Source organism: Lolium rigidum, chromosome 2 (assembly GCF_022539505.1).
Source record: "Lolium rigidum isolate FL_2022 chromosome 2, APGP_CSIRO_Lrig_0.1, whole genome shotgun sequence".
Classification (NCBI taxonomy): Eukaryota; Viridiplantae; Streptophyta; class Magnoliopsida; order Poales; family Poaceae; genus Lolium; species Lolium rigidum.
The window spans coordinates 198,464,493-198,535,977 of NC_061509.1; the positions used below are offsets into that span (position 1 = coordinate 198,464,493).

General features: G+C 47.1%; 4 protein-coding genes and 1 long non-coding RNA gene across 6 annotated transcripts in view; 4 read left to right on the top strand and 1 right to left on the bottom strand.

Moving 5' to 3' along the window:
* Positions 1–7,698: 7,698 nt before the first annotated feature.
* On the top strand, positions 7,699–9,270 carry LOC124690456 (extracellular matrix-binding protein ebh-like). The gene is made up of 2 exons (XM_047223843.1): positions 7,699–7,718; positions 7,839–9,270. The coding sequence occupies exons 1-2, from the start codon at positions 7,699–7,701 to the stop codon at positions 9,268–9,270; spliced, it is 1,452 nt and encodes a 483-aa protein (XP_047079799.1).
* A 16,659-nt stretch (positions 9,271–25,929) lies between these two features.
* LOC124690457 lies at positions 25,930–53,661 on the bottom strand. Its single transcript, XM_047223844.1, has 9 exons — positions 53,502–53,661; positions 40,824–40,923; positions 33,038–33,253; positions 32,844–32,934; positions 32,567–32,733; positions 29,132–29,201; positions 26,365–26,417; positions 26,214–26,304; positions 25,930–26,100 (listed from the first exon to the last, which is right to left on the bottom strand). Exons 1-9 carry the CDS (start codon positions 53,659–53,661, stop codon positions 25,930–25,932), a joined length of 1,119 nt encoding a protein of 372 aa, XP_047079800.1.
* Positions 53,662–57,678: 4,017 nt separating this feature from the next.
* LOC124687948 lies at positions 57,679–58,968 on the top strand. Its single transcript, XR_006998369.1, has 2 exons — positions 57,679–58,030; positions 58,111–58,968. It is a non-coding gene; the product is annotated as an uncharacterized LOC124687948 (long non-coding RNA).
* Positions 58,969–65,831: 6,863 nt separating this feature from the next.
* Positions 65,832–70,217, top strand: LOC124692810 (probable bifunctional riboflavin biosynthesis protein RIBA 2, chloroplastic). Of its 2 annotated transcripts, none has more exons than XM_047226245.1 (8): positions 65,832–65,971; positions 66,159–66,246; positions 66,743–67,139; positions 67,242–67,463; positions 68,047–68,369; positions 68,774–68,903; positions 69,015–69,311; positions 69,716–70,217. In XM_047226245.1, the coding sequence occupies exons 2-8, from the start codon at positions 66,194–66,196 to the stop codon at positions 69,938–69,940; spliced, it is 1,647 nt and encodes a 548-aa protein (XP_047082201.1). In that variant the 5' UTR covers positions 65,832–65,971; positions 66,159–66,193; the 3' UTR covers positions 69,941–70,217. The 2 variants fall into 2 exon arrangements, with proteins under 2 accessions (XP_047082201.1, XP_047082200.1); XM_047226244.1 differs by having other exon boundaries at positions 66,162–66,246.
* A 718-nt stretch (positions 70,218–70,935) lies between these two features.
* Positions 70,936–71,485, top strand: part of LOC124687949 (E3 ubiquitin-protein ligase RING1-like) — a 1,110-nt gene continuing 560 nt past the window's right edge. Inside the window, exon 1 of the mRNA XM_047221673.1 lies at positions 70,936–71,485. This exon is cut by the window's right edge and continues 560 nt beyond it. Within this exon, the coding sequence (XP_047077629.1) occupies positions 70,996–71,485 (490 nt within the window). The 5' untranslated portion in view covers positions 70,936–70,995.

A 71,485-nucleotide genomic window follows, 5' to 3' on the forward strand; every position in this document is an offset into this window, starting at 1 on the left:
TACCTGTTGTTTTTGCCTAAGCGGTACTACCGCTTCTGGAAGCGGTACTACCGCTCTGAGTTCGAATCCCCACTGAACTTGTCCACGTGGACACATTGCGGTACTACCGCTTGCGGTACCGCTCGAGGTACCGCAACAGGGTCCAGAGCTTACTGGACTCGAAGCGGTACCGAAGCGGTACCACAGCGGTACGACCGTAACGCGTTACGGTACTTGAGCGGTACCGTGGGCGGTACTACCGCTCTCAAGCGGTACTACCGCTCATGGTACCGTAAAGGTACCGCAACGTGTTCTGTGGGGCATTTCCGTGTGCAATCCTCAGAGCGGTATCTCGGGCGGTACCAGTAGGGGTAGCGGTACTACCGCTCCTGGTACCGGTAGTACCGCTATGGCTAAAACAGCTTTTTCCTCTTTTCCTCTCCTACCATGTTACCTCACGACACACACACAAAACCAGAAAGCCTAAGAACTACGCTTCGGTCTTCTGATCATAATGTGTTCGGCGAGGGTACCGTGCAACCTGCAAACCTATCAATGACAAACTTTGTGCACGGTTAGAATTGTTCGAGTGTTGTTATCAAACACACAAAACAAGGGTCATAGATCTTGCTCTTACAGATGGTGTGGTGCCTAACAATGGCTTCATTGCTGCAATAATCATTGAAAACAGTAGAAAAAAACTCCATGCCATTGTCAGTACGAAGCAATTTAACTTTTTTTCCGTTTGCTTCTCTACCATAACTTTCCACTTTCTAAAAACATCAAACACATCAGATTTATGTTTCAGAAAGAAAGGCCACACTTTTCTGGAGTAATCATCTATGATAGTAAGCATGTAATTTTCACCACCAAGAGAAGTCTTGCGGGAAGGTCCCCACACATCAGCATGCACATAATCTAGAATCCCTTTAGTGGTATGAACAGAAGCATTGAATTTAACTCTTTTATGCTTACCAAAAATGCAGTGCTCACAGAACTCAAACTTACTCAAATTGCAGCCATCTAGCAGGTCTCTCCTGTGCAATTCTGCCATGCCATGTTCACTCATATGTCCAAGACGCATATGCCACAGATTAGTTTTACCAGGTTCATCAGGAATAACAACAGCAGCAATACCAGACAAAGTGCTACCTCTAAGAACATATAATTTTGCAGAATTCATATCACCAATCATGTGAACGAGAGAACCTTTTGATACCTTCAGAACTCCGCGGGAACCGGAGTGTTTGTACCCATCAACATCAAGGGTACTGAGAGAGATCAGATTTTTGGCCATGCCAGGTATGTGCCTTACATCTGTCAGAGTGTGTGTCATGCCATCATGCATCTTGATCTGAACGAAGCCAATGCCCATGATCTCACGTGGGTTGTTATCTCCCATACGCACAACATCTCCACTCTGCACAAACTCATAAGAACTGAACCAGTCTTTGTTACAGCAAATATGAAACGAACATGCAGAATCAAGGATCCACTCATCATTACCAGAAACACAACCAGCAAAAACAACTAGGCAATCGCCATCAGAATTATCAGTGGAAACAACAACAGCCTTACCATCACCCTCAGATTTGTTTTTCGGTTGGTAAGTACCGTTTCTTTTCTCTTTGTTCTGCAACTTCCAGCAATCATCAATATTGTGGCTAGATTTCTTACAATACTTGCAGAACTTACCATCTCGTCCCTTGGATTTTGAGCGACCTCTGTCGGTCTTGCTCTTGTCTATGTTGTAGTTGTTGTAGTTGTTGTTTCTGTTCTCGGTCCTGCCTCGGACCTGCAGTGCTTCTGCCTTAGATGATGAACCCTCTGCCTGCACCATAGATTTCATCTTTTCCCTCTGCTGGAGGGGACTCATAAACTTCGGCAAGGGTTAGTTCATCACGACTGTATATAATAAGGTGTCTCGAAAATTCGCAAAAGAAATAGGCAACGAGACTAACAGTATAAGAGTGAGATCCTCATCATCATATTTTACCTCCATGGACAGCAAATCAGAAACGATCTCTTTAAAGATCGATAGGTGATTCATCATTGAAGCACCTTCTTGCAGCTTGTGCGAGAACAACTTCATCTTCACGTGCATCTTACTGGTTAGATCTTTAGACATGCAGATCGATTCCAGTTTCAACTACAGCGCCGCTGCGGATTTCTCAGACAACACTTCCTGCAAGATATTATTGGATAGATGAAGATGAATTAAAGAAAACGCCTTACGGTCTTTCCTCTTTTCATCGTAGGTCCAGGTCTTGGCATCTTTCTTGCCAAATCCATCAAGAGCTTCATCCAGATCAGAAGATTGAGTAAGTATCGCCCTCATCTTCACTTGCCACAGAGAAAATCTCGTGGTGTAATCCAGCTGCGGTAGATCGAACTTCAAGGCACACACGGGCTCTGATACCACTTGTTATAAAAGCGACAAGCAAATAACGAAGAACGAAACAAGAACACACGCAGGGGACACAAGATTTAACGTGGAAAACCCCTTCCAACACAGAAGGGAAAAAAACCACGGGCGCCAGCCAGCAAAACTTCACTATATCGAGGATGTTTACAAACGCCGTGGGTTATCTTATATTCTGATAAATCCTAGCCAGCGGCTTACAAGATATATACGGGCCTCGCTCCGCTCGTCAGAAGTTAGCCTCCCTTTAGTATATGAATTTGGATCACAATACAACAGTTACCTACGACGTTTTTGGTTGCTGGCCTGGCGTGTGTTTCTCCTTTCATACCACTTAGATCCAGTGTGCGTGAGGCTAAGGGCTTAGATGACTTCTACATTGAGTTCGGTTGCATGAAAGCCATTTTCCGCACTGGGAAAAAAAGATGAAATCATGTTGTTTAGTCAGCTGTTTTAGGCTCCACAGTGTAAAACGCGCGGTGTAAAAACATTTTCCCGAATCTGTGAAGTTACAAGAACATTTATGCATAAATAAGGAGGAATAACAAGACTACAATAGAAGCTGTCATATTAAATCACCAATAGAAACTTAATTACTTTAGTTTAGGCGAGGCATAATAGCAAACTTTAGTTTAGAACATAGTCTACATATCTAACAACACATCGTTCATGCAGTAGTCGAAGATGGTGACCTTGTAGACATCACCCTGGAGAACCTTGAAGGTCATGAAGTGCCCGATCTTGATGTCGCGAGCAATGGAAATCCAGCCCAACCTTGACCTCCTACCATTGGCATCCTTCATCTTTTCCATCGTGTAGCAGCCGGTGTTGGTCTTCGATGATGATCCTTGAGACGGGGCCAAGGTAGCGTTGGAAGGAGTCAGCAATTGGAAGCAAGTCCAACCTGGGTGCCATGATAACCAGTGGTGGAGCTTGGGCCATACATTTGGGGGGGGGGGGGGGGCAAATGGGCTGGGAGGAGAGAAATAGCAAGGTTTTGGGTTAAATTGGTGGGGGGGGGTCGTAGTGGACCCTTCAGAGATTTTCAATGGGCTGGGGGGCGGCACCCCCCCCCTGGAGCAACATAGCTACGCCACTGATGATAACCTTGGCAAAATGGATTGGACCAACATCGTCATGGAAGTGGCCCACCCTCATCGGCCTTCCTCTCGGCCTCTTGGAGGTGTTCCTTCTCCAACAGGTCATGGGTCATCCTTTCAAATTAGATGGTGCCACACTTTAATCCTCCGCCGATTCAAGAAAATAGCAAACATAATTCAGAACAGAGAGCCTCATACTTGAGGCACACGGAAATTAAAGAGAGGACCATTCACTAGAAATATATTATTGCATGATACAAGGTATTGCAATATCATCACTAGAGCACATAGTACCACATATTATAATCATCCGCACAAATAGCCAAGATTGGCTTATGCAAGCACATCATAATTACATGCCTCATCATAATCATATCTAAATGTTCTAACATATGTCCCTACGATATCGGGGAGAATGCACATCTCAACGAGTGTGCACTACCGGGTATTGCGGAGGCATCGGATGGACAAACTAGTCATTGAGATAATCAAATATTTACCAAGTACCTTGGACAAGTAATGTTGTTGTACAGAATACATGTTAAATGGTCGCCGAAACATTGCAAACAACAAGCCTAACATGAAACAATTATAAGTGGCTACATGGTGATCATCGGCTTTGCATGCATCATCGGCCTTACATGAAACCCTAACGTGAAAAATCCCCAAATGTTGCAACATTGAGGCCGTAAGAACACATCTAGCCTAATCGGGCTTAATCTAACCATAAAGCAAAGCAACATAAATGTAGATTTGCACATTTTGACGTCCGCGCGAATAGACCCCATGAACAAGTACGAGGATAATCGCTCATAGAAACAGAAATTAACCCATCAGTTAAGATCTACCGTGCATGTTGGTTAAGCACAAAATTAGCATCCTACATACAAATCTGCAACCATACAATTGTCTGAGAGTGGGTTGTGGGCTTACTGCCATTGATGGAGATCGAGAAGTAGAGCTTGTGGCGGGGAAGAAGGTGTCGATATCGATGAAGGCTTGTCGACACTCCCGCCCTCGCTGGTTGGAGTGGTGCTCTTTGATCTACCGGCGGGAGTGCAACCGCCGGTGCCAATATGAGGGGAGAGGAGAGGGTGGGTGTCAAAGGGAAGTGAGAGGGAAGAGTGAGGGTGACGGGATTTATTGCGAGCCTTCTCGATGCATCACGTCGTCTCAAGATATTCCCCACAAGTGCAGCCACGTACCCCTCTTGTGCTCGCCACAACGTGTCCCGCCGTGAGCTGCCGATTCAGACGCCCGCTAGCCAACTTTTAGGCTATTTTGAGAAGCGTGCGATGCATGAACGCTAAAACACAGTGGGCTAAGAGCATGTCTAACAGGCCCCGTATATTTCTGCCCCTTAAAACGCGAGTAGAGGGCCCTGTATTCACTTTTCGCCGGCCGAAAACTCGTCCGAGCTAGCAGACCCCTTATGGCCGTATCCCCACATCCCGTAAAACAGAATATTAGAACCAACACAACACAGAATATTAGAACCAACACAGTTTGCAACCCCTCAAAACAGTGTTTTTGACAAACTGGATATTAGAACCAATACAACATTCACATAAAATAAAAGTTTTACATCACACAATAATCGCCATAATTATTACAATAATATTTTTCGGAAATGTTAACAAATGTTCTAATGGAAGAATTAAACAAATAACAAATGTTCCCACAATCAAACAATCAAGATAAATATTTCACACATACAACAATAGGAAATGAATGTAATAACTCATTGGCCATGCAACTGCCAGTGGTGATCAATCAGATCTTGGGTGAGCTGGTGATGAGTCTCGGCATTTTCAATGCCTCGATGAGCTGCAAGAAAAGCTTCAATCCGATCAGGATTCCTCTCGGCCTGCACTCGGGTGCCAACATTGTCATAGAAACATGGCAAGTTCAACCCTCTTTCATCTTCAATGATCATGTTGTGAAGAATCACACAACATGTCATGATATCTACAAGAGTTTCCTTGTCCCAAAACCTTGCAGGACCCCGGACAATGGCAAACTTTGCTTGCAAGACACCAAAAGCTCTCTCAATATCCTTGCGGCATGCCTCTTGATTTTTGGTGAGGCAAGCTTCCTTTCTTGTCAAAGCCTTGTCATTTTTCTCTTTTATGGACTTGACAAGAGTTGCATAGTTAGGGTAAATACCATCTGTGAGATAGTACCCCATGGTGTACTCATTATTCGTAACCTTGTAGTTACAAGTTGGTGCTTCACCCCTAACTAGTCTTGCAAACAAAGGGGATCTATTCAAGATGTTGATGTCGTTGAGTGTCCCCGGCAGTCCAAAAAAAGCATGCCAAATCCATAAGTCTTGGGAGGCCACAACTTCAAGAACAATGGTAGCATCACGGCTTTTGCCACAATACATTCCATGCCATGCTTTCGGACAATTTTTCCATGTCCAATGCATGCAATCCAAACTACCAAGCATCCCCGGCCACCCCCTCTTTTCATTGATCTCCATGAGCCTTTTTGTATCTTCCTCATTTGGAGCTCGGAGATACGTCTCTCCATACAACTTGATCACCATCTTGGCAAACATATGCACGCAATCCTTAGTTGTTTGCACACCAATACGAAGGTACTCATCGGTATAATCTGCTGGTATACCGTATGCAATAACCCTCATGGCGGCAGATATTTTTTTATATGGGCTAAATCCCATGACTTGTGCCGTGTTTCTTCTTTGCTTGAAATAATCACAATTTGCCTCGCAATCTTTGACGATTCTCTCGAACAAAGTCCTACGCATTTGGTACCGTCTATGAAAGAGGCGGGGAGGATAGGTCGGTACCTCGGCAAAATAATCTTGCATCAGCTGCTCGTGGCCGAGTGCGCGGTTCCGCGGAATGCACATACGCCTCATCACGGAACCTTTCCTCTGATCTAGCAGCTTGGCACGGTCCTCCATGTGCTTCTCGTCGTCGTTGAGCACCTCGTCGAGGTCCGAATCGCCGGAATCCGACGAGGACCAATCGGTCGACGAATCCTCCAAATCCACCATATGCACATCCTCCGAAGCCATCTACCACGGTGAAGCATACATCAGCCCCCAAATACGTCCATTTTAACGGCTAGAACGAAGAAGAACGCGGCGGAATATTCACCAACGAAAATGGTGGAGAAGACCGCGGCGGGGGTGCGGCGGCACAGGCGGAGGGACACGGATCTTCGGCGGGAGGTGCGGTGGGCGTGGACGCAGCGCGGCGCGGCTCGGCGGGCGGCGGAGGGGGCAGATCTGACGGATTCCGGCGGCAACGGCGTGCGGGTGGCTGTGGTGGCGGCGCGAGGGAAAACGGGTGGGAAAACTGAAATGTCCGCGCGCGTTTTCTGAAATGTGATACTGGTTTGGCTCTCTATCCCCGCTCCCACCCCGCACAAGTAGGGGCAAAGACCCGCCCCATACTCGAAACTAGCAAAAATCGGAGCGGGGGGTGTTTTTACGGGATCTGCTAGACGGCCGGGTGGACCTCAAACCCGTATTCCGACGGTTATTATACGGGTTTGGCCCTTGTAAGGGATCTGTTAGACATGCTCTAACAAACACGTAAAATTCAGCCTAGGGGACGCAAGAAATGACTTCGCGAGTAACCAAGCACGTCCCTAGCAATGTATTCTAAGCACTTCACTAATTCAGTGAAGTATATATCAGTGACGCGGAATTCTTGTTCTGATTGGACCTCATTTTCAGCACCCTGTAGCTTCATCGGATTTAGTCCATGTTTTAACAAGAACAAACCATACACTTACTTTGGAACGGAGTAGTTAACATGATGATAATCAGTAACGGTTTAAGAAACGATCTAGAGTGCAGTAAAATATTACAGGTAGACATGCCGGCCCTGACACCGACACGTAGGGCGGAGTAAGTATAAACATCCGTCATCCGCTTCGTTGGATCACGCGCAAGCGGCATTGAAAAGTTGGCGTGGGATCGCGCGCGACGGTCCTGATCAAGCCCGCCGTCTCCTTCATCGATCAACCTGCTCCATCGGAACTTGTCAACTGTGTGACGTACTGCTACTCGCCTTCCTCCGCTCTTTTTGTTCAGCGTGGTCGAGTATAAATCTGGTGCGCTCTCGACCGGTTTCTGACACGCCGGCGACGACAGAGAAAAGGCTCCAAGGAACACCGGTCCCTCTCTCCTGGGTGCGCCGCGCGCGCGCGCGCGACCTGATGCTGCCATCCAGGCCGAGGTGACCAGGATCCTTACAGAATTTCATTCTTGACGAAACTTGGCTCATCCTAGGAGTAAGTTTCTAATTGTGGTGAGCATTCCGATCAATCTGACGAGCAGGTAGATATTCTCCGTGCAGATCGGGGTCGTGGGGAGGTGGGACTCTGACTCCGACTCCTCCGGCTTCCATTTCCCAGGCGACTCCTCGGCACGAGCGCAGCAGGTCCGCCACCACGTACTCCACACTATCCTCCCAGGTGCGCACGCACGTAGCTGCACATGCTGCATGGACGTCCAGTTTGGTCGACGGCAGTCCTAACTTATATATGGGCTCACTGCAGCGTGGCAGCGGCGGTGGCGACATGACCATGACGACGGAGCAGACGGAGACGACGATGCTGGAGTCGCTGATCCGCCAGACCAGGGAGCTGGAGCAGGCCAAGGTCGCGCTCGAGGAGGCCAGGCTCGAACTCGCCACGCTGCGAGGGCAGCAGGGCGCGCCGGCCCCCGCCAACGGGCCCGCGTGGAGCGTCATGGACCTCATGTTCGGCGGCGTCGACGAGGAGATCAACGGTCTGCGGGGCAGGCTCCGGGCAGCGATGCTCGCCGAGGACAAGAACAGAAAGGCCGCGGACGACCTCGCGGCCGCGCTGTCCGCCGTCACCATGGAGGCCAAGCAGGTCAAGGCGTGGCTCTCCGACGCGCAGACCGACCTGGAGCGCGCCGACGCCGAGGCCGGCCGGCTCGAGTCGCTGCTGCGCGCCACCGAGGCGGAGCTGCGGTCGGCCACCGACCAGCTCGACGCCGTCACGTCCGAGTGGAAGGAGGCCGCGGACGCCTGGCGCGGGCGGGAGAAGGCGCTGCTCGCGCGCGCCCGCGCGGCGGAGGACGACGCGGACGGGGTCCGGCGGGAGAGCGCCGAGCTCGCCGGGCTGCACCGGGCGGTCGACGGCGAGAACGGCGCCCTGCGGCGCGCGCTGGAGCGGGCCGTGGAGGAGGCCAACGCGGCCAGCGAGTCACTCGAGTTCGCCACCGGCGAGAACTCCGGGTTGCGCCACGCCCTCGCGGAGAAGGATAACACCGTGGAGTCCCTCAGGCAGGAGAACGAGGCGCTAAAGGCTAGCGAGGCCGCGGCGCAGGGGCGCGCCAAGGACCTCGACGACCAGCTCGCGGCGGCAACCAAAAAAGCCACCACCGCCGATCGTGCCGCGGAGCTGCCGCTGGACAAGTGGAGAAATGAAGCTCAGGGCAAGCTCAGCGCGGCGTTCCTGGCGGACTCCGGCAGGGTGCTGGCCACGAGCCGGAAGGACCGCATGTTCGCGTCCATCAGCAACATCGCCGAGCTCAGGTCCGCGGCGGCTGCGGCGGCCATGGACGACTACGACTACGAGTTCGATCACTTCGACGACGGGCGGCAGTACGGCGGCCTGGAGCACGCCATGAAGCACAAGAAGAGGAGGTCCGTTCTGAGGAAGTTCGGGGACTTCTTCAGGAGGAGAAGCTTCCACAGGTCTGAATTTGTGCCGGTGCCGCACTACACTACAGTAGCTACCAAGGATCTTACTAGATAGATTTGCGTGATGCTTTGCGTTGTGTGCTTGCTTGATACTACGAAATGCACACATAATAAAAATGACTTGTATGTAGTAGTATATTATTGTTCTCTCTTCAGTTATTTACCTGCTGCTGGAAACTCAATGGCAAGGCCGAATGCTTGTCTGCCTGGCCGAGTCTCCGAGAGTGATGTGACAAGAGTTGGAGGAGAAGATATTGTTTTATATGATTAGGGTGTGGTTAGTTTTAAGTAGACTAAAAATTAATTTACTTCTTAGTTAGACAGTGTTATTAAATCCTACTAGTTGCAACACATGTTGCAACTTATAACTTGCACGAAACACGAAGCAAATCTAAGATTCGGTGTTTTCTTTTTGTTACATCCTCACTTCAACTGAAAAACTCATTCGTAATCAAACTTTTAACTCATATGCACGATTAACTGTGCAATCAGATAATGTAGAATTTAACTGAGCAATAACTTTACCTTTGATATGTTGCACAATTTGTTGAGCTTTGTGGAGTTCTAGATCATGTGCAACTTGATGACAATGTTGACGCTGAGTCGATGACATATCGTGGAGGTTGAAGGCATCTCCAGCGGCCTAACTCATTTTAGACCTAAAATGTGTATATTTTAGTTTGTTTGGATTAGACCGCGGACAGCAACCTAATGCATTTTGGTTTGCGGCTGGCCTTTTCCTTGTACTTTTCCTGAGTGACTCATATAAAAATGGAAAAACAATAAAGTTTCCTAACCAAATTAATTTGAACGACATACATCCAACTAAACAACATAGTTCAAAAGAAATACAGTCCACTAAATAAACAACATAGTTCACATAAAACATATAAAATGAGATGACTACTGGTTTCATGGCAATAGCCACTGATGGTCAATCAAATCTTCTTGAACTCGATCATGAGTGTGGCGATCACGGATCCCATGATGCACGTGTAGAAACTTCTCAAACGTTGATGCCCCAGGCTGCTGCGCAACCAATTCACTCTGAAATTGCACCCTTCATCATGGAGGCCTTTGCATGATCACACAAGCGGTCATCACCTCCCACATGGTCTTAATGCTCCATGTTCTAGTAGGGTGCCGGTCAATAGCCAGGAGATTGCAGTATACCAAATATCCGCTCCACATCTTTCCTACAAGCGTCTTGTTGTTTGAAAAACCTCTTCATTTTCTTCTTTAGGGGCCAGGGTAGATGCCATCAACAAGATAATAGAGTTTGCCTAAGAGACATGCCTTCCGCAAGCCTAGAGAATACCTAAGAGCGTTGGAGCATGTTGATATCATTGTGCGAACCTGCCATGTCAAAGAAAGAATGTCAAACCCATAGATCATGTGATGCAACAGCCTTAGGAATGGCAATGCATCCCTCTGCGTGCCCGTTATACTACCCCTGCCATGTAAAAGGACATTTCTTCCACTCTCAGTACATGAAATTTATGCTTTCAGTCATCCCGGAAAAATCCTTGCCACGTTGATCGATAATAGGTTGTTGGTGTAGTCAATGTTTAGCCCTCTCAGGTAAACACCGTCGAACACCGCAATTACAGATTTGCAAAATTTGTACATCGACTCAAGGCATGTGATCTCGCTAATTCTCAAGTACTGATCAATAAGATCACCGGCTACTCCATATGCAAGTATGAGAATAGGCACGGAACTTTTTTGGTAAGTGGTGAAGCCTAGTTACCGGCGACATTGGACTTGCATCTGAAGAACAAGTCGTAGTTAAAAGTGCATGGAGCCCCATGTGTGGTTTTGGTCATTAATGATAATCCCTATTGACTAATGTTTGCATTGAGTCATATTTTGTAGGGTTTGTCCATAGGCAATGCTTGAAGCATATGTTGGCTTCAAGGTTGCAATAAGAAAAGAAGTGAGCCTAGCTCACTTGGTTACGGAAGTGGCTGTATGTCGGTACCCCGGAGGTCGGGGCTAGACAAACCCAGATATCACATCTGGCATAAGCCTAACCTAGATCTCTAGGGCCTACAGGGTGAGAATCGGTAACACAACAGTGACTCTACGACTGAAAGGAAATATATTACAACTCTTAGCAGAGTTAAGATCCAAATTTATTACACGCAGAGGTCACTGACCACAATTCAACAAGCAACGGAAAGCAAAATATGTTATCTAGATAACAAGACTGCAAAGGGCCTAAGAGGCCATAACATAAGGCGACGTCCCAGCCCATAAGTCTCGAGCTGCCGCCTGAGGAACTCCGAACTACTCGTCGACGTCAAGGTAGAAGCCACCATCTGTTGGAAGGACTTCGTCTGAAACAAAGCATGCAAGGCTGAGTACAGGGACTCAGCAAGACTTAGTGCAACCTGTTAGCAAAGCGAGTATGCGAGGCTTTATGTGGAGCTTATTTTGCGGAAAGCCAGTTTTCCTTTGTAAACAGGAGGGAGCAGAAGCTCGTCTATTCAGATCATTTTAAAAAGAGGAAAGAGAGCGATATCAACTCTAGCTCTAAGATCATCAGGTTGAATCCACCGAATCTTCATCATTACCTGAACCTATCACCTAGGATCACCCCCTCGACACCCTGAGAGGGGATCCTTATCACACATTGACATCAAGTTTTACGATTAAGTTCAAGTTGTCTATGATCACAGAATCCATCACCAAGTCGTCCTTAACCGTGGACACGGCTTTTCGAAAAGATTTACCCTGCAGGGGTGTACAACTTTACCCACACGCGCCGACCGACTCTTAATGCCACTAGATTAACACACTTCCTTGGTGTGCCGGCAGAGGGTGGTCGACCAAAACCTTTCCCTTACTTCGCCTATTCCATGAGTCAAACTAACTGGGGGCTCCGTCATCGTAGGTAGCCATGCTCCGAGGCGGTCCCGGTCATTGTGTGCAGGGGATCCGAGTTCAATGCCTACAGCATCCTTCACCCCGGCCACACCCTGTATGATGCACTTTGAAAACCTTTTCCACCTTTCCCCCATGCGTATGGCAAATGGAACTCGCAAACTAATTGACTCATGGGTAAGCTAGGTAAGTTCGGGCCAAGGGGTTCCCATGGGCCCCGTGTGGCTGTACGCTCAGTCTTGGTTCCGAAGGCGAGAACTCGAGGTCCTAGTATCGGCGAGAACGAGTCAAATCACCACATCCCCATGTGGCGGCCCATCCAAGCCTTTAGCATGTTTATTAACATCATCAACGATCTTACCACGTCATCCTGTCAAACTAGGTTCATTCGTAGCTCGATTCATCAACCGGATGGATCGGACTTCAATGACTAAGCATGGCTAAGCATAACACATATACGGCTGTAGCGATGCAAACCAGCTCGGACCTAGTTTTGCTTGGGAGCGGTGGATCGGTAACTCGGGCTACAAGGATGGAATTATGCACACATAGGATATCTACAATCGCCGATAAAACATATTTGAAGCGGATGCAATATGTAAGAACCAGAAGTAAAGCATTTCGAAACCATATATGAACCAGGTTAGGGCTTGCCTTGTCCCTCGTTGTTCGGTGTCGCTCTTCGGGGCGTTGATCTCGAGCTCGCGTTCGGTCCCTATCGTGAAGAACCAAACAAGGTACAATCAAGACAAGGTACAATTCAATGCACATACAATATGATGACATGTCATATTAAGGGGTTTGGGTAACCCTAGGTGCATCGATGGAAATTAAAGGGGTTCGGCTTCGAACCCCGACATATGAGAGGGGTCAAATTAGGGTTTCTACTAAGGCTCATATTTAATTGGTTCAAAGATGTATGAAACATGGATAAACAACTAGGATTTGTTTTTCTGATCATTTTGATATATAATTTTATATTTTTCTGATTTAAAATGAATTATTTATGAATTTCCCAACTTTAATTCATTTTAAATCAATTCCAGAAAATTATATAAATAATAATAAAAGTTTAATAATTTGGACCCACTTGTCATAATTTTATTCTTTTCTAAAATATTTCCTAATTATTAAAATCCTGACAGATGGGGTCCACATGTCATTATTTTTCTATTTACAGAAATTACAGAAATTATTTACTGAAAATACAGAAAAAATGGAAAAGGTATTTATGGCGTCAGCATGACGTCATGCTGACGTCATCATGGCCATGAGCTCACAGAGGAGCTCGGCCCGAGCTCAATCGAGCGATTTGGGCGCGATTGAGGGCGCGCGTGAGGGGGAATCGGCGCGGGGCGACGCGCTGAGGCGATTGGTGGTGGCGCCGCCCATTATTGGCCGCCGGAGCACGGCCGGCGGCGAGCCTCTGCGGCGGCCGGGGCAGGTGCCTCGTGGCGGCGGCGCTAGGGAGGGAGAGGGGCCAAGGCGAGGGCATGGGGAGGAGCAGCAGCTCACCGCGGTTCCGGTGGAGTGGTCGGCGACGGCCGGGGAGCCTCGCCGGCGGCGAATCGATGGTGGCCGGCCGGCTACTGCAAGGTTAGGGTTAGGGTTTCTTGGGCGCGGGAGAGCACGGGGAAGAGAAATAGGGGGAGCTAGGGTTAGGGGCGGCGGCCGGCGGGGCTTTATAGCCGCCGGGGGGCGGCGGGGACGATCGTGGCCGCCGGCGCCATCGGGCGGACGCGCTGCGGCCACCTCCTGCTTGGAGGCGCGGGGAAGAAAGGGGGGTTTTGCAAATAACCCCACGGAAAGATGGTTGGGCTGGTGAAGGGGTTCGGCTGGGCCACTTGGGCCATGTTTGGGCTGCGGCTAGTGAGGGAAAAGAGAGAGAGGGGGTGGGCTGAGCCCGAGATTAGAGAGAGAGAGGGTTTTCTCCTTTTTTTCTTCTTTCTCTTTTTCTGATTTTTGTTTCTCTTTTCTAATTTCTATTTTCAAATCTGTTTGAATTTTGTTTGAAACTCAATTTTGCCAGAGAAGTAAATAGCATACATGGATTTGTTACATACAACAAAACCATGTTGTATATTTTGAAAACTTGCAAGATTTGAATGTAGGAAGAAGTAGAAATTGATTGCTTAATTGGAAAATGGAGATGCAAATTTTGCTCAAATGCAAACTACATGCATGAGATGCACATGATCACTCATTTATTTATAAACACAAGGTTGGGATGTTACAACTCTACCCCCCTTACAAGAATCTCGTCCTCGAGATTCCTAGATTTTAGAAAAGAAGGAAGGGTACTCGGATCGTAAACGATCTTCTCGTTCCCGGGTTGCTTCTTGCTCGGAATGATTAGACCACTGAACTTTCGGGAACTTGATGCTCCGACGTCGAGTTTTACGCTCGGCTTGATCAAGGATACGAACGAGGATGTTCTCGATAAGTTAGATCCTCTTGAAGGTCAAGAGTCTCGTGATCAACACCACGGATAGGATCTTTGAAGCAACGCTTGAGTTGAGACACATGGAAGACATCATGAACTTCAGGAAAATTGGAAGGTAACTCCAACTTGTAGGAAACATTACCACGCTTGGCAAGAACGCGGAAAGGACCAACATAGCGAGGTGCTAGTTTGCCTTTGATACCGAAACGACGGACACCCTTGAGAGGAGTGACTCGAAGATAAGCTTGATCACCAATTTCATACTTCACTTCTTGATGATGGCGATCATAGTAGCTCTTTTGACGTGGTCGAGCAGTTTTCGGACGCTCGCGAATGATGCGAACTTGATCTTCTCGCTTCATTGATTATATCTCGGTCCAAAGAATTTTCTTTCTCCGAGTTTCGGACCAGTTCAAAGGAGTTCTACACCTTCGCCATACAAAGCTTCAAAAGGTGCCATGCCCGAGCTGGATTGGAAGCTGTTGTTATAGGTGAACTCGGCAAATGGAAGGCACTTTTCCCAATCTTTACCGAAGGATATAACACAGGCCCTGAGCATGTCTTCAAGAATTTGATTGACTCTTTCGGTTTGACCACCGGTTTGAGGATGATAGGCGGTCTTTGAAGGAAAGACGAGTTCCCATAGCTTGTTGAAAGCTAGACCAGAACTTTGAGGTAAACAGACTCCCACGATCAGAAATGATCTTCTTAGGAACACCATGAAGACTGACTATCCGTGAGATATACAGATCTGCTAGTTGACTAGCTTTTATGTCTTCTCGGATAGGAAGGAAATGAGCAACCTTGGATAGACGGTCAACCACTACCCATATAGCATCTTTTCCATTTTTGGTCTTGGGGAGACCGGTAATGAAATCCATGCCAATTTCATCCCATTTCCACTCAGGAATTGATAGAGGTTGGAGAGTGCCAGCAGGTCTTTGATGTTCAGCTTTTACGCGACGACAAACGTCGCATTCAGCAACAAACTTAGCGATATCTTGTTTCATCCCAGACCACCAGAATCTTTGGCGGAGATCCCGATACATCTTGGTACTACCAGGATGGATGGAGAGGGGTGATTCATGGGCTTCTTTAAGGATTAGCTCTTTGAGATCCGATTTATCCGACACGACTAGACGCTTACCGAAATAAACGGTACCTTGATCATCGATGGAGAAACATTTAGCAACTCCGCTAGCAATGTTCTTCTTGATCTCGGTAATGCCGAATCTTGCTTCTGAGCCTTATTGATCTGGTCTTCAAGAGAGGGCTTCACCTCTAGATTAGCAAGGAATCCACTAGGAACAATCTCAAGGTTGAGTTTTGCAAGTTCCTCATAAAGAGAAGGTTGCGCTTGCTTAACCATCAGATTGTTGCAATAGGACTTCCGACTTAGCGCATCAGCAACAACATTGGCTTTGCCGGGTTTATAGTTGAGACCCAAGTCATAATCTTTTATGACTTCCAACCATCTTCTCTGTCTGTTATTCAGATCCGGTTGGGTGAAAAGATACTTCAGACTTTGATGATCCGAGTACAACTCGCAACGATTACCATAAAGGTAAGGTCGCCATTGCTTAAGAGCATGGATCACAGCTGCAAGCTCGAGATCATGAATAGGGTAATTGAGCTCATGTGGTTTCAACTGTCGAGAGGCATAGGCCACCACATGGCCATCTTGCATCAACACACATCCGAGCCCTTGGAGAGAGGCATCGCAATAGACAACGAAGTCTTTGCTTGTGTCCCGGAAGGACGAGCACGAGAGCAGTAGTCAGCTTGGTTTTCAAAACCTGGAAACTTTCTTCAGCCTTTTCTGACCATTCGAACTTCTTATCTTTCTTGAGAAGATCGGTCATTGGCTTGGCAATCTTGGAGAAATTTTCAATGAATCGGCGGTAATAACCCGCCAGACCGAGAAAACTTCGAATCTCCTTAGCTGACTTAGGTGTCTTCCAGTCAAGAACGGCTTGAACTTTATCTGGAATGACTGCAACACCTTTTTCGGAGATAACATGACCAAGGAAGATGAGCTCTTTTAACCAGAACTCACATTTGGAAAACTTGGCGTAGAGACGATGTTCACGAAGTTTGGTTAGCACCAGACGTAGATGTTCATCATGTTCATCTTCGGTTTTGGAGTAGATCAGAATATCGTCGATGTAGACCACGACGAACTTGTCAAGATACTCCATGAAAACAGAGTTCATGAGCCGCATAAAAGTGGCTGGAGCATTTGTGAGGCCAAAGGACATGACGAGTGTACTCGTAAAGACCATAACGAGTTGTGAACGCTTGTCTTTGGAATGTCCTCTTTTCGGATTTTGATTTGATGGTACCCCGATCTCAAATCCATCTTGGAGAAGACTCGTGGCACCGGACAACCGATCAAAAAGATCATTGATTATAGGAAGAGGGTATTTGTTTTTGATAGTCATCTGCGTTGAGCGGACGGTAATCAATAACCAGCCGCGGAACGTTGGTATCTCTCTTCTTGACAAAGAGGGCGGGGCAACCCCAGGGAAGAAGTACTGGGTTGTATGAACTTCTTCTCTTCCAACTCCTCTAATCGCTTCTTCGAGTTCAACCAGCTCTTCCGGAGGCATACGATATGGTCTCCGGGAAACGAGGCGGTTCCGGGAACCAGCTCAATGACGAAGTCCACACTTCGATCGAGGTGGCATGCCGGGTAACTCTTCAGGGAAGACATGCGGAAAGTCACGGACCACCCGGACATCGAGAGATTTCTGGTTTAGGAAGGGCTTCAACGGCATACAACTCGGCTTCGGGGGTAAACCTTGCTGACGGAGGTATTGCGAGATGGAGCCCAGTATAGAATGCTTTTGCCGGAAAGATCGGTCGGGACAATAGACCTGGCTGAACAATCAATGACAGCCTTATGCTTTACTAGCCAATCCATGCCCAAGATGACATCAATGTCGGTTGACTTGAGGGCAATGAGAGAGGTGGGGAACAACGAGATGCCCTATACCGATTATGACCTCACGGGTAATCCAAATGGTTTGCCAACGAGAACCAGGAGTTGTGATCTCTAGAGGGGAGGGCATTGTCTCGAAGGGTATATCATGCTTTTGTGCAAACTCTTGAGATATGAATGTATGCGATGCTCCGGAATCAAACAGAAGCTGTAGCTAGGATTGAGTTTATATAGAGCGTACCCATTAGGACGCTTGGATCCTCTTCGACCTCATCGAGCAGAGACATGGGTCGGACGAGCACGACCGGAGGCGGGATATTTGTCATCCTTCTTGGGCTGAGAATATCCACGACCAGCGGACTTCGGGGGCACTCCTTTGAGTAGTGGCCGGGCTGACCACAAGAGTAGCAAGCACCACTAGGCACGAGTACCCATGGCAGGACGATAGCTTGAACCACCAGAGGGTGGCTTAGAGTTATTGCCAGAAGACTTTGGTGCATAGGGAGCACGAGGTACAGCACTGTAAGGGATCCAGACTCGGCGCTTCTTGTTGTGAGAGGAAGACGCACGAGAATCACCTTCTTCACGCTTCTTGGATTTTTCCATTTCCTTTCTTCCGTTCTCCATCAGAAGAGCACGGTTATGCAGGTCTTGGAATGACTCGAAGGTGAAAGGAAGCATCTCATAGCGAAGCTCAGGATTAAGTCCCTTGCGGAACAGATCTTGCTTGTCAGCATCATCAACCACATCACGGGGTGCATAGCGAGACAACTGAGTGAACTCACGTCCATATGTCTCCACATCCAGCTTCCCCTGACTGAAATCCAGGAATTCCCTCCTTTTGATGTCCATGACAGTCTTGGGGATATAGGCTGCACGGAAAGCTGTGACAAACTCCTCCCAGGTAACATCATGTCCTGGCGCTTGAAGAGCCAGAAAACCTTCCCACCAAGAACCAGCGGCACCTTCTAACTGGTAGGTGGCGAAGTTCACGCGTTCACCTGGTGGAACATGAAGAGCATTGAACTTCCGTTCGATGGTGCGAAGCCAATCATCAGCATCAAGAGGCTCCTTGGGGTGGGTGAAGACAGGAGGTAGTGCACGGATGAAGTCCCCAAGTGTGACACAGTTGTCGGGACGACGCTCTGTGTTTTGAGCTACACGCTCCGGGAGTTGTTCATTCCTCGGGCGGTTGGTCTCAATGTTGTTAAGAACCTGCGCCATTGTGGGAGGTGGCGGCAGTTCCGGTTCAGCATTGTTTTGTCCACGTCGGTTACGACCACGACCACGACCAGCCATCCTGAAGAGAAAGACAAAGATCATGAGTAACGGATTCCTGGGAAAGAATTCAACGGAATGATAACATTCACTGAATGGAAGGAACAAGATTCAGATCAACTGATGTAACTTCAGGAACACTGAGTTAAGCAACCAAGTACGGAGTACTTTTTAGAGAAAACAACCCAAACCCGTAGATCCTATATGTTTGGAAATAACAGGGTAGAGGTAAAACCTTTTTCAATCAAAACAAGGTAAGATGACTCAGCATTAGAATGACACCAGATAAGGAGTAAAAGAATCCTATTCGGATGTTTTTGCAAATACTTTTAACTTTCAAATAGTTTTCACAACTACTAGACTCAACATCGACCGGTCGAAAGGGTTTCCTATAGGCGATCCTGCTCACGATACCAAAACCTGTCGGTACCCGGAGGTCGGGGCTAGACAAACCCGGATATCACATCCGGCATAAGCCTAACCTAGATCTCTAGGGCCTACGAGGGTGAGAATCGGTAACACAACGGTGACTCTACGGCCGAAAGGAAATATATTACAACTCTTAGCGAGTTAAGATCCAAATTTATTACACGCGAGAGGTCACCGACCACAATTCAACAAGCAACGGAAAGCAAAATATGTTATCTAGATAACAAGACTGCAAAGGGCCTAAGAGGCCATAACATAAGGCGACGTCCCAGCCCATAAGTCTCGAGCTGCCGCCGAGGAACTCCGAACTACTCGTCGACGTCAAGGTAGAAGCCACCATCTGTTGGAAGGACTTCGTCCGAAACAAAGCATGCAAGGCTGAGTACGGGGACTCGGCAAGACTTAGTGCAACTCTGTTAGCAAAGCGAGTATGCGAGGCTTTATGTGGAGCTTATTTTGCGGAAAGCCGGTTTTCCTTTGTAAACGGGAGGGAGCGGAAGCTCGTCTATTCGAGATCATTTTAAAAGAGGAAAGAGAGCGATATCAACTCTAGCTCTAAGATCATCGAGGTTGAATCCACCGAATCTTCATCATTACCTGAACCTATCACCTAGGATCACCCCTCGACACCACGAGAGGGGATCCTTATCACACATTGACATCAAGTTTTACGATTAAGTTCAAGTTGTCTATGATCACAGAATCCATCACCAAGTCGTCCTTAACCGTGGACACGGCTTTTCGAAAAGATTTACCCTGCAGGGGTGTACAACTTTACCCACACGCGCCGACCGACTCTTAATGCCACTAGATTAACACACTTCCTTGGTGTGCCTGGCGAGAGGGTGGTCGACCAAAACCTTTCCCTTACTTCGCCTATTCCATGAGTCAAACTAGCGGGGAGCTCCGTCATCGTAGGTAGCCATGCTCCGAGGCGGTCCCGGTCATTGTGTGCGGGGGATCCGGTTCAATGCCTACAGGCATCCTTCACCCCGGCCACACCACTGTATGATGCACTTTGAAAACCTTTTCCACCTTTCCCCCATGCGTATGGCAAATGGAACTCGCAAACTAATTGACTCATGGGTAAGCTAGGTAAGTTCGGGCCAAGGGGTTCCCATGGGCCCCGTGTGGCTGTACGCTCAGTCTTGGTTCCGAAGGCGAGAACTCGGGTCCTAGTATCGGCGAGAACGAGTCAAATCACCACATCCCCATGTGGCGGCCCATCAAGCCTTTAGCATGTTTATTAACATCATCACCGATCTTACCACGTCATCCTGTCAAACTAGGTTCATTCGTAGCTCCGATTCATCAACCGGATGGATCGGACTTCAACGACTAAGCATGGCTAAGCATAACACATATACGAGTCTGTAGCGATGCAAACCAGCTCGGACCTAGTTTCTTTGGGAGCGGTGGATCGGTAACTACAGAGCTACAAGGATGGAATTATGCACACATAGGATATCTACAACTGCCGATAAAACATATTTGAAGCGGATGCAATATGTAAGAACCGAAGTAAAGCATTTCGAAACCATATATGAACCAGGTTAGGGCTTGCCTTGTCCCTCGTTGTTACGGTGTCGCTCTTCGGGGGCGTTGATCTCAGGCTCGCGTTCGGTCCCTATCGTGAAGAACCAAACACCAGAAAGGAATAGCACGATCAAGACAAGGTATAATGCAATGCACATACAATATGATGACATGTCATATTAAGGGGTTTGGGTAACCCTAGGTGCATCGATGGAAATTAAAGGGGTTCGGCTTCGAACCCCGACATATGAGAGGGGTCAAATTAGGGTTTCTACTAAGGCTCATATTTAATTGGTTCAAAGATGTATGAAACATGGATAAACAACTAGGATTTGTTTTTCTGATCATTTTGATATATAATTTTATATTTTTCTGATTTAAAATGAATTATTTATGAATTTCCCAACTTTAATTCATTTTAAATCAATTCCAGAAAATTATATAAATAATAATAAAAGTTTAATAATTTGGACCCACTTGTCATAATTTTATTCTTTTCTAAAATATTTCCTAATTATTAAAATCCTGACAGATGGGGTCCACATGTCATTATTTTTCTATTTACAGAAATTACAGAAATTATTTACTGAAAATACAGAAAAAATGGAAAAGGTATTTATGGCGTCAGCATGACGTCATGCTGACGTCATCATGGCCATGAGCTCACGAGAGGAGCTCGGCCGAGCTCAATCGAGCGATTTGGGCGCGATTGAGGGCGCGCGTGAGGGGGAATCGGCGCGGGGCGACGCGCTGAGGCGATTGGTGGTGGCGCCGCCCATTATTGGCCGCCGGAGCACGGCCGGCGGCGAGCCTCTGCGGCGGCGGGCGAGGTGCCTCGTGGCGGCGGTGCTAGGGAGGGAGAGGGGCCAAGGCGAGGGCATGGGGAGGAGCAGCAGCTCACCGCGGTTCCGGTGGAGTGGTCGGCGACGGCCGGGAGCCTCGCCGGCGGCGGATCGATGGTGGCCGGCCGGCTCTGCGCAAGGTTAGGGTTAGGGTTTCTTGGGCGCGGGAGAGCACGGGGAAGAGAAATAGGGGGAGCTAGGGTTAGGGGCGGCGGCGGCGGGGCTTTATAGCCGCCGGGGGGCGGCGGGGACGATCGTGGCCGCCGGCGCCATCGGGCGGACGCGCTGCGGCCACCTCCTGCTTGGAGGCGCGGGGAAGAAAGGGGGGTTTTGCAAATAACCCCCTGGAAAGATGGTTGGGCTGGTGAAGGGGTTCGGCTGGGCCACTTGGGCCATGTTTGGGCTGCGGCTAGTGAGGGAAAAGAGAGAGAAGGGGGTGGGCTGAGCCCAGATTAGGGAGAGAGAGGGTTTTCTCCTTTTTTTCTTCTTTCTCTTTTTCTGATTTTTGTTTCTCTTTTCTAATTTCTATTTTCAAATCTGTTTGAATTTTGTTTGAAACTCAATTTTGCCAGAGAAGTAAATAGCATACATGGATTTGTTACATACAACAAAACCATGTTGTATATTTTGAAAACTTGCAAGATTTGAATGTAGGAAGAAGTAGAAATTGATTGCTTAATTGGAAAATGGAGATGCAAATTTTGCTCAAATGCAAACTACATGCATGAGATGCACATGATCACTCATTTATTTATAAACACAAGGTTGGGATGTTACACTGTACAACCCAGCCACCTAGGTTTAAGTCCCCAGATGCAAATTTGGGTTCTTATTATTTAAAAACAAAATCACTGTAGGGGCTTCCTCTACCGTATTCCTTTCAAAAAAAAGGTTGGAATAAAAATAAATTGATGAAGAATATGTCTTGAAGAAAAAGATTAAGTGATCTCTCATGTATATCTTCAAGACATCAACATTATGAAGAATGAAGAAATGAAGTACAAGTTCAAGATAAGCATCTAGAAGAGATCATAGGCTTGAAGCTTGCCATTCTTATGGTATCATGGATATGTGAAGACATGCCCAAATAAGAGGCTCTCCCATAGGAGTATGGGGGAGAAATTTGCAAGTCTTCAACAAGCTAGTGTAATCAAAAAAGGTGTTCCATCTTGAGGTGGATAAGATCGTCATCATCAACCTCAAGTGGAATATGCGCAAGGCAAAGGTATGATATTGATAGGGTTTGTTTCTTGCCGGTCTCGTGGTGTTAGTTGTGAGGCCGGGTTATAGGATAGATAGACGTAGTATCAGTAGGGGCTCTCAAGTGAGTAACTTCATCGTATCGTTTGGAAAGAGCTCAAACCTTTGCATCATTGGCATCATCTTTCTTGGTTCTTATTTGGTTCTTATCCATGAGAGGATTTAGAGTTTGTGTTAATCTGCACGATAAGCTCTAGTTCATCAAAAATGGATTTCATATGCATTCTATATTGTGTTTTTGATATTGGTGGTTTTACCGGTTTGTGTTTTATAGATAGGTAAAAAAATTATTCATTTGTTTCTGTCTTACCTTGATGTACTATGATGTTTCTATGCATATTTTTTTAGAGCTCGCTGTTGTGATTTCAACAAGCCCAAGATCATCGAAATCAGAGTCCAAATGCAAAAGCTCTTGAAGTTTTCGTACCAGAATATTTGGACATTTCACGGGTGCGGAAGTTCCGGTCTCCGGGGCCGGTACTATCGGTGGGGCGGTAATACCGGTCACTGTTCCGCCCAACTTCCAGAAATAGCATTTTTTCTTGCAGTAACATACACTGAGCCGATGTCGTTTCCGGAAGTAAGGCCGGAATTTGGCCGGTACTACCAGGGGCGGTTGTACCACCACAAATGACCGGAAGTTCGGTAATTACGAGTTTTGTTCATAACGGGCAGATTTCTCTTGCCCTGTTTAAGGGGATCTTCTTTCCCAAAGTTCCTTATCCGTTTGGGCTCGTTTTTGTCCCCATTATTGACCTTCTTTGAGCTTGCTATCTCCCTCTCTCTCCAATGAATCTTGCATCTATTTGAGAGAAAAGATAGAGGAGATCTAGATCTACACTTCCACTAATCAGCATTCCCTCTTTGTGAAGAATTCATTTGAATGTAGATCTTGGATAACTTGGTGTTCTCTTCTTTGTTCTTCCTCTCTTATTTCTCCAATAGATTTAGCAGCTTTGTGGAATTTGAGAGTGAAGTATTTGGGAATATTTGTGGTGTTCTTGCTATTGCATGTGGTGCATTGGTTTGACTTCTCCGCGGTGATACGTGGAGGTGAAAGTTCGTGAGATATTACCTTCGGGAGCTTGTTCCTCTTGGGTCTTTGGACCCTAGACAGCTTAGCAGTATTTGTGGTGTTCTTGGGGCCTCCAATTAAGTTGTGGAGATTCTTCAAGGCAAGGCATTTGTTGCGATTTATTGGGAACCTCAAATTAAATTGTGGAAATAGCCCCAAGCTTTGTGCGAGTTCCGTGACCACCCTCAAGGTCCCATAGTGGATTGAGTACATCCCTTTTGGTGGGAATTCTTGAGGAGAATACGTACAGTGAGGCATTCGTGATGTTTGGAGTGCTTTGTCCTCCACACCACTCCAACGGAGAGTAGCACTTGTAAGAGTGTGAACTTCGGGATACATCACCGTCTCCACGTCACCTCGGTTATTCCTATACCCAATCTATTTACTCGTGCAGTTTACTTTATGATAGCCTTTGTGCTTGAAGTTATATATCTTGCTATCACATAATTGCTTCTCTTTCTTAGCATAACTTGTTGGTGCACATAGGTGAATCCTAGTTATATAGTTTTTGTGCTTGACAAATTAAATGCTAGTTTTATCCTGCATTTGTTAAGTCATATTCGAAAAAGTTTTAAACCACCTATTCACCCTCCCCTCTAGGCGGCATCCGTGTCCTTTCAGTAGTCCCCCATGCCTTCGAGAATAGTCAAGAATAACTTTCTTGATATCCGATAGCAGTGCCGGGATATGTGCTCCGGATAGCTTGGATTGGTAGAGTGGAAGTAATCTATGTAGAGTCTGTAGTGTCCACCTTCTTTATTATGCTTGATGTTGCCAATGTGTGGTCTCGTCGAGCCCATGTGCATATGCCTACGCTTCTTAGTGTGCTCATGTATGAGGGTGGCCGGCGGCTTTCATAATTCAGAATCACCATCCAACTCATCATCCGACGATGTGTCGATGACATTATTGTAGAAAAAATCTATCTATTTGTTGAGCTCCATGTACATACAACAAGAGATAATGGTCATATGTGCATCACCAGCCAATATCTATGCCAACGCAAATGGCCGAACAGGTCCAGGTTTGTACTTCAAACTCGGCCACGCATATGGCCAAACAGGTATGGGCGTCATTTCTGGTGGGCGGTTCCGAGGCAACGAGCGGCGAACTGGACCTGTCTAGGTGCTGGCAAGTGCGCGCAAGGACACCGACAGGAGGCACGCCCTCTGGTGAGCAACAGTCCAAACACATGGTTCCGGCAACGGCGAGGGGCGAGGCAAACTGCGACATCACAGGTGGGTTGTTTCGCGAGTGAGGGCACGATTTGGGTGGAGAGTGTCTTGTGTGCCCAGATCTGAAACATATTTGCTAATCACCCATACACTATTCGAAAATTGAACTTCATGAAGGATAGGATGGGCATTCATGATATTCAACCGCAACAATGGTAACGGTCGATCACTCGATCACAAGTTGGTGGAACATGATAACGGTTGGTTCAATCCCGAACCATAAGGCGTTGGCCTCTCTCATCTCACTCACCTCATGAGAGGTCACACGGGTAATCCATAATAAGTGTCTGCCGCCTTTTTTACTTATACATAAGATAAGAAAGATACACATTTGTGGGTTATCGTGGGTGCAAAGCATTTGGACAAAATAAGGGCAGGAGAGCAAACTTTGGGATAAACATATTTTACTGACTTATCAAAATTCGTCGTAATTTATAGATTGAGTCAAAGCTTTTACACTTGTTTTTAAAAATTGTCAGTTTCATTGCATATAGAAATAGCAGCAAGACAAATTTTAGTGGTGATTTCAGTGCAGACAGTCAGGTATATATAACATTTATGTTTCCCTAGATTTTAGTGGCGAACTGGTGGAGCAATTTCATTTCGACCTAAGCCATCAGATCTATAACTTACCCAGATCCAGCCATCCAGGACACCAATCAATCAAGTGGTGGATGGGAGCATCACTGAAAATCAGAAACAACCAGGCAAAACGCTCCAACTTCAGGCAAAACAAAGGTGTATATAAAGACAGTGTACTACAAATCTGTAACTTCTTTGCTAGCACTGCTATGCCTTCTCGTGACGGATCCTCCTAACCAGCTGAATGTCCTTAGGTAGGATGGTGATGCGCTTGGCATGTGTAGCGCACAGGTTACTGTCCTGGAAGAGGCCAACAAGGTAAGCCTCCGCTGCCTCCTGCAGGACGAGAAGCGCATGGCTCTGAAAACGGAGATCAACCTGTACATCGACAAAATGAAAAGAACAGTAAGAACAATCCGCGTCCGTCAAATAAGCGCAGCAGATGTAAACGGCCTTATATATATTTACAGAGTATATATGTATGAGGGCACCTTTAAATTCTGAGCAACCTCTCTGACCAACCTCTGGAACGGCAATTTCTTTATGAGAAGATCGGTGCCCTTCTGGTACTTACGTATTTCACTAAGATCTTAGCGTCAATTCGTTCATGCTGGCTACACCAAGTGGAAAGATGCAGCTTACTGAAGAACAACTGTTCCAGGGCGGTAACGGTAAGGCTTCCTGTCTCCACAACCCTAACACCAGATGTACAAAAATAAATTCACCAGGCAAGCAATTCTATAGTAGAACAATAGTGCAAAGTTAGGGAGTACGTGTTTTTTATCCATTCGCCACGGAGGACCTTTCGATGCATATTGTGGCCTCGTGAGTGATACGGGCCTAGGACTCTAGGAAGGGAAAACCCCGCTCCCCTGTCGCTCCCTCCAAGCGACGGGCGGGGCGAAACCCTAGCCGCCGCCACCACCCCTCCCCCTTCCGTGCCCCTCTCCTCGTCGCCCCCTGAGGCTGCCGCCGGCGAAGCCGGGCGGCGCCGACGAAGGGGGCGGCAGGGCCCTAGCGCCCCTCGCGTCCCTTTGTGCTGGCCTGGAGGGTGGCCGCCCATCTGGGTCTCGGGGGCTGGCGGCGGCGCGCGGCGGTGCGAGCTGGAGAGGCGGTGGCGCGGCCTGGTGTTGCTTCGGTGGTGCGGCCTGGAGGTGCGGCGGCGGCGGTGACGCCCTGGCGGCGGCGCGCGGTGTCTGCGGGCGATGGCGGTGCCACGGGCTTGGCCTGGCCCGCGTTTTCTGCGCCGGGGAAGCGGTGGTGCGCCCGGCGTGGTGCTGCGCCGGCGGTTGCCGGAGGTGCTAGATGCATCGGTGGGCGCGGCGAGCCCCTGGGAGGAGGAGCTGGGTGAGGGGCGCGACGGGACAGCGGCCCGGAATCCTCGGCGGTGCGGCAGCTGCGGTCTTCGGCGTCGTCTTCGGGCCCCGTGTTGGTGTTGGTCGGCGTCCCCTCTATGTGGCGTTCCGGCGGCGCCCACGGTGTTCTTCGGCGACGCTCCTTTGGCTACAGGCGCGTTGCTCCGGGGTTCGCGTTCGGCGGATGCAGGTGGTGATCTGTGCCGGTCCTCTTTTGGGCGGGCGCGAGTTTCTTGGGACTCTTCGGCTGGGCGAAAGCTCTGTCTTGGCGGTCGGCCGGGACCGACGACGGTGGACGCCCGTGGGCGCCGCTTCCTTCTTGAAGGCGTCGTCGAAGCGGATGTCTCTTGATCTCCGCCCGGGCTCTCCGGGGGAAACCCTAGATCCCTCACGGGATCGGGCGAGGGCGGCGCTCTGGTGTCGCTTTGCCTCTTGGGGCCTCGCTTTGGACGTCCACTGGACAGAGGGGTTTGTGGAGTGTTTTGGCGGTTTCGGTGGAGGCGGGTTAGTCTTCGGCCGGGTGGGACGCGGCCTCGGGGTCGGTGTGGTAGTTGGAGCGGTGGCTCCGGTCTTTTCGCCTCCGCCTGTTGCGTTGAGGTGTGGTGTCGACCTGGTTGGTCGTCGACCCGTGTGGAGCGCAGCCTCGGGGCTGGCGTGTAGTGTCGTGTTGTACGGTTTTTGGGCCAGTTTTCCTCATAAACGGGCCAACTCTTCTTCTCCTATATTTATGAAAGGCAAAGCTTTTGCCTCGTTTCAAAAAAAAAAAAAACGGGCCTAGGACTCTTTGTGCCATATCCAGTGATCAACTGCTTGCGAGGCGCCTTCCATGCATCACGCCCGGGGATCCACTCTCCGGTTGATTTATAAACTGTCTGCTTTGTACGTGCCATCTTGAAAGAAAAAAAATTGAAACAGATGGATGTGAATCGATGTAGTGAATGATTTTCTGATGGGTGCTGTAAAGGGCTAAATACTAAGTATAGTCACTTAGCTGTGTGATTCAACCAAAGATGCTACGCAACCCTAATACAATATGGCACAATCGTACAACCCACACAATTAACTTGGGTAGATATTGTTTCGCTGGACTAAAGTCAGACTTTGTGATGTGGGAATTTCTCGAATTCACAGCGAAATAGAGCGTCCCTTAATTAAAAGAAATAAACAAGAGCAAGACAGGGTGCGGTTAATTCCATCATCTTTCTCATGTTTTACACATACTCCCTTTCCAACTATTTGTCCACAGAGCGCGAAAAAAAAGTAATAGCTAGATCATATGGTGCTGTTATCTAAAGAGAGTAAGTGCAGTCTGTTCTGAAACTTCTAACTCCTATGTACATCAGCTATATAGATATCGGGAAACACAAGCATGGAGTAGATCCTATGAATCAAAGCCGAGGAATGCCTGCTCCGATACTACACTATAATTAACTCGGTCAGGTGGACTAATGTGGAGGCCAAGCCATAACTTCGCAACAAAAAATACACTTTTTTTTTCTGAATGAAGCAATACAATTTCATGAAACCATCACACACAGCTAGCATCTAATCGAAGTTAGGAAAAGATGTGAAGCGCTTGTATGTATAAGTCTTGAGGAACATGTCCATTCTTAGCAGTTCCCTTGTAAGAAAGTAAGAGCCTTATGGGGAAAAAGAGTGGAAAATAGTTAAAGTTATGGGGGTGGGGGGGGGGGGGGGGCGGGGGGGGGGAGCTGAAAACGACATATAAATGTCGCCTTAAAAAAAAAGACAAGAGAAAACTCAAACAGGAATAATATGCAAAATGATAACTCATCGAGATACCTCTTATGGCCTCTGCCGCGATTGTCTTTTGCACTTCACTTAAAAACAGTTTCCGGCAAGCTGGAGATGTTTACATGATTTGATGATTCAATCGTATTCTCGTGCCGTGATCTAACCAAATCCCCGAACCCTAACTAATCATATAAGGTAGGAAAGCAAGCGAGACCACGAGCAGGAAACTGATGGGTAAATTGAGCTTTCACAGGACGCATGCAAATTGCAACGGAGGGGGGAGGGGAGTGCCCACTTACCACACTCTCGCTTCTGATATTCCTTCCAAAAGGTCGCCGCACAATCGATCGGGTAACTGTGCCGCCGAGCCTGCATAGATAAACTGAAGGTGGTAGGGGAATATTTATAGGCACCTGGCACAAGGTTCGGCCGAAACAATGGCCAGGATGTGGCACTACGTTGGCTGGAGGCCTATTGCTGTTTTTTTAGAGCAACCATTTTATTAATAGAAAATCAAGTTGCATTATACAAAATAAACATGGAAACTATCGGACAGGTTAGAAGAAAACAATTGTCCTAAATTTTTTTGGAGATACAATCCTAAAGTAAGAAAATACAAAACTATCCCAATACTTTCCTGCACTCGCCGAAGCCAGCGGCCGCTTCCAAACTCCAACACCGTCTATATGCGCTTTGGAAAAGACGGCAAGCCTCCGTCATTGCCAGATCCAAAAGAGCACCATCACGAACGAGCCTTTGTGAGTCGATGAACAGGCCCGCTGCAAGCAGCGATGCAAATGTCGATGTGGCACGTCAATCGAGGGACGTCTTTGTGTTATATTGGACCAAGATCTACCGCATCTCATTCACGAAGTCGAGGAATAATGATAGAACCACCACCTCCGGGTCAAGATCCATGCTCTAGAGCATCCACCTTGCCCCGGGCCTCAGCGCCGCGGTGTATAACGACAAACGTCATCGACATGCCGAGAAACTGATCTCCCCATATCTGAACAACGACGAGTGCCGATCTAAAGGATCGATAAGACGTTGACATCAACTCCGAGACTTCCCCGTGAATGTCGTCGCCGGTGTAGGAGTAGAGTTGAGGCGGATTTATTCATCTAGGCGTCGCTCCCACCAATCCAACGACGCACCACAGCAGACAAACCATAACTACTAGGCTAGAATAAAGGACCAAGATCCCCCTCCATCCAGCCAGAGTGGCAAGCAGAGAAAGAGGGGATCCACGGGTTGACCTATTGATGTTGGAATCTGATCGGCCGCATTTGGTGCGATTGTGAAGTTCTTTTATCTTGTGTAAAATTAACAATTATAGAAAATTCATCTTAGTTTGAACTTCAAAGTATATAAAAATAAACTTAGCTAAAGAAAAATACATTTTTTGTTCATATAGTTTACACGAAATGCTCACATTTATATTGAATACAATATAGAGATGTTTGGGCTCGGCGACTGATTTCTCACTGTGCTTGGTCACCCTACCGGCCTACTCGCACACATGTGCTTCCACCTTGTGCGTCTTGTTGCATATTTCCTCTCACGTCCGCCTATTATGTTGCCCACCGACCACCCTTGCTGCTGATCGGTAGCTCTGAGCTGCTTGAGCCCGTCTCCTTCGCCTCCTCTACAGCTTCTCTCCATTGCACCTGCTGAAAGGATCGTATGACACCTAGGGGGGGGGGGTGAATAGGTGTAATCTCAAATTTTAATACTTTTTCAAATTAGGTTTGACACAAAGGTAAATTCTCTAGATATGCAACTAAGTGAATTCACCTATATGATAAGATAGCAAACAACAATACAAGATACACGTAGTAAAGGCGGTGAGAGGATAGAGGTAACCGAGGTGGAGCACACAGAGATACGATGATATGATTCCCGTAGTTCCCCTCCTTTGCAAGAAGGTACGTCTACGTTCGGAGGGGTGTGGTGACACGAAGTCCAACCAACGCCACGAAGGCTCACCCTATTCTCCTGTGAGCAACGCCACAAAGGCCTAGCCCACACTCCACTAAGCGGTTGCCTTGAGGTCGCAACCGGCACCTTTACACGAAGCTTGGGGCACACATCCACAACCAAATTGGAGGCTCCCAAGATGTAACCACGAAGCTTTACACGAAGAGTAGCTTCGAGGTCACCTCACAAAGATACACTAAGAATGTTGATGAAACACAAATCTCTTTGGTGGAAGAGTAGACCTAGGTCATCTCTAGCAAATCCTCAAGTATGGTGAAGTTTGGGTGGAGGAGTGGAGAGATCTAGGCAAAATGGAGCTCAACAATGGTGTCTCAGATTTTGGGGAAGAAGTGAGAGAGAGAACCATTGGAGAAGAAAGGGGTATAAATACCCCCGCAGGAAACAGCCGTTGGAGGTCTGACCGGTAGTACCGGCCAGGTTGGGCCGGTACTACCGGCCGCAGTCGAACGGGCGCGGCCACTCAGAGCAGGCCACGTGGCCAGGAGCGCGCGGGCCGGAAGGGGAGACCGGAGCCTCTGGCCGGGGTACCGGCCGAGGTACCGCCGGGGCTCGAAACTCTCCTGGCAACCATCTGTGGCACACGGGCCACTTCCGGTACCTCGGGCGGTACCACGCCCAGAGCCTCCGGCCGTGGCCAGGCCGGCGGTACCGCCCGAGCCTCCGGCGGCGGCTCCCCTTTCCTCTTTTTTCCTTCTCTTTATTTCTTCTCTTTTCTCCAATGCTCTTCTTCTCTTTTCTTTTCTTTCTTTTCTTTCTTTTCTCTCTTCCAATCTTTCTTCCAACAAGTCCAAGCAATAAACACATTTCATTAACCGAAATAGATTCTTCAAGCTCTTCAACTTTTTGGCACAACGATCATCCGTTTATCCTTCAATTCTTATAAAACAAAATTAGTCGGATAGAAATATTGTCATCAACACCAAAACCACTTACTATACGAGATATGTTCTTTTACCCGCACGCCCTTCTTTGCCGCCCCTCAACTCCCTACCCTTTTTATCCTCTATGGAAGCACAATTCAATCACAAAATCATGGTGTCGCCATCCTTGCCGCTACTCTCACCGCCACTGTTGCGTTGACCACTGACTGCTGCTTCATCGCCCCCTTTACTCCTTGCCCTTCTCCTCCATTGAAGAATGTCCCAAGTACAATGATAACCATGTCATGGTGGAGCTTCAAATTGGAGGTCTCAAGCCATTCCAAGCTAGGAAGAGATGATTGACTAGTGGGAACGGAGATAAAGTCGCCGGATCTAGCATCAACAGGGCTCCGACGAGCAAGATTCACTACCTGGAATGTCGAATCGGCGAGGTTGGGGCCGCTATGGACAACTGTATTGGGTTAGTTTTTTGGTAGTTGTTTGATCTTGTATATGTGGATCCGAAATTGCTACAAACACGTATGCATTTTGTTTCAAAGGCACACATGAGATGCTGCAAAGTTTTTTGGTGTATGCTGCAAGTTTGTTTTTTTCTAGGATTTTTTGATGTTTCATACGTGCATTCAAAATGAAACAAACACATGTTTGTTTTGCTACAAATGTAGAAGCGTGATGATGCGAGATTTCAGTTTCAAATCTAGGACACATACACGAGACACCAAACCAAGTGGTGGATGGGAGCATCACTCGAAACTAGAAACAAACGGACAAAAGGTCCCACTTAAGTTAAAAAGTTGTATATATTAACATTGTATATTGCAAGTCTGCAACTTCATTTGTTAGCACCGCTACTCCCTCTCGCGACGGATCCTCCTAGCCAGCTGAATGTCCTTAGGCAGGATGGTGATGCGCTGGGCATGTGTAGCGCACAGGTTGGTGTCCTCGAAGAGGCCGACGAGGTAAGCTTCCGCTGCCTCCTGCAGGGCGACAAGGGCATGGCTCTGAAAACGGAGATCAGCCTGTACATCGACAAAATGGAAAGAACGGTAAGAACAATATGCGTCAAATAAGCGTAGCCAAGTTGTAGCATGTAAACGGTCGTTGTATATTTGTATATGTATGAGCGCACCTTCAAATTTTGACCAACCTCTCTGACCAACCTCTGGAACGGCAATTTCTTTATGAGAAGATCAGCGCCCTTTTGGTACTCACGTATTTCACTGCGATTAAATAGAGAGAGCGAGAGTGACTTGACGTCAATTATTTCTTACACCCTGCTATATATAGAGCGGCCTAAATCAACAGGTGGAAATATGCACATACCGAAGAGCAATTGTTCCAGGGAGGTAACGGTAAGGCTTTCTTGCACCTCCAGTGACCAACTGCTCGGGAGGCGCCTTCCTTGCTACAGTCTTTCTTCCAACCATGGTGCGTAACTGCTGGCGAGGCGCCTTCCCTCCATGAACAGGATGCATGGGGATCCACTCTCCGGTTGATCTATAAGCAGTCTGCTTCGTGCGAGCCATCTTGAAAAACAACCTGGAACAAACGGGATGTGAATGGATGTAGAGAACACTAATATGCTGGCTCCTGCAAACTGCTGAATACTACTAACAGTTACTTAGCTGCACGATTCAATCACCCCTCGCAAAATAATATTTGGCAGATAATTGTTTCGCTGGATTGAAGTCAGAGTTTGTGACGTGGATTTTTACTAGCTTTCGCGCTATTTGTCAGCAACACATATTTAGGAGAAGCAAGAGTCATGAATTAATAGCTAGATATTTTTCTATTATAGAAAGAGGGCAAGTGCAGTCTGATCAATTTCACTTATACTCTCTAGCTCCTAGGAACATCTGCCGCATGCCCGTATAGATACCAGGGAAACGCAAGCATGATATGTAGATAGTAGAACTTCAAAACCAAGGCATGTTTGATTCGACAGTACACTACTATGAACTCAGGCAGGCCAATTTGTCGGCCAAGCCATAACTTTGGAACAAATTACACTGTATTTGTGCTGAACCAATAAACATTCATCAAACCATTATAAACAGCTAGCGCCTAGTCGAAGTTAGAAACATATCTCAACGCTTGTATTGTATACATAAATCGTGAGGAACATGTTCAAGACTAGCAGCTCACTTCTTACAAAGTAAGTTATGAAACAAAATCAGCGGTAGTTATGGTTATGAAAAAAGAAGCTGTGAACAACATGCCAGCTTCTAAAAGTACAAAAGAAAACTCAAGCAGCAAGAATATGCGCAGTGAAAATAATTTAACATGGGGGAAACCGGGAAACTATCAACTAGTCGTATGGCCTCCGCTGGGATTTTCTTATTTCGCACTTCACTGTAAAAGCTGTTTCGTAGTCGATCGGCCGTTGCGCAAGCTGCCGAGGTTCACAGAACTTGGTGATTCCATTGCATTCTCGTTCCGTGACCTATCAAGTCGCCAAACCCTAACTGATCATAAATCTCCGCAGCAAAAGCCCTAATCATATAATCACCGTTTATAGGAAAGCGAGAAAACACGGGCAGAGTAATTGATGGCTAAATTGAGCGTTCACATGAGGGATGCAAATTGCAACGTAGAGAATGCCTTCTTACCACTATTGCTCTGCTGTTTCTTCCAAATGTCGCCGCGATCGATCGATCGAGTGAGTGTGCCGCCGGGCGTGTGTAGCTAAATTGGAGATTTGGAGGGGATCTGGAATACATAGAGGCGGCTGGCGCAAGGTTGGGCCGAACCAATGGCCAGGATCTGCCTTACTTCTGCCTGACCTGGCCTATTGGAGTTGGATGGCACTGCATTGGGCCGAAGACTTTGGTGGTTCGTGCAGCCCATTAACACAAATACATTTTTAATATAACTCTCAGAATTTATATTTATTTATTTATTTTAACAAAAAGTATAGAAGCATCATTTTAGTCAAACATATATTGAACATATTTTCAAATTATTTGCTCAAGAAAAATAAATGTTTATTTTATCATTAATCACATAGTATACATGAATTGTTCCCATCTAATGAATAAAATCTTCATCTATTTTCCAAGCTAATACATATAATAGTGTTCTCATATTTTAAAATCATTTTTATATACATAATAAATAATTTTCTTACATCCATAACAAAATATGTTCATACATGTTCACGTGTATATACAAAAATGTTTGTATGTCTACGAAAATAGAAAATAGAAAAACAAGTAAAATGGAAAAAATGGAAAAAAATTAAAATATAAAAACTGTGTACTTACAGTGAAAATTGAAAATATACATGCATTTGCTGAGAAAGGATAACCAAAGGGAAAATTTAAAATTATAAAAAAGAAGAAAACAAACAAATAAAGAAGCTTTGACAAGTCTGGTGCTGCACAAGAAGAGAAGGTGTGCTCTATGAATATTTGGTGATTTCTTTGGGACGAGAAGCTTCCACAAATCTGGTGCCACAATACACTATAGCCAGTTAGAACCGTCGGTACATATTTTCTTGCATTGTGTGCTTATATCATACTACAAAATGCATGCGTAACAAAATGAATTGTAGATCATCCGATGATTATTCTCTTCCATTATTTCTCCTTTTTTTTCCTGCTGCTGAAAATTGAACCGCACAACTGAATGCTTGTTTCACCGAGAGTGACATGACAAGAATTGGAGGAGAATATATTGCTTTATGTATTGTAGTTTTGGGGTTTTATATAGCCGTGCCATCTAGCGAAACTTTGCTGGTGATTTTCAGTATAGTCGGTCGTCAGTTAATACATACGACATTTCTGTTTCCCTAGATTTTAGTGGTGAATTTCTACTTGGATGTATTGGAACATTTTTTATTTAATCTAAGCCACCAGATTCAATTTCTTCATGAGCAATCTCTCTGACCAGCCTCGGGGACGGCAATTTCTTCATAAGATCAGTGCCCTTCTGTAGTTCTGTTACTTACGTATTTCACTGCGATCAAATCGAGAGAGCTACTTAGCATCAATTTGTTCCTGTAGAGCAGCTTAAATCAAAGTGGAAATATGCCCGTATAGAAGAGCAACATGTCTTTCAGTGTTATCTGAACAACATGCATGTAATAAGAGAAGACACTCTTATCTACCATTGTACTACATTCCCTAATTTGTCGGCCAAGCAATTGTTCCAGGGCGGTTTTTTCTCTAAACCACAGTCTGTTGTACGTAGTAGTATTTTTCTGAATGAACCAATACAATTTCAGCAAACCATAACAAACAGCTAACGCCTATTCAAAGTTTGGAAAAGATCTCAACGCTTGTATATATAAATCCTGAGTAAGATGTCCAAGCCTAGCACTTCCCTTGTTGGAAAGTAAGTTTCTTATGAGAAAGGGAGAGTCACATGTAGTTTTTTTTTCGAGAAAAGGAACCCCACAGGGGATCCCCAGTTTCAATAGAAACTGAGAGTCACTCAGAACATTTACATGGTTAAGGAACTAACTTTAAAAAGAAAAACTAGGACACAAACGGCTATATATTCAAACTGAAACTAAAAAGTGGCCAGAATGGAAGCCTATCCATCCAAGCAACAAACCAGAGGCTAGGTACTTGAACCAAAATTACAGGTTTTCAGGCTACACACCACTATATATAGGGAAAGATAGCTAAGACAAAATGATGATAGACGATGATGTTGCAGCTTCAGGGAGTTTTCGCAGAAACGAAAACTAGGTGGTAATCCTCCTCCTCACAGGATTCCATCAGTGATTCTGCCCGAAGACTTCCTGCGCCACATGTAACTTTTGCAGCCCGTTTTTCTGCAATTTCGACCAAGTGTTAATGAAATGACAAATAAGAGTAATAACACTTGTGGGGTCTCCAGGGCGAATTTTTTGAAAACAAGATTTGTTTCTTGTTTTCGAAATAGCCCATACAATCGCGGCGGAACCTACAATTACAGCCTTCCTATCTCGGCCCGAATACGTGTTGAACCAATCTCTATATAGATCAACAAAGCATTTGGGTATCTTACTAATCCCCAAAGAAACACTAACCACGTTCCAAATATATTTCGCTAGAGGGCACAAGAAGAACAGGCCTTCTTAAGGTTCTTAGTTAGGATTCTATTCTTGATTACCAACCAGCAAAAGACTTTGATCCTCAAAGGAAGCTTGAGGGTCCACATAGTTTTATAGGGGAAATTAACCTTCTTTGCTACTAAAAAGGAATACATTGATTTAACCGAAAAAGTACCAGATTTTGTCAACAGTCACAAGTAGTTAAAGTTATGAAAAAAAATGCTGTGAACAACATATAAATGACGCATTCCAAAAGGACAAAAGAAAACTCAAGCAGGAATATTACGCAAAATGAGAAACTTCAGCAAGGGGAACTATAAGAAAACTCAAGCAGGAATAAAAATGCTTCTGGCGCGATTGTTTTTTGCACTTAAAAATTGTTTCCATCTAGTAGGCAGGAGATCTAGAGAGTTTCAGCCAGAATGAGAGGAGCAAATGCGATCTCATATTCGACACCAATCCACCATACCTTGGGATCAGGGCTACTTAAGGTCCCACACATTTGGGTCCAACCTGGAGCTGTGTCGGCGTAGACGCAGCGGTCGACCGGGAGCTGGGTCTTTGTCGCGATTAGGTTCGGTCGCAGCTGCATCTGGCTCGGTCATAGTAGCCGCTGGCTCAGCCGTGGAGGTGGATGTATACTTGGCACATATGGCCTGCCACATGTTAGTGATCAGGAGCACGTCATTATCTTCACAGCCCTAAAGCAAGAGGTACGAATAAACACTCGTCAGGTAAGCAGTAATATGGGAAAATCATCTAAAAGAAAGTTAGACAATAGCCCCAAACTAGGGATAAAATTAGTAGTAGTACATGTTCTTTGCCCATTTGCAGCGGAGGACCCTTTGATGCTTTATTGGGAAATTCTTGCCACCGAGTGAGTGATTCGGGTTTAACAGTCTTTTTGCCACATCCAACGATCATCTGCTGGCGAGGCCCCTTCCCTCCTTTACCAAAGCTGGCACCGCAAGTGATCATCTGCTCGCGAGGCGCCTTCCCTCCATGAATAGGACGGCTCGGGATCCATTCTCCGGTTGATTTATAAACTGTCTGCTTAGTACGAGCCATCTTGAAAAGTAATCCAAAACAAAAGGGTGTGAATGGACATATAGAACGATAATGTTCCAGCTTCTGCAATGAGCTATTTTTACTAGCACAATTAAATTAGCCGCATGATTATTTTTTTGACGAAAAACAGTCGGCACTGCTTTCATTTGGTTCGAAGAAAAAAAGAGGGGGTACAAAGTCTGAAATGCAACAGCCACAACAGGATATACTCCATCTAAAGCAGACTGTGGTTTAGAGAAAAAAACGCAAAGAAACAAGACAGCGAATGAACAGACAACGGCTTTGCCATTGCCTGCGCGAAGCCCAGAGCAGACTAGTCTGTCCCCCTGGGTCGATGAGCAAGCTGGCCTGCAAGTGATCTTCCAGCAAACAACGAAATTGCTGCCTCATCGACAATTTTGTTGAACAGAGCTACAAGTGTGGAGTGGAGATTATTGAAAACTCATGAATTTTTTTCTTTCCAGATAGACCACCAAACCAAAGTGACAACTGAATTCAGAGAACGATCCTCCATCTTGGTCCTGCCCAATAGTTGCTCCATCCACCATTGCCCAAGATCAGAAGCATCTCTAAGCTGCGATCTGAAGGTAATCTCGAATTTTTGCAGCACCATCAGCCAGACTTGCAAAGAGAAAGAGCATTTGGAGAAAAGGTGCAGGCAAGACTCCTGATGCAAGGAACATAACTGACATATAGGGTTCCATGGCCATCCACGTTTCTGCATATTGTCTTTTTTTTTCGCGGGCACGCGAAAAGCGTGCCATATCTTTATAGAGGAGAGCAACAACAATTACAAGAAACCAAAAGGGGATGCGAATATCTGCCCTTGGCCAACCCACACACACACCACTAAACTCAACTCCTACTCTCGCAACATGACTCTCCTCTCCCCTCCCCTCGCAGCCCTCCCAGAGGCTGAACTCCTCCAAAATACTATCTATGGTTTGCTCCGTGAAAAGCTATCTGTCCAAGTTTCCAAAGACCAGGGCATTTCTTTGCTTCCAAAGCGTCCAGGCGATCAGCAAGACAAAAGTGTCAGCTTCTGCATATTGTCAGCGGTGAGGCATCGGTTGTGGGTAGCTAGCTAGAAAAAAACTTACATTTTTAATGGAGTATCAGATTCCCAAACCGTATAGCCTCATGATTCAGTCACAGTCAACCCCAAATATGGCACAATTCCATTTCAAAAAAAAAATTGGCACAATTAACCCACAGAAATAAACTTTGGTACATCCTTGTGTCATATTTTACACATACTCCCTTTCCCAGTGTTTGTCCACAAGACCACAACACGTATTTAGGATACCCGAGAGTAAGTATCAGCTAGATATATATACGTACTACTATTATCTGAAGAGAGCAAGCGCAAGTGCGGTCTGATCCATCAAAACTCACTTGAACTTTGTAGCTCTCACTAGTGGAAAACAGGGCTTCCGTGGGAGCCTTTTGTCGCGGGCGCGCCTGCACCCGCGACAAATGGCCTGGCCACGTCGCCCCGAAACCATGTGGAGCCGTCAGGGCCTTTTGTCGCGGCCTTTTGTCGCGGGCCGTATTACGACCCGCGACAAAGGGTCCGAGGGCTGGCGCCTCCCGACGGCACCCCTTTGTCGCGGGTCGTAATACGGCCCGCGACAATAGAGCCATGCCTATATATAGAAGCAGCCACCCCCCCCCCACCTCATATTTTCCTTGGTGGTGAAGGTGGAGGTGTATGCTAGCTCATTTTTTCTACATGTGCACAAGAGGTGTTTGATGGAATGCTTGTGAGAGGGATGCCACTTGGTTTTATTTGATAAGATTTCTCCTCTTTTTGATCCTAAAAGGTTAGCAACTATTTTCTCGACTATATATATATGCAGCCCCGGCCCTATGTATTTTGGTGCCCTTGGGCGACGTAAAAAAAAGGGCCCTTTCAAAACGATATGTAGTATAACTAGATATATATAAACTCTCAGTTTGTTCGCATATTACAATGAAAAATAAAATGGCAGCAAAATATAAAATGTATTTTGCACTAGTTTCATTACCTCAAATAAAGACCAAATTACCATGAGTACTTCAATGCTTCTCCAAAAAGCTTCTCCGCGCATTCCTCGATGCAAAATCATTGATAATTGTTTCAAGATCAATGTTTTCCAAGATATCCTTCTCAATACAACATGTAGCCAAGCCATTCAATCTATCTTGTAACATAGTTGACCTCAAACAATTTTTTAGTAGCTTCAGTTTAGAGAAACTTCTTTCAGCTGAGGCTACAGTCACAGGTATAGTCAAGAGGATGCGATATGCAACTGACACATTTGGATAACCTTTTTCACGGCATCGGCGAGGAGTGAGATCAACTCATTCTGAATACGGTGGCCAAGATAATGATGATGAATTTCATTATTTTGAATGCGCCTAATATGTTCTTGCATCACAGGATCAAATTCAGCAATCATTTCAATAGTGCCTAGAAAATTGCCATTGCTATCATGATACAACTTCTCAATTGTTCCTCGAAATGCCAAATTACGTTTTGCAAGAAACTTGACTGCTGAAATTATTCTTTGCAATACCTGTCTCCAACGCTCCTTTTCCTTTGCAATCTCTCGTTGCATATCATCATCAATCGTTTTATTTTTGCTCAATCTCGACCTTAGTTCATTCCATGTATTCATGTTTGTAAAATGCTCGACGCTTCTCTCATGTTCTTTGAGTCTCAGACTAAGACGCTTCCAATCACTCAAACCATCAAATGCTAGCAAAGAGTACTTGGTCTGATTTGATTTGAACAACTTGCAACAAAAACAATAAACTTTATCCACCGCTTTTGAGTAAACCAACCATTTTCGGTCAACAACCTCATTGTTAGCTAACTTTCTGGAGTAATAATCATAAGAAAAATGTCTACCATCGGCATTCTTACGGAATTGTAGATTCGGTTCTCTGAGAGGCCCCTTTTCAATCAATATATCCCGTTTGGAGTTGTCAAGATTATCCCATGTTCTTGGATCATACATAGATAAAAGAGAATCATCTTGATCATCACCATTAGGATTAGATGAAGGCTGCAAATTTTCTTCCTCCATATTGTCCTCATTAACATTATCATCATCATCTGCAATTACATTCAAAAAAATATAGTTACTTACTTACTTACATTTGGAAAACGTGATGCTAGTTTATTTGAGGACTGGCTAGTTAGTTACTTACTATTATTTGAGGACTGTTCATGGATCTCAACATCTTCATCTGTATTATCCTCATCAGCTTGTCCCGGATAAGATATTGGCCTCTGATTATTGTTGTTGACATCAACATTACTTTTAAGCTGGAAAATACTTATTCAAATCGCCTCTTTGCGATTCCCTAATCTTTTCATCTTGCTTTCTCTTCCTTTTTTTCGCAGCACCAGACAATTGTTTTGGCGGCATTGTAACACCTATAGTGATGAATGAATTTACCAAATTAAAATCTAGAAATAGTTCTAGATTAGAAGAAAGAATTAGCCGGGAATCAGTTGAGGACTTACAAAGAGACCGGACGAGTACGATGGCCGGGCGAGCCGAACACACGGAAGACCGGAAGAGATCGGCGCAGCCTGTCCAGAAATCGGCCGGCTGGGCGAGGCGACTGGCAAGGCGAATTGGCGATGCGAGGGCAGGGGCGCGAGGGCGAGGCGATACGCCGCGTACAGCGCGAGGGCGAGGCGATACCGATACGCAGCGACTCTTCCTCTGGGAGGCCGATCGCGAGGGGGCGTCTGGGCAGCGTATCGCGAGAGGCCGATCGCGAGGGCAGGCGATACGCAGCGACTCTTCGTCTGGTCTAGGAGGCCGATCGCCAGACGCAGGGAGCCGATCGAAGTATCGAACGCCAACTTCTGTTTCGTTAATCGTTAAACTAGAGTTGGGCCTGCAGCCTGCTGAGTGCTGACCAATTTTTTTTCAGCCCATATACTATAAAATCTTGGGCCCCCCGTGCCTGGGCCCTTGGCCACCGCCCAACCCTGCCAAGGGTCAGGGCCGGCCCTGTATATATGCATAGTCCGTACAATACTAATTTTAGCAAGGTGATTGCATCTGATACATATATAATTGTACTTATGATGCAGATGAGTCATCCATGGATGTACGGTAACCGATGTGCTCCCGCTTTCGGAGAGGGCGTGAATTCTTTCTCGCTTGTGGCCGAGGCCAACAAGTCGAAGCAAGGTTTTATGTGCTGTCCATGTCTAAAATGTAAGAACGAGAAGGATTACTCTTGCTCAAGAGACATTAAGAGCCACACTGCTTCGGTTTGGATTCATGTCCAGCTATAATGTTTGGACCAAGCACGGAGAAGAAGGGGTTATGATGGAAGACGGCGATGAGGAAGAAGATAATGATGACCAGTACCGATCTATGTTCTCTGAATGCTTTGATACCGCAATGGACGACAATGAAGAAGAAGGAGGTGAAGAAACAGGCATCGGATGATCCCGTTGACGATGATCTTCGTCGGGCCATTTCTGATGCAAGAAGAGACCGTGGCACGGATAAGGAGAGGTTGCAGTTCGACAAGATGTTAGAGGACCACCACAAATTGTTGTACCCGAGTTGTGAAGATGGGCATAGAAAGTCTGGGTAGCATATTGGAATTGCTGAAATGGAAGGCAGAGGTCGGTGTGACTGACTCGGGATTTGAGAAATTGATGATAATATTAAAGAAGTCTGTTTCCAAGAAATAATGAGTTGCCCGTCGAGTACATATGAAGCAAAGAAGCTTATCTCGCCCTCTAGGATTAGATGTGCGAAAGATACATGCATGCATTAATGATCTGTATCCTCTACCGCGGTGAGAAGTACGAGAATTTGAATAAATGTACGATATGTGGTGCATTGCGGTATAAGATCGAAAAGATGACCCTGGTGATGTTGAGGGCGAGCCACCCAGGAAGAGGGTTCTGCGAAGGTGATGTGGTATGCTCCAATAATACCACGGTTGAAACGTTTGTTCGGAAACAAAGAGCATGCCCGAGTTGTTGCGATGGCACATGGAAGAACGTAAGAAAGACGCGATGTTGAGGCACCCCGCTGATGGTCGGCGGTGGAGAAACATCGGGAGAGAGTTCCCGGATTTTGCAGGTGAGGCAAGGAACTTATACTTTGGTCTAAGTACGGATGGCATGAATCCTTTTGGGGAGCAGAGCTGCGATCACAGAGCACTCGGCCCGTGACTCTATGTATCTACAACCTTCCTCCTTGGTTGTGCATGAAGCGGAAGTTCATTATGATGCCAGTGCTTATCCAAGGCCCAAAGCAACCGGGCAACGACATTGATGTGTACCTAAGGCCATTAGTCGATGAACTTTTGGAGTTGTGGGCCAAACCAGGTGTACGTGTGTGGGATGAGCACACCGAGCAAGAATTTGACCTACGAGGGTTGCTATTCGTAACCATCAATGATTGGCCTGCTCTCGGTAACATTTCGGGACGGACGAACAAAGGATACAATGCATGCACACACTGTTTAGATGAGACTGAAAGTAAATATTTGGGAAAAAGCGAGAAAAGTTGTGTACCCGTTCAATCGTCGTTACCTTCCGCGCAAGCATCCCTTAAGGAAAAAGGAAAGCATTTCGATGGCGAGGCGAGACCGCCGTCCGAAGCCTATCCCCGTAGTGGTGTTGATATATTTGACATGGTCAAGGATTTAAATGTTATCTTTGGAAAGGGTCCAGGCAGTCGACCTGTTCCGAAAGACGCTGACGGACACGCGCCCATGTGGAAGAAGAAATCTATTTTTGGGAGCTAGAATACTGGAAAGTCCTGGAAGTCCGCTCTGCAATCGACGTGATGCACCTGACCAAGAATCTTTGTGTGAATATTCTAGGTTTTCTGGGCGTGTATGGAAAGACAAAAGATACACCAGAAGCACGGGAGGACCAGGAACTTCATAAAGGACGAAACGGCAAACATCCAGGGCGGTTTGTAGGGCACCGCCGACTACGCTCTTACCAAACAAGAGAAGGAGATCTTTTTGAAGCCCTATTCGAGTATCAAGGTTCCGTCTGGTTTCTCGTCGAATATAAAGGGGATAGTAAATATGAAGGAGAAAAAATTCCAAAACACTGAAGTCCCATGACTGTCACGTGCTTATGACACAATTGCTTCCGGTTGCATTGAGGGGACTTCTACCGGAAAATGTTCGACTAGCCATTGTGAAGATATGTGCATTCCTCAACGCAATTTCTCGGAAGGTAATGGATCCGAAACTTTGTCGGGATTACAGGAAGATGTGGTCCAATGTCTTGTCGGCTTCGAGTTGTTGTTCCCACCATCCTTCTTCAATATTATGACGCACCTCCTCGTTCACCTAGTTGAAGAGATTAGAATTCTCGGTCTCGTATTTCTACACAATATGTTCCCATTCGAGAGGTTCATGGGAGTCTTAAAGAAATATGTTCATAACCGAGCTAGGCCGGAAGGAAGTATCTCAAAGGGCTACGAGCCGAGGAGGTCATTGAGTTTTGTGTTGACTTTCTTCCCGACCTTAAGCCGATTGGTGTTCCTGAATCTCGGTATGAGGGGAGGCTGATCTGGAAAAGGCACACTAGGAAGGAAATCAATGGTGTGCGGGGACAAGATTTCTTTCAATCAAGCACACTACACGGTTCTATACAATTCCATCTTGGTGGCTCCGTACATCGAGAAACATAAGAATGCTTTACGAGAAATAAAACCGGGGCAGCCCGAGTCCTTGATTACATGTCAACACATGAATACCTTCGGCGAGTTGGTTGCAAAGACATCTCGTTAATGACCCATCTGTTGTGGAGCAGCTGTTCTTGTTGGCCAGGTTACCATCTTCAAACATATGTACATTCCAAGGGTACGAGATAAATGGGAATACATTTTACACGATCGACCAAGATAAAAAGAGCACCAACCAAAACAGCGGTGTCCGCTTCGATGCAAAAGACGAGAATGGGCAGACCACCACATATTATGGATACATAGAGGAGATATGGGAACTTGACTATGGTCCCACTTTTAAGGTCCCTTTGTTTCGGTGCAAATGGGTGAAGCTCAGCGGTATACATATTGATGATAAGTACGGTATGATAACAAGTGGATCCCAACAATCTTGCGTACCTTGACGAGCCATTTGTCCTAGCCAGCGAGGTGGCTCAAGTTTTCTACGTGAAGGACATGTCTAGCAAATCAAGAAAAAGAAATCAACAAAAGAATACATCAACCGAGGAGCCAAAGCGCCACATAGTTCTTTCGGGGAAAAGAAACATCGTGGGAGTGGATGACAAGACGGACATGTCGAGAAGATTATAATAGGTTTAAAGAAATTCCGCCCTTCACGGTGAAAATTGACCCAAGCATCTTACTAAATGATGAAGATTCTCCATGGCTACGGCGTAGAAGATCACAACACTAGATGGCGATGTAATAATGTATTCTTCATATATAGTTCCCAAGACAATCTCTACATTTATGTAATAATGAGAACCCTTTCCCCAACACCGTTAGAGGAGACGGAGTATTCTTTCATATAATGTATTCTTTCACGGGCTTGCGGGGAAATTTTTCGAGGAGCAGCTTCCGAAGATGCCGTAGGGCGTGTGCACCAACGACATCTTCGAGAAGCTGCGCCACGGAGATTTCCCAACCCTTTCCTTCATCCATGGGAATGAAACCGTGCTTGGCTTGTTGATCTGCTTGGCAAGGCGTATTGATGCTCCTTTTATAGGCACGGCACCGCTTCTACTTTGTCTTGTTCCTTCGACAGGCGTCGTGCGCTACATGCTTTATCTCATCGAGCAGGTGCGTCCACCCACGCTTCCTTATCCTGCCGACAGCTTTAGTCCCGGTTGCAGCCACCAACCGTGACAAAGGTTACCGACGCATCCTTATCCTGCCGACAGCTTTAGTCCCGGTTGCGGCCACCAACCGTGACAAAAGGTTACCGACGCATCCTTATCCTCGCCGACAGCTTTAGTCCCGGTTGCAGCCACCAACCGTGACAAAAGGTTACCCGCACATCATCCCCCCGAGATAAGGCCCTCCTAGATAAGCCTCCCCCGTCTTTTGTCCCGGTTTGAGCCTCCACCCGGGATGAAAGTTTCGCGCGCCACTTCGTTCCCGCCTATTTTCTTCCCGCATTCCCGCCATTTTTCCACTATATATATGTAGGCCTTGGACTCATATCCGCAAACCTCATCACTCTCTCCCATGGCTTCCATCGTATGTCTAACACCCCGGGAGGCGGAGGCGCTTTGCGCCTCGAACTACCCCTGCCCGCCCGGCTACCGCGTCCCGACCGGCTGGTTGCCGAGCGTCGGAGGCGTACCGGTCCCTCCTATCCCCGTAGGTGTGCCACGCGAGATGGCCATCACGAACCACTACTATTTCGAGCTCACGCCCGAGCAGCGGAGGAATCCCCGGTGGCATCCCGACTACAGCCCGACTTGGGACAGCTTCTTCATCAATCGGCGTGAGAGGGCGGTTGCCGAGTACGAGGAGGACGGCCCGCCATCTTCGAACTTCAACGAGGCCGGCCGTCGGATGTGGTGGCGCGGCCGTACTCTCCAGAGCGTCATGGCCTATCGTGGCCCCCGCCTGCGCTACCCTCAATCCCAGCCCACGCGTGGTCATCCGCCGAGGTTCGACAACCGCGACCCCGATGCTAGCGATGATGACGTCGGCGACTTTGATGACTACGGTGGCGACGTGTATAGGACTAGGCACGACTATGATTGAATGGCTCCAACATTCGAATCCGGCCATGTATCTTATTTTTCAGTTGAGCTCTGTACTTTAATTTCAGTTCAATCGTAATAAATTTCGTGTCAACCACTTTATTGAACAAAAACAACCGACAACAACTTTATAAACTAAATTTAAACTAATGGAACCGACAACGACTTTATTGAAATTACAATAAAATAGATAAATTACTAGTCTAGTCTCTACTCGTCGTCGGAGGTTGTCTCCGTCCAAAGGTCATCCCACCGAGGGTCGTTTTCGGTCCAAGTTGTATTCGAGTTCTCGAGCTCGAAGGCGGCGACGGCCCGACGGTGGCGCTCGTTGGACCTTCGTTGTGCCCTAAGGTTAGCAAAGAACGCGTCCGGGGACCGCGCCCTCCACCGGCGCATCAAGCGCTCGTCGCGCTCGGCGATGGCGATCCTGCGCGCACACCGGCGATGCCGGCGACGGTCCTCATCGGTGACGAGGCACGGCGGTGGCGCGAGGAACTCCGCCTCCTCTAGCGATTCAACATCCGGGAAGTTCATGTCGTGCCCCGGCCGCCGAAAGCGCCACGCCGCCGCGTCGTGAGCGCGCGCCGCCTCTTCCGGCGTGTTGTACGTGCCGAGGGTGAGGCGGAAGCCACCGGCGCGTATCTCGGCGGTGAACCTACCGCTCGGACGCACTCGAACGCCACGGAAACCGGACGCCCCTCGACGACATGGAGGCATCCCGGAGATGAATGAGCGGAGGCGGTGGCGACGTGTGGTTGCGCCCGCACTCGTCGCTCTATATAGCGCACGCGGGGCATGGCACGTGTCGGCGGTGGCTACACGTCGCACGCCGGCGTCGGCGGGCGAGGCACGTGTCGGCGGTGGCTACACGTCGCACGCCGGCGTCGGCGGGGCGAGGCACGTGGAAGCGGTGGCGACACGTGGCACGGGGACGCGACACGAGTGGCACGGCGGCGGTGCACGGGGTGAAACATACACGACTATCCGTTTTATATGATGCGAGATGCAAATAGTTATATGGATGTCATATTCATGTTCATTGGATTTTTACTGATCAATTTTCATATATAAAACTTTTCTTTTTGAGTTACCATTTAAAAGTTATTGAAATAATAGTTTTTATTAAAAAAAAACAGAAAAACAAAAAACGAGAAAAAAACGAGAAAAACAAAAACGGTGCTGCAGGCCCGATCCGCGTCCAACGGCTCCGGGCCGTTGGATTCAAACGGCCGGAGCCGTTGGATGCGCTTCACGCGGATCGGCCGCCTCCCCCTCCCACCCCCTTTTGTCGCGGGTTGAGCCACGGCCCGCGATAAAAGGACCCCCCTTTTGTCGCGGGTGGTGGCACGACCCGCGATAAAAGCGGAGCCCCCACCCGCGACACCCGGAGGCCAACACTTAGCCGATTTTGCGCCGCCAGGCTGCCAAAATTGGCCGCGCCGCCGCCGTCTTCCTCGCCTCTGGCCGCCGCCCTCTGCGCCGCCCCCGCCTCTTCCTCTCGGGCCGCCGCCGTGCCTCTCGCCGCCTCCGCGCCGCGCCGCGCCTCGGCCGCCGCCTGCGCCCTCCTCTCTGCGCCGCGCCGCGCCTCGGCCACCACTGCGCGTCGTCCTCGGGCCGCCGTCGCCGCCGGCGCCTCGGCTTCCGGCGCGCGCCGCCGTCCGCAAGCCCGAGGTAGCGCCGCCGCGCTCGCTCGCGGGCGCCCTGCCTTTTTTTCATTTTTTATACTTAATTGTGTTAATTAGTTATTAATTAGTATGTAATGTAATTAGTTAGTTTAGTTAGTATGTAATTAGTTAGTATATAATGTTTAGTTAGTATGTAATTAGTTCGTATGTAATTAGTTTAGTTAGTATGTAATTAGTTAGTATGTATTTAGTTAGTATGTAATTAGTTAGTTTAGTTAGTATGTAATTAGTTAGTTTAGTTAGTTTAGTATGTAATGTAATTAGTTAGTTTAGTTAGTATGTAATTAGTTAGTATGTAATTGATTAGTTTTAGGTTGAAAAATGTTTAGTTTAGAAAAATGTTTAGTATATGTATTTACGGTTTTTTAGTATATGTATTTACGGTTTTTTAGTATATGTATTCGCCGACACCCTCTCTCTCTCGCAAACACGCGTCGCCGACACCCTCTCTCTCTCTCTCGCAAACACGCGTCGCCGACACACTCTCCCTCTCGCAAACACGCGTCGCCGACACCATCTCCCTCTCGCAAACACGCGTCGCCGACACCCTCTCCCTCTCGCAAACACGCATCGCCAACACCCTCTCCCTCTCGCAAACACGCGTCGCCGACACCCTCTCCCTCTCGCAAACACGTGTCGCCGATTAGGGTTAGGGTTTGGTTTGTGTTTGATTAGGGTTAGGGTTTGGTTTGTGTCTGATTAGGGTTAGGGTTAGGGTCCGGTCATGACGAGGTATTAATGGAATTCTATATGTACATATGTATTGAGGCATTAGTATAGAGGCATTAATGCAATTCTATATGTATTCTCTTAGGCCTCCAAAGATAAGATAGAGAAACGAGGCCCGGCAAAGAAGTTGAGCAAAAAGACCACTTCACAATTGAAGCTATATCATCGGAAGGCCAACCGGTGGTACCCGCGAGTGTCGGAGTGACATTCAAAAATCAGTGCGGAGTTGTGGTTAGAGATCGTATCCCGATCACCGTCGGAGAATGGAACAAGACCAAGAATGTGACCGAAAATCAGGTTGCCGATAGGTACAAAGACACACTTTTCAGCGACCTCATGGCACATTTCACTTTGCCGGATTTGGGATCGGAGTCCGAGAATGCTAAGCAGCGGGCGCTAGTGAAGAAATGGGCTCTTAAGAAGATGGGGGAACTTTTCCGGGCGTATAAGAACGAGGTTATGGCAAAATTATAAGAAAGACAAGAAGCCTCCATTATTCGAGAACTACCTAGCGAAGCGAGAGCATAAGCGGGAAGAATTTGTGAGGTACAAAGAATCGAGAGGAGGCTGTGAACTCGTCAACGAAAAACAAGAAGAATGCAAGCGAAAAGAAATATCACCATCATAAGAGGCGAGGGGGCTACGGAGGGGCCATGCCTAAGTGGGATGCACAAGAGGCTGAGATGGAGCTGAAGGGGATCACTCCAGAACCCACGCGAGAAGGATGGGACACTAGGGCTCGAAATTGGTTCCTCGCGCATGGCTGTGAGTATGACATGAAGACGGGGAACATTGTTGAAAGTGACACCGGGGTTAGGGTACCCGGGCAAAAATGGATTGAAGTGACGGCAGATATAAAGGCGGGAAAACTTAAGTTTGCTCCCGATAGAGAGAAAGATTTGCGACGCTTGTCCTCGGTAATCCCGAGAAGGGAGGACGAACAAGAGGCTTCGGCCCTAGTGTTCCATGGTCGCTTGGGTTTCCGGCCGACTCGGAGACTTATAGAAGCCGAGCGAGAGCTAAACAACGCCAGGTGGAGGTGCGGAATGACCGGATGGCCGAGTTCCAACGCCGACTTGACCGGCAGCAGCGGGAGCTTCAGCGAGCAGCGGCGGGAGATAAATGAACTAAAAGGACGGCGCCCGCTAGATAATACCGGCCGACATATCTCGGCGACGAGACGAGCGAGCGTGGCCGACTCGGAGGCCCCTTCTACACGGATGATGATAGATGCCGGTCCTGGCGACCCCTTGGATGGAATCAAGGAGCAAACACCTTGTGATCTCCATGAGGTGTTCGGGAAGGTTTCGTTAAGGTGGCGGTCGGCTATGTCTTACCGGCATTTGGACCCGAAGGTGAGCCGGCAACATGGCATGGCAATCCGATTCCAGGTGGCTATGCTCGTGTCGGGGTGGATTCGGTTGTCCCGTCGTGGGGGACATTGGAGCTCGATATCCCTGGAGGTGATGGGGGGCTTACACTCGGAGAGGTCGCTGGGAGAAGTCACTCTGCGGGAAAAGAAGAACATCAAGCTGCCAGCTGGGTAGCCCCTAGTACCGGTCGTCCGAGCAGGTCACCATCACCTCCTCCCGGATGATCGCAGGCCACCATCACCTCCTCCTACCGATCACATGTCGCCACCATCACCCCATGGGTACGACGTCGACCACGACATCGGTAGTCCATCTCCATCTCCAGCGCCGCCGCCTCCGCCCAAAAAGACTCGGAATGCACCCAGCCGGAAGCGTTTCAAGAGTCCTGTCCATAAGAGGTCGCCCCTCCCAAAAGTACCAAAGGTTCCTCCCCCCGTCCTTACGATCGTACCCCGGAGGAAAATGATGCCATTGTTAAGAAAATCAATTATGATTTTTTCATAAGCCAAAACCTCCTGCGCCGAGCCATACACGAGAGAAGCAAATAGCATATGCTACTAGTTTTACGAACACACCATCGCGGTATGACTTACACGAGAAGAAGGATGACTATATACGCACTCTTGCGAAGGTAATTGACAAAAGAAGGCTGAAAAGGCTAAGGAGAAGGACATTGCTGGCACGAGCAAATCATCGGCTAGAAGTGCAAGCGAGAATAAGTCAACTTCAACAAGTGCACCCCTCAAGGCCAAGCAAACGACAAAAGGCAAAAGAGAAAGGAAGTTCCCCTCCTCGGTGCTCAGCCCAAACAATCGATCCCACCACTCAAAGTGCTTAATGTTCCCAAGGCTGTACGAGAAACAGGGTGGTTTCGATATGGAAGAAAGCTGCAAAGCTAGCGGCTGCACAGTGACGTTACCGTGGAGGAATTGCTGTCTGCAGCTAGACTGTGCACTACCCACTGCTGATATAGCTCCTAAATTTGTCTACGGGGCCAACTTGGTCAGCACGAGAGCAGCTGCATAAACTGCCAACACATATGCGGAATTTGCATCGGTGGTACCTTGATGCATGCAAGGAGAACATAATGTACATCGTGGCGAGTATACCATGGGAATATTACTACCGAAAGGAGGTGATCCATATTGAGATGAATGAACTCGGCGGTTATTCAATCTAGATGCCCTCGACAAATCTCTCATGAGTTGCTATTGCTTGTAAGTTGTTAACTACATATAAGTTCATTTTCATTCAGTTCATGTTCGTTTTCATTGCATATATATACTCATTATATCTTATGTGTTCTCTTATGCGGACTGAAGATCAGTGAATGCGAAGTAATAATATTATCAATGTTGGGTTTATTGACCCAGATAAAATACATGTTGAAACGGTGAAGCATAAACGCGAAGAAACGGGGGAAACCTACTAAGGTTTTTGGGGGAGCAATATTTCTGTGATTCAATATTGTTTCCTTACAACTACGAGTGAGAGTCTTAATGATCTTTTATGCACATTCAATTTTTCTTACTCGATGTTAAGTGCAATTCCCGACGTATATGCATAACATGTGCAGCTTCCACTGGATTCTACTAGACATTCAACCTGATAAGGGAATAGTTGAAGTAAAAGACCCACCGAGTAGAGGCGTGGACGGGTTCAAGGACTTGCGAAGTTGCTCCAAGTGTAATTTCCTTCATCGCCGCGCTTTATCATTCGTGAGATATCAATTAATTATCCACTCATTCAATCATTCTTTTGCACGGCAGGGCTTGGACCGCTTTCAAGAGACATCGTAAGGACGGTACACGGCGGAGAAGCTAACATTTACTCCTATACCGTGCCCCCAGCAGCCACAAGGGACGAATCTATGTGGATACTACGTTTGCGAGTCCATTCGCATGTTAACCACTGAGAAGCAGAACAATAATAAATTCGACGTAAGCAATAACATTCACAACTTTATTTATTATCATCAATATTTCGTTATCAAGACTGATATAGTCATACTCATCTCATTTTCGTATATAGGTCGACTTCATGCGGGACGGACTCCAACCAAAGGAACACGCACTAGGAATCGCGGAGGAAGCTGGCGGGACTTTTGATTAAAGATGTACTAAACAACAAAGGCTTGTTTAGTCCAAATAGATGCTCTACCTCCAAATAGACGGTCGTTAGTACCGCTTGTCGATCGTGAGCTAAATGTATATATGTAGGGAATCTACGAATATGTGTAAGGGGAATCGACTTTTGCTTGCAATATTTGTTTGATCGATCTATATATATATATTGAATGAACGTGTACAACTTCTAGTAGCGTACAAATATATGCAACTTCTATTTTAGAACGAAAAAAAATGAAATAACGGGCGGTCGGTGGCGGGGGGAGGGGTGCTGCACCCCTCAAACCCTAAAGCAGCAGCGTTGTGCGCGCGCCACGTAGAGGGCCTTTTGTCGCGGGTGGTAATACCGCCCGCGACAAAGGGCTTGTGCCGTGCGCGCCCGCGGCTGCCACGTGGTGGACCTTATGTCGCGGGTCGTAAGTGACCCGCGACAAAAGGTTAACCCTTTTGTCGCGCCACCTTTGTCGCGGCTGGCCGCCCGCGACAAAAGGGTCTTACCACCCGGAACAAAAGGCCTGTTATCTACTAGTGTCTCCTAGGTGCACATGCCGGGATAGATATCGGGGAAAATCAAGCATGTAGTAAATCGCAGGAATTCAAAACCGGGGCATGTCTGATTCGACACTAGGCTACGACAAACACATTTGTTGGTAGAAAATGTTGTGGGCCAAGCCAACCGTAACTTCGCCGCAAATTCCAAAAAAAAAAATCTGCATGAACTAATACAGTTTCATCTAACTATCACAAACAGCTAGGAAAAGACATCGAAGCTTGTAGGAAAACTCGTTGTTGAACCGGGCGGTATTTGCTCCCGGCGGAAATCAGCCTCCTATTGGTCTGTGTTGGTTGCGGGACCTACCAGAGAAACAAGTCTATTTTATACAAAACTGTCTATACGAAGGGGATACTTTAGGTGGATCCGTAATTAATACTAGTAGCACGTGGGAACTGCAGCCCCACAGCAGCGATGCTCATCTGCAGGCCGGCGCGGCGCCTCGTTGATGACCGCGGCCGCCTCGTCGAACGCGGACCGGCCATGAACCCGCTGCCGATGTCGACCACACTCATGGGCGGCATGCCGAGAGCGACAGGTCCAGGTCGAGCTCCGGTATGCGTTGGCTGATATCCTAGTAGTAGCCATGTTTTGTGGAGGTTCTGGGCGGCGGAGGCGATGGGCTCGACCGCGGCCATGGGTGCTCAGCTGCGATGTAGGAGAAGCGGAGGAAGAGATGGGATCCACCGCCGCCATGTTCGATGAGGAGAAGCGTGAAGCGGTGGAAGAGATGGGATCCACCGCCGCCATGGGTGCTCAGCTCTGACGAGGAGAAGCGTGAAGCGGTGGAAGAGATGGGATCCACCGCCGCCATGGGTGCTCAGCTCCGATGTAGGAGAAGCGGAGGAAGAGATGGGATCCACCGCCGCCGACACGGCCGCTTCCGCCTTGGCCATGGGTATTCATCTGAAGAACGGTCACATCCCACGCTGCCCTGGTATCTCGTCGCCGAGTGCCGCGGTTCCCGCTGCTCGTCAGATGTCGTGCCGATTGGACCGACGTTGTTCCCCGCAACCGCCTAGGTCCCAGGGCGCCGGGATCGACCACGAATCAAAGTTGATCTGCACGGAACATACATGATACCTGCAATTACATGAGAATATTTTTTCTCCCTCATGTCAATCGTGCTCTTTCTCCCTGGGTTGTCTCACGGCGGCCTGCAGTCCTAGACTAGTACGGCGGAGAGGGCGGCGAGCTTCATCGAAATCGTCCTGGGAGGCAAACATTCTGAGGTTCCTACGGTAGCTGGACTAGTTGGAAAATAAACAAATCTTTGAATCTCTCACAGCTTCGACGTGGTGGAGACTGCTCCTCATTCTGCTTCTTCTCTAGCAAAGATGAAGCTGCGTGCTCGGTTCAGAGGTTATCTTGCAGAGGCCGTGCCCACCGCCGACACAACGCACGCACTCGGCAACGACCTTGATCTCCTCCGCATCGACCCAAGCAACGCTCATCTGCGGGCTCGTCGATGTCTTTCTCTGCAATGGCGAGGCGGAGGCGCGCGGCATGTGCGCTGCGTACTGACATTGAAGTCGCGGCAGGTTTGATGCAGATGTTCATGCTGCCGCCGCAGCCATCTCTCGCATCTCTAGCACCCCGCCGTCGGCCCGCGGCCTCTCTGCATTTTCTCACCTACTCCATGGTCCATGGAGAACCACGCAGTCTGTGCCCCGTCCACTTGCAGCATCCAGGAAGAAGAAGAAACATATCTGCCAATTTTTTACTATCCCTCTCCCCACAAAACGGGACCCACACCCATGTATTCAGCTCTCACTACTACCATCGTATACAGAAAACCCACCTTCAGACGTGGACCTCGCACATGTTTCTCCACCAATCACAAGAGGACTTGACGCGGGATCATATGCCGCTGGGTTCAACTTATTCACTCTCGAAGCTTGTATTGAGAACAAGCAAGTGCCTACCCCTTTGCCCCATCCCACAGCTCTCCACGATAGCCCCTGGCGCTCGCTGATCGGGCGAAGGAAAAAAAAGAAAAACGAGTTGGTTTGTCGTGACCTCGCCCAGCTAGCACCGTCCCCGCATACGACCACCCCCTCACGTCTCCTCTACCTTCCCCACCACACGCCGTGCTGGACGGGAGCAGGAACGTTTGCACCGGGAGATGCAGTCTGCCGCGCGTGGCCCTGCGGCGGCGGACCCTGCACATGCGGCGTTTACTTCCCTCCTGTGCGGTCGCCGCCTCCTGCCCCGGCGACTTCCTCCGGACGCACGGCCGCATCGCGCCCAGCGTCTCCATGGTGAGAGGTATATGTGCATGATCTGATTTGGGATGTGTTACTATTTGATGGGGGTTGGATTAGTTTGCGCATGGGCATGGGACATCGAAGGGGAAAATATTGGATCTTAGTTCCAGGGGTTGTATTGGTCTGGATGGAGCTTTATTGGTTGAGGATGATGTCTCATTAATGGATAGAGAGATTTGGACTTGTGGAGTGCATACCTAAGCACATATATTATCTTTATCTACTACCTCTGAAAGAATTTCCATGTTGACCTATCTTGTGGTGCTGCAGAATTCCAGACTTCTGGTGGGTAGGAAGAAGGCTAGGCCGCTGATGGAGCCACTTCCATATCACACCATGATGCCGATGAGGCATGTCATTGTTTGTTCTGCTGGGCGACGGCCGCACGATCTGAAGATACATAACTCAGGCAATCGCTTATAGCCCCTTCTCTATTGGTCTTGCTGGATACACTCACGTAAATATCATATGCTAACAAGTACTTAGATCTGTTAAGCAATTCTTGTTTGGGTTTTCCCTTTACTCTGATGTGTGCTGAATGGTAACTACTAAAACATGTTAGGTTTTCCATTTACTCAATGATGGCCACTCAAGAGGCGAGCAATCACACCGCCTGTTCTCGTGGCGGGGAATGATGGACATTGTCGGTGGGAACGGGCACTCACCATTTCCCTAACCTGCTGGGTTCTCCACTCTCTGATCTGATATAAACCTTCTTCAAGTTTGAGGATTTCCCCACCTAAAAAATCAGAGGTATAACCCTAGACAAATAATTGTTGTGAAAAGATGTATGGATGGTGAGCATAGTTCTATTATCTGTGTTTTGTGTGCCATCTGTTTGATAAAATGCAGAGCCCCTATGGTTCCACTATCCCCAACATACCTTGTGACTTTTAGCACCCACCTAAATTAACTACTACTACATAAGGGCATTTAAATTTGTTGATATCCACTGAAATAAGAATCCACAAGCTCCTCAAATGTGACTTCCCTATTTGTTTAATTGTAAAACAGGTTCATTTTTGCACAAGCACAAACACACCTGTGAAATGAAGAGGTTTGCTTAAGTGTTCTTACAGAATTAAGAAACAAAATACTTTCACATCGGTGGTCTTCTTTCTCTTGGAATAGTTTTGGGTTTCCTTAAATATTAGTTGATGATAACATGGGATTACTAATGCGTCATATGTAAGCATACTGTTCAACCACCAGCAATTGAATCTCTGCTGGTTTATTGTCAGTAGTCATTGTATGATTGAAAGTTCTCTACTTCTTTATACAGACTTCGATTCGTAAGTAGAATTAGGAACTGAACGTATAATACTCCTTCAACGTGAATATGTCACTCTCTATTTGTGCCAGACATGTTCACCGAGCCAACCATTTAGGTAGATAAGTAAGCTTATAAATTCTTTCATGATCTTCAACTAAATACATGTATTGCCTTTTCTGCAGTTTACATATTTCTTCTTTCAGAAGCTTATAAATTCCTATTTCTTTTGGAGTCTATAACTTGGACCTTGCTGATGCAAACCCTCAGTCAAGAAATGATTGCATGGACTGGGAAGGTCGCGTCAAGGAGGCGTGGCGGGAGGAGGAGGAGGGGTCCGAGCATGGCTGCGGCTAGAGTGCTGCGATGGTGTAGGGTGGTGAAAAAAATACTATGTTATAGTTCCATGTATTATTTTTGAGGTACACTTTTTTTTAATCTCACGTTCTGTGCCAATGTCGTGATGCTTACAACTGACCAAGAGTTTGAAGCTGTTGGAGAGTGGGCGAGCATTCTGATGAAACATGAGCGGTTGGTCAGTTTTCCTTAATATCCTATTGGTCAACTTGTTTCTTCCATGTATATGTTGAAATCTTTCTAATTTGTTTAGGTTCTTCCATCTATTTGGTTGGATATGAAAAATCTATGTTTTCTATTCAGTTGTTGGCTTCCCCACTACACAGAAATATATAGTGCCCGCTACTTTTATGAAATGTTGTATACCTTTCAAACAGTAGTTATGCTTCTTTCATATTTATATATTTTTCATGCAAACATATAGCTATCAAGAGTGGAACGGAAAGTGGAGAGAGCATGGTGCAATTTCTTCAGCTACGACAACTCTACTCTTGTACTCTCGAGAGGTGCTGACCAGTGACACTAATAGTGAGTCTCTCTTGTTTGCAAGTGCTTAATATCTTTCACGTCTTATACATGAATGTTTTTCCATCTGTGAAGTCTAGCTAATTTTTCTTGTATGGGCCTACCGCTTTCATACGTTGTCGACTAACTTTTAGAGAATGGTAGCTGTGGTACTTTAGTGTTCAAGTTGTATGGGAAATAAATTGATTGGCAATTTTCCTTTTATTTTCGCCATCCATTCTTCATGTCACACATTATGTCATGGATTCCTGGATTACAAATTTTTAATCATTGCTTCGTCTCCTTGTATAAGGTTGCCATGTTAGCTACCATCACTTGCATAGTGAAGTTACAGCTAGCCAAGTTAGTTATAGTACAGACACTAACTGAACAGCGATGCCATCAATCTCCTTAGACTGAGCTTTGTTGGCCACTCCCAACTTATTCATTACATCCAGCTTAACTCGATTGACAAAAACCGAAGACTTTTCCAAGTTGATTTTCTGACCTAAACATTGACAATATGAGTTTCCTTTAGTGCCTCTACACTCCTCGGTTCACTCAGTGCAAAGAAGATGATATCGTCTTTGAAGACGGGATGGGAGATAGGTGAGTCTGCGTGAACGTTACGAACTCCTTGTAGAACCCTCTCCTTGAGAAATAGCAGATTTGACAAACCTTCAATACAGAGCAGGAAAATGGAGGGACTAATAGGACCCCGGCCTTGTCAAATCCCTCGAGAAGGAACAATGGGTGAGGTGAGTTCTTCATTCACCACAAGGGGGGCACGTGCCCAGGTTGTTAGCACTTAGCAGCCGTCTCTCATATCTAATATATGTATGGGATGTACTGGTGAAAATACATGGGCCACAAAAGCTATCATAGATTTCTAGGTGCTTTCTTGTTCATGATGCTCACGCTTCCGCTGCTACATCTGTTCCAAAGATTATATTTTCCTCCAACCTAAAACTAATTATAAATATGGCGACAAGTTGCAGAATTTCCAAAAACAAATTTAGTCCATGCCTTGAAGGTAAATTATCGATACCGACTTGTGTTGTTTATGTTAGGTTCATAACTCAGGTGTTACAAACCTGCTCCTGGCCAATAGAGTTATGCACTTTTTTTTTCTAGATTTCTCAATCGAAATTAATCCCATTTTCCTGGATTCGTTTTTTGTTTCTTGTGTATAGGTGACAGATGTTGAATTCAGTATGGCCAAAGAGAAGTTCTTGCTAAAAAAAAGTGTACCAGAGGGGCTCTACCTCTGGAACTGTTTACCCCTGGGATCTCAATTTACTCTTGGCCGCAACCCACGGACTGAGTTGTGTTTGTGTTTGGATAAAATGTGTAGTTTTTCTACCTACATATATGTATTCCTATTTTACATATAGTAATCTAGAATTCTAGATCTTGGCTGCAATGGCGGATGCATCCCATTGCTTTTACCTATCTGTTTCACACCACATTAAAGCTACTTAATTTCGTTACTATGCAAATATTGTAACTTTGATTTACGGAATTTTGGAAGTGGCTGAGATTTGTTATTTTTGGACTTCCAAGATTTTCCATGAGATGGTGCCTTGAGAAACAGTTGTCAGCTTGTATTATAATTTGCTAGAAACTGTAAAGTGAAAGTTAGTGATTAAGACGGCCGTGAGTTTTGATTTGGATGCAAGACCGTTGAGTCATTCCAAGAAAACCTGTATTGGGTTGAATTATTTGTGATTGGACTAGGATTAGATCGCTCAGCTCTGGTGAGGAGGCGCCCCATGGGGCGCCCCAACCACTAGTATACATAAATAGTGAGGAACATATCCAAGCCTAGCTGCTCATGTGACAGAGAAGCCTTTTAAGACAAGAAAGGGACCAACACATATTGCTCGCGAGAGAAAATACGAAAGAAAATCAGGCAGCATTAATTTGCAACATGAAATACTTAACAAGGGGAATTGATCAATCATCAGCTACTCGTACGGCATGTGTAAGGATTTTCTTTCGCACTGCTCTTAGATACTGTTTCCGTGTATGTAAAAGTCTAAATTAAGGCTAGTAGGTGCTCCGCCCTTCTGCAAGCTGCCGAGCTTCACATGATTTGTTGACTCGATCACATGATCCCTGACTTAACGTAAGTCCCCAAAGGCCAAACCCTAACTAATCATGTGTATCCTACATCCCAGCAAAACAAGAGCGGGCAATTGATGGTTAAACTAAGCGTTCACATCACGCATGGACATTGCAACGGAGGGGAATGAACACTTACCAGTTACCACTCTTGCTCTGCTATTCCTTTCGAAGCCGCCGCGATCGATCAGGTAATTGTGCCGCCGGCCGTGACTTGATAAACTGGAGGGGATCGAAGAATAGTTTATGGAATAGGCGGCTGGCGAGGCTGGGCCGAATCAATGGCCAGGATCTGGGGTTTACTTTTGACTGGGCTGGCCTATTGGAGTGGGATGGAACTGGAACGGGCCGATGATTTGGGTTGTTGCGCTGTGCCGCTGAAATGCTTGCTCTGCGGCCTTGCTTTTTTTGTTTTCCCTGGCATTCGGCCTGGGTATTTTCGAGGTATGGCTACAAAAAGGTTGTTTGTCTCAAAAAAAAAAAGGTGTTTTGAAAGGTCAGATTGGGCGGTGAAGAATGTTAGTATGCTAACACGTGTAGTATGCAGAGTTTTCTGTATACGATTTTTTTTCTTCCTTTCAAGCATAGTGCGCACATACTGGAAGTACATCCTTGTGTATTCCAAGCAAAAGAAATATGCCAGTTATGAAAGTACAGCGCACATGTACCTAAAATGACAACCAACAAGTTTTGGAAGTACAACCACATGTACTTAGAAATGTGCACGTTTGTATTGCAAGTGCGTACTTTTTAGTTTAAAAGTATAGTGTAATTTGAAGGGTGCCGCGTCCTCCAAGTACAAACATTTTAGTTTTAGGTATACATCATGAATGTATTTGAAAGTATATGTCTAAATGGTGACTTTGGGGGAAGATTGTTATAAACACGATAAGTAAATAACGATAAAAGAAAACGCAGCGGAGACACAAGATTTAACGTGGAAAACCTCTTCCAACACAGAAGCGGAAAAAAAAAGTCACGGTTGAATGTATACATCATGAATGTATTTGAAAGTATATGTCTAAATGGTGTCTTTGGGGGAAGATTGTTATAAACACGATAAGTAAATAAGGATAAAAGAAAACGCAGCGGAGACACAAGATTTAACGTGGAAAACCTCTTCCAACACAGAAGCGAAAAAAAAAATCACGGGCACCAGTCAGCAAAAACTTCACTATATCGAGAAGTGTTTACAAACGTCGTGGATTATCTTATAATCTGATAAACCATAGCCAGCGGCTTACAAGATGTATATATAAACGGTGGCAACGATCCGTACCTAACCTTTCTTTAGTATATGAATTTGGATCACAGTATAACAAAGATCTTGCCAATATTTCTTTCCTCCTTTTTGCGGGGCAGGCTCAAGTACGTATTCTTGAAAAGTGGAAATGCAAATTCAGCCATACAAGTATGGGCTCAACGCTCTCCATGTGCTCCCTCTGAGCGGTTGGCCCACCGGCGTCGTGTGTATGAGGATACCATGGCTAGCTGCAGGTACAATGCGATGCACTAATTAAGTATGGACTTCGCTCATCGACCCATCAATAATCGATCTGTATGGGTATTTTGCTAGATCCCCACACGGCCATAACCAGCGACCACACCTCTTCTCGTCCTACTCAACACACATCTTCCTGGCCAAAGCCTATTCATAACATGCAGTAACATAATCTAGTATCATGTATATGTCAGTTTGTTATTATTTTTTGTTGTGAAAAGTAACATAGGAGCAGTATCATGTAAGGTTTTGTTTTATTTAGGATGTTGATTCATTTTATCTTGAAGTTTGTGATGTTACGTACCATATCTATCTAGTCGCCACAAACATCTCCCTCCTTATTTAATCACATGTAGATGCATGTATTTTATAATCTAAGTTAGTCCTACTATGAATAGTTTAAATCTTTCAATTTACTTTAGTCTTTACTATAAAAAAAGTCGTTTTGGATTACCCTTTAAGTAAATTATCCAGTTTGTTGTTAAACTAACCATAGTAAATGAGATGATGACATGGGAGGACATCAAATAAAACACAAACATATAACAACATAAAACTAAAAGTCACATGAGAAACTTTTGAATCTCCATCTCTACCTCTCTTTCTTGCATTTTGACATTTTACATAATTCTCAGAAAGAGCCATAGTAGACAAAAGTTGCACAAAGCTAGATTAACCTCAAGGGTCTTGAATAGCTCTACATCAGTTTCTCGTGACATTTACATAGATGGGAATGGCCCATCAGTGAGCACTTTTCTGCCTGATCCATTTTGCTTAATCTTCGCCTAACTGCTACTAACAATATTTCGTGTTTCAGTTTGAGTCTTTGCAGGAAGAGGATTTTACATATCTGCTGCAGGTTCCCTCCACCCATCATTCATATGCGGAGGATAAAGAGGAAGATGACGCCGGTTAAGCGAATTCGCGAAAACCTGCAAAGCGTAGGATGGAAGGTGGAGTCGATGGAACTGATAAAAAAGGGCAGGGGCGCCCCATCCGATCCTCGACGCTTAGACTCAAAAGTAGGGATGGCAATGGGTACCCATGACCCGCGTACCCGCCGGGTAAAAACCCAATAGGAGTACGGGTTTGGGACAAAATATTACCCATGGGTTTGTAAATGGGAAAATATCATACCCATCGGCTAGAGTGGGTATGGGTATGGGATCATAGAACCCATACCCACGTACCCATGTACCCATCTAAAATTAACAAGTAGGTCACTGCAATATTCTAAACTACTTAATCTTTCCCTAATCATACCTTCATGTTGCAAGGCTGAACCTCACGCTTCCCGGTCTCACAATCGTTGGTACGTTAGTGAGGATTAGACCCCTATTTAGGATCGCTTCACCTCTTGTCATATTTTTTTAATCAATTTGATGTGTTGTAAGCGCGGGTAGTTTTACCCGCGGGTACCCATTTACCCTGTCGGGTGATGGGTATGGGAAAAATTTGTACCCATTGACGGGTATGGGTACATGTGACGGGTAAGAATAAAGGTGACGGGTACGGGTATGGGATGGCTCTACCCGTACCCATACCCTGCGGGTGCCATCCCTACTCAAAAGTGTTCGAGAAGATTTGGTCTGCACTCATTGGTGTGGCTTCATACAAGTTCCATCAAACGTATTTCCGATCTAAATTTGGACCATGATTTGGTCCACGCTCATTGGTCTGCGTCGGGCCTCAAATTTGGACCATGAGGTCATCTTCAACGGGGACGCCAGGCCAAAAAATACGTCTGGTACCACCTCCAGTGTGACGATGTAAACCTGGTCTAAATATGCGTCTCTGCGGATTCTACGCAGACGCGGAAAGTGTCCGCTCGTGCTGGTGGACGTTTCGTCTGGCTTGGTAGTAACCCAGCGTCCATGCGTCTTCTCAGCAGCGTCAGTACTGGCGCCGAGGCGTCGCTTCAGTAGTCTGCGGCCGCGGATGCCTCGCGTGGCGCGCGATCGTCGCCTACCTCTGCGCGACGCGTGGCGCGGCCGTCACCCTGCCTCCGACCTATATAAAGAGGGGTGCGAGCATCTCATCTCCTCCCCACTAAACCCTAGCCGCCGCACAACCTCCACCGTAGCGTCACTGCCGCTCAGCCTCCACCGGAGCCACCATGAGCAGCGGCGGCTGCGACCAGGCTGGCGCGCCTCCACCTCCACCTCCACCTCCACCTCCCACTCCACCTCCCCCGGCCTCGAGCTCCGACGAGGAGTTCGACAACGACAGCACGGACGACCTCCTCGACCCGGTCAGGGACGCCAAGGCCCTGGCTGAAGCGGAGAAGGAAGCAGAGGAGGAGCGGGCGGCCCACGCGAAGTTCGACGCCGAGATGGAACGCCTCAGGGCGGCGGCCGCCGCAGCCGCAGAGGACGACGACTCCGACTCCGATATCTCATGGTCTTCCGATGACCCTGATGCACCTACCCAGGAGGAGAAGGCATCAGAGCAGAGGGCTATAGTCGAGTCCTTCGAGACGCTCAAGGACGACGCCGCCAACGTGAGGCTGCGGCATTGCCTGCTAGAGGACGCGGCGGCGCACTATGCCCTAGCGGCCGCACGAGAGGCGGCGGAGAAGCAGACGAGGGAGCGACGCAACGGCGGGGCTGGCCCGTTAGGCAGCAAGTAGTCTAGGCTTCTAGAACTACTTTGTATAGTTTGAATATATTACTTTCTATGCTTTGCAAATCTAAACATGGGTCGCTCGCTAGGAGCACATCCAGACACAAACGGACGCGCGGACAAAATATGTCCGCGAGACGACGCAAATGGAGGCTCGCGACCACTTTTGGACGTCCGATATGCGTCGTCCTGTTGAAGATGCCCTGATTGCAAAGAAAGGAAAAAAATGAAGCAATAAATGATTTCAGAGTTGATGGTTTTGAATAATTAACCGGCGATTTCAGAGCTCTTCTGGTAATTTAGCAGCACTCGGATGAGCCAAGCCGGGACATGTACATCACGCAATTTTTCCTCAAGTACGTTTTTTTTGCCGGAGAAGGAACAGCATTACATCGGAAACATTACAGAAAGGACCCCAAGAAACACAAAAATACAGAACCGCCCTCCTGCACGTTGACCACGGCTACGAACCGTCGATGCCGTCGCTGGCGCGCTGCCGCCGCTGCCTCCCTCAAAGCCTTGGATCGGAGGCAGTCCCGTGCATCAGCGTCGGTTATCCACGAGCAGACGCTTGCTATCGTAAGCGTCGACGTCAACCGAAAAGGAATCGCAGGAAAGAGGACGCACAACACAAAACCAGGCTCGGCTCCCTTGAAAAAGTATAGCGAATTTCAGCGCTGAAATCTCATCCAGATGCAGTGGCTGGAGTCGGCTTTGACCATCGATCCGTCAATGCAGCCACCACTCTTGTCTGCTTCGACGGCCGGCCGGGGCCCACGTTCGTTAAAATTCATTTTGGTCCACGTCCGTTATCGGGCACGGTATGTCATGCTCCCTACTGCAGACCCGATACAGCCGACAAACTTGATTGGCTGGTAATTTGAGGCTTTTCCGATTTCCCCTAAACCGTGTCCTGAATCCTGATTATGGGCCAACAACGAAATTACACACACGCCATTATATTTTGCACTTAGGACCTCAGAGTAAAAGTGAAAAAAACGAGATTAAGCCCTTATATTTTGCATCAAGGGAACAACGGCAAGCTCGCCATAGTGAAGAAGCTCCCTTGCCCCTGCTGCAGATCCATCCACCAGCATGCATGAGCATTGAAGCCCCTCTTCTTTCTCGTCTTCATGACGATCGATCGCATAAAGAGGATATCAAGCCCCGGCGGTGGACACCAGATCCAAAAAGATCATCAACCTTAATTATTGATGGAGATCTCCACCACTCCCCACCTCACCGCATACGGCTCCGCTCAACGGAGCTTCGCGACAAATAGAAGATCATCGAGGCAGCATCGGATCCAGCCGAAGGGATCCCACACCTTTCTCCTTTGATGACGCGGAACCAAACTACACATACTTTCATTTAGCCTACCAAGAACTCTACAAGCTCTAGCATCCCGCCTCTACCCCTTTCTCGTCGGCATCACCACTGAGGACAACCTAGGGTCGGCCCTGTTCACGAGGGTCGACTCTCAACTACTGTAGCTGGGGCCTGCGGGAGCGAGGGGAATGAGAACTGCCAATACGAACCAATAATGATGACCTGCTTTGACCAATAGGCTCACACACGTTTCTCATTGCTACCATCTCTCCTCAACACAAAGCGCCCCCTCAACATGGCCGAGCTATCTTACGCCGCCTCTATAGCAACCGACAACAACAACGCCCTCCTTCCCCGACTCTCCTTCATGGCTCCACCTCCCCTCGCGTCATCTCTCCTCAAACGGAGCCCCTAATCCTAGTCGTCGAGCACCACCTGCTTCTTTTATGACAACCTCCGACGGCGGCAGGCCCGTCTTCCACTCTCTGCTCTCCTCTCCCTCAATTCCTCACTCTCCTCTCTGACCCTCTCACTCACCCGAGCAATATCAGATGTTTTTTCATTCTTTTTTCTGTTGACATGAGATGTTTTTCAGTCTTGTTGTCCGCGTGCGTAACGCCAAAAACAAACATAGCAAGATTAATAAGAAAATAAAAACCAAACCAAACTCGGCAACCCGCAGGAGTAGCGAATCCGGTCTAGATCGATCGATGGACCAAAACCAAACCCCCGCCCAAGAAACTCCATCCAGAGTCGAGGCAAGTAGCGCGAACCTGCCGCGCTGGTGCCCGCACCGCGCGCACGTTATAAATCACGCGCCCTGTCTCTCCCCTCTTCTCCACCCACACCAACCCCATCCCTAATCGCCCACCGGAACACCACCACAACTCCAACAAACCGAATCCAAGCTCTCTTTCCTCTCCTTGCCACTTGTTCGCCGCCTCCGGAGACCTCGCCGGACAACCACCCGACCGGTAAGAGCCATTGCCGCGCCCCCAGTTCGTTTTTCGAGTCTCGTGCGATCGTCAGCGGGCAGAGTCGCTGATTCCTTCGTGTCTGCCCGGGCCCAGATCTCGCGTGTCTTCGGACAACCCGAATTTGACTATTTTGATTGTTGACCTTGTGTCGCTGATTTGGCGCTCAACCGATGTTATCGGTTAGCAGGTTGCGTGATTGTCCTGGAGGGGAGCGTCGGGATGGCCTCGATTGCGCCGCCGTCTTCCTCCGTCGCCGCGCTCCGCCGCTACCCGTAAGCTCTCCTCAGACCACCCTCCTCCCTCTGCACGTCTTGTTCTGGTCACACCTCTTGATTCCCTTCGGCGTCTCTCTAGTGTGAGCCTGTAAATTGATGAATGAACGAATGGGTTAATTTCGGTTGCAACTCTGTCGTATAAGAAGACAAAAAAAGAAAGTTTTAAGATACCGATAACAACAGCAAAAAAGGAAATGTCTCTTTTGGAGTCAACCATCCCACGTTTTGATTCCTTATCCAACCGAATTTGGCTACTTACACCTTTTCAAACTATGCGCATGCAGTTTTAGTTTTGCAAATATGCAACCTAGGTACTTCCATATATTTGTACTTAATGTTTTTTCTGCCGATTTAGCAGTAGCAGTTTCGGTGAGGAAAAGCTAGCAAGACTGTAAATTTCTGAAAAGCACGCTCCTGCTAATCTCTGGACATAATTAATCTACTGAATCAAATGAGTGAGACTGATTTGTCTGTTCCATTTCCTCCTTTCCAGGGTGCAGTTCTTGAGAAGCACCGATGTCTCCAAGGAATCAAAGGGATCGGTTTCGTTTCCCGCGAATTCAAGAAATGCCAACATGAAATCCCCGGGACTGAAGATAGAAGCATCCTTGAAAAATAATATCGGTTTTCCAGCCGACGGTTACTCGGAAAACGACGACACGCTGCTACGAAAGAGCACTTCTTTGCGAGGCCAGGACCATCCAACCGCGGACTCTGATCTCCCGCTGGGTTCCGTCGCTGCAGCAGAAATCATTTCCACTGAACTGTCGCGTGTGGCCCTAGCGGACACGTTCTTAAACGATGAAGACGACGCCGAACTTGATCTGGATAGCCCAACCGAGGGCTTCGCGTCTATTGCGGATGCTATCGAGGACATTCGACAAGGAAAAGTTAGTATGCCTTGCAATTCTTTGCTTGACACTGTCAATCTTTCTAACAAGATCTCTTGCTGCCACATGGTATTTTTTCTGACATTGGGTTTGCTCTTGTAGCTCGTGATTGCCGTCGATGATGAATCAAGAGAAAATGAAGGGGATCTTATATTGGCTGCTTCTTTGGTTACCCCAGAGGCTATGGCTTTTATTGTTAGGCATAGCACAGGAATTGTTTGTGTTAGCATGAAAGAAGATGACCTGGAAAGATTGAACCTTCCTTTGATGGTTTCATCAAAGGAAAATGAGGAGAAGCTCTGTACTGCATTCACCATTACTGTGGTATGTTGCTATTTTATTCATGTGCCAACACTAGGATACGTAGTTTTTGTGTTATATGTGCAACATTTTTAGGTTGCTTACCACCTGTTTCCTCTACCAAAGCAGAAATACACATGCTGCCACTTTAGATGAGAAACTCCTTTGTTAATAGCCGTCATGAGTAACGTGATGGTAAAAATCTAGTTCTGTTTATTTGTTATCAGACCATCACTATACTATTATGTTGCTTGTATTTTCATCTCACATTTGAGATTAGGTAAGTTAATTGTGCATAGTAGCAGCTAGCAAGTAATTATCCCAAGTATTCGATATGAAGGTCTGTGGTACAAGTGCATATCAATTCAATGCAATTTAAGGCTTTTCAACCCCTGGTTTTTGCAAAATTGGCCTTCCCTTTTATAATTCTTCTTTGGTTTCCATCTTATTAAATTGTTATAACGATAAAGGCCAAATAGAGATCATTACTAATTTCGTTGTTTCACTTTGGAAAATAGTAATGAACGATGTGTTAGTCTTCCCTAACTAACTTTTCTGATGATGCATACTCGCTACTAAGATAGAATTTATCTACTGCGTTCTCTAGGATGCTAAAGAAGGCACAACGACGGGGGTATCTGCAAAAGATAGGGCAAAGACAGTCATGACTCTTGCATCTCCTGACTCAAAGCCTCAAGACTTCAATAGGCCTGGCCATATTTTTCCTCTGAAGTACAGAGAGGGTGGTGTTCTGAAACGAGCTGGGCACACTGAAGCAGCTGTTGATCTTGCTGTGCTGGCTGGGCTACCTCCTGTCGGAGTACTCTGTGAGATTGTGGATGAGGATGGCTCAATGGCCCGTTTACCCAAGCTGCGTGTGTTTGCCGAAAGGGAAAATTTGAAGATAATATCGATTGCTGACTTGATTAGGTAAGTCTGTTAAACACCTCTATGCTCCTGACAATTCCTGCATTAGCCTACAGAGTTTTGATTGCTGTTTAGGCCATAGGTCACTAATAGCTCCTATCGCACTTAATACTATTCTTTTTTCCTCAAGGTTTCTCTCTAATAGTTACAGTATGGCATTTTTTATGAATTGCAAATACTGAATACTTTTCTTTTTTTTCCTTCACCATGACTATTTCTTGGTGACATAAAAAGTTTTAAAGATTATTTTCCGATATGAAGTGAATTTACTACCATATGTTCTCCTAGTTGCTACGCTTCACTAAAAATGAAAGCGCTTTGTTATATTTATGACTAGTGAAGGTGATACACTGATACTAGCCCCATTTTCTTCATTGTCCCATTTGCTCACAGAAGTTATTTTACAGATATAGGAGAAAGAGAGACAGGCTAATTGAACGTGCATCTGTTGCACGCTTACCTTTGAGATGGGGCAATGTCCGTGCTTACTGCTACAGATCTATTATTGATGGGATCGAGCATATCGCGATGGTGAAAGTAAGTCACTGAAGATATATAATCCTTTTTGTAGGACTTGGTTGTTAGGTCAGGTAGTTTATTTCCGTCATAAAACCTGATTTTATCCATGTCTTATTTAACAACCAACAGGGTGATATTGGCGATGGTCAAGATATTTTAGTGAGGGTCCATTCTGAGTGCCTCACAGGCGACATTTTTGGATCGGCGAGATGTGATTGTGGTGACCAGCTTTCAATGTCAATGGAGATGATTGAGAAGGCTGGAAGGGGTGTACTAGTTTATCTTCGTGGACATGAAGGGAGGGGCATTGGTCTGGGTCACAAGCTTCGTGCATATAACCTACAAGATGACGGGCGTGACACGGTGGAGGCTAACGAGGAACTAGGACTGCCTGTGGACTCGAGGGAATACGGGATCGGTGCACAGGTGAGAACGTACATGGTCCCCCATGTGCATCATATGATACTTTTTTACTTGCATTTCAAAATGCTTCCGATGACACATTGAACTGATTCAAATTGCTTTGATGGCCTGAGCTGGCCATCTTTCGGCCCAAACGATAGATTCAATAAGTTCTTGCCAATAACCACGGCCACTGAATAAAAACATTAAACTGAAGGCCCAGACAAAATGAGCACCTAAGAAAAAAAGACCATATGCAGATAATGAAGAACCATAAGACTGAATGACTTGTGATGCCTGTGTACCCATTCTCTTCATGATTTTGCTGTTACTAACCTTTTCTGCTACATCCTTGGTATTATAGTGTTAACATACCGTTCCTTGATGTATCCAATGGATTACTGACTGTTCTCACTTATTCTCTGTAGATATTACGCGATCTTGGAGTCCGTTCAATGCGATTGATGACTAACAATCCTGCAAAATATATTGGTCTCAAGGGTTACGGCTTGAGCATTGTGGGCAGGGTGCCCCTGGTAACTCCAATAACCACGGAGAACCGCAGATACCTGGAGACCAAAAGAACAAAAATGGGGCATGTATACTCCAATCGCCAGGCAAACAGTCAGAACCAAAGCACCAGCTCAGACTAGAAGCTCTAGGCCTACTGGACTTGCTTCCATTCACATTTTAGCGGGTGCTGTTCTTGTACGGTTGAGTTTCTGAGATTATGTCACACCATGTGTCCGAGGTGAGGTGTTTTTCAGGTCATGATAGGTTGAAAGATAGGTAATACTACCGGCTAATAGAAATAATAAATCATCCCTTAATTTGTTGGTAATTCTCGGCAAAACCATTGTTGTAAATATACGCAATATAATGCAGTTATGGCTTATGAGCCAGTCCCCCTCGCAAAGGAGGTTTACATTATTGAACTGTTGTATTATCACAGTTTTTGCAATTCATGTTGCTGGAGCTGTAAAAGATTATCCACAGTTTTGTAAATAAGTTCAGAAAGCTAATCTCCCTCCGAAAGCTTGATTGGATTAAATGCATATGACTATAGGAGTAGTTGAGGGTGCTCCTTTGTACTTTGTCCGTTTTATAATTCCTGTCGTTGTTTTAATTCAAATTTAAACTATAATCAGAACAATAGTGGAACAGGAAAGCACGAATTACTTGTTCACTTACATTGGGCAATACAAGTCTGGGCTAACTGCCAAGTTGCCGAAACTTCCTTGTAAACTGAACTAGGCTCATCGCTTGGTTGGGATGCTGGAAGGATAAGGACCAGCTGTTGATCAACGCTACTCCGACGGGAGTTCAGTCAGGGTGAAGAGGAAGAAAGGTAGTCCTCCTCGCTGTCGCTGATGTCCGGGGCGATTATGTGAGAATTTTCTTTTGCATTAGGTTTGATTTGGTCAGGAACTGCCATGTCATTGTGGACGTCACCAGAGTGCTCTCCAGCACAGAGAGGAGAGCAGGCGATGTCACGCGCCGGTGACGCCCACAGGGTTCGAGTTTTTCCACGGCGCCACTTGACTCCACCGGCACCGGCAAGTTGGTCATGGCCACCCACCGCCCCTTTTACTAGTTCACGGCCACGCCCGCCCGCGGTTTCACTGCTCCCGGAAACGCGTCGGCAGAGAAGCGCAAGCAACAGCAACCTCCTTCCTCGTTCCCGCCCTTCTGCGTCCCCTCATCCCCGATGCCACCGGATTCTCTGAAACCTCCTTGCCCCGGCAGCGACGACACCGACGACTACCAGTGCCCCTCTCCTCCGCCCTCCAATGGCAGCAGCCGCCACCTGGTAACCCCGCTCGTGGTCACCGCCTTCGTCGTCCTCTTCCTCTTCCTCGCCTCCCTGTCCATCTACTGTTTCATCCGCCGCAGGAGGCTCCGCCGGCAGCAGCAGCAGCAGTCCCTTCTCGCCGGCGTCCAAGAAGACGGCACCCAGCCGGCCGCCGCCGCCGCGACGGACGTCGAAGCCGGCGCTCCAGAGGACGAGGTCGTGCAGCACCACGCGTGGCACATCCGGACCGTGGGGCTCGACGAGGCGGCGATCGAGTCCATCGCGCTCACGCGGTACCGACCGGGCACCGTGCTGGGCGCCGCCGACTGCCCCGTCTGCCTCGGCGAGTTCCTCGACGGCGAGCTCCTCCGCCTGCTCCCCAGGTGCGCCCACGCCTTCCACGCAC

Coding starts and splice junctions, on each gene's coding strand:
- LOC124690456 (XM_047223843.1), top strand. CDS start 7,699: ATGCTGCCATCCAGGCCGAG. Junction 7,719..7,838: donor ATGCTGCCATCCAGGCCGAG/GTGACCAGGATC, acceptor TTCTCCGTGCAG/ATCGGGGTCGTGGGGAGGTG.
- LOC124690457 (XM_047223844.1), bottom strand. CDS start 53,661: ATGGCCGCGGTCGAGCCCATCGCCTCCGCCGCCCAGAACCTCCACAAA. Junction 33,254..40,823: donor GATGATTCTCTTTTATCTAT/GTATGATCCAAG, acceptor CGTTTGTTCCAG/GTTGTTTTTCAAGATGGCTC. Junction 26,418..29,131: donor ATATCAGAAGCGAGAGTGTG/GTAAGTGGGCAC, acceptor ATCTGGTGTTAG/GGTTGTGGAGACAGGAAGCC.
- LOC124692810 (XM_047226245.1), top strand. CDS start 66,194: ATGGCCTCGATTGCGCCGCCGTCTTCCTCCGTCGCCGCGCTCCGCCGC. Junction 66,247..66,742: donor GCCGCGCTCCGCCGCTACCC/GTAAGCTCTCCT, acceptor CCTCCTTTCCAG/GGTGCAGTTCTTGAGAAGCA. Junction 67,140..67,241: donor AGGACATTCGACAAGGAAAA/GTTAGTATGCCT, acceptor TTGCTCTTGTAG/CTCGTGATTGCCGTCGATGA.